This window comes from Nicotiana sylvestris, chromosome 3 (genome assembly GCF_000393655.2).
Source record: "Nicotiana sylvestris chromosome 3, ASM39365v2, whole genome shotgun sequence".
NCBI lineage: Eukaryota > Viridiplantae > Streptophyta > Magnoliopsida > Solanales > Solanaceae > Nicotiana > Nicotiana sylvestris.
Genome location: NC_091059.1, coordinates 9,675,609 through 9,747,697, shown reverse-complemented (window position 1 = coordinate 9,747,697; position 72,089 = coordinate 9,675,609). Strand labels below are relative to the sequence as shown.

General features: G+C 40.1%; 1 protein-coding gene and 1 long non-coding RNA gene across 2 annotated transcripts; one reads left to right on the top strand and one right to left on the bottom strand.

The window, feature by feature from the left end:
* Window positions 1–46,149: 46,149 nt before the first annotated feature.
* LOC104247897 (uncharacterized) lies at window positions 46,150–46,665 on the top strand. The gene is made up of 2 exons (XR_716345.2): window positions 46,150–46,237; window positions 46,421–46,665. It is a non-coding gene; the product is annotated as an uncharacterized lncRNA (long non-coding RNA).
* Window positions 46,666–53,066: 6,401 nt separating this feature from the next.
* On the bottom strand, window positions 53,067–53,474 carry LOC138887026 (uncharacterized). Its single transcript, XM_070168736.1, has one exon. It carries the CDS (start codon window positions 53,472–53,474, stop codon window positions 53,067–53,069), a length of 408 nt encoding a protein of 135 aa, XP_070024837.1.
* Between the last annotated feature and the right edge of the window lie 18,615 nt (window positions 53,475–72,089).

The following is a 72,089-nucleotide window of genomic DNA, read 5'->3' as shown; positions in this document are numbered from 1 at the left end:
ACTCTTCACCAGATGGTGAAGTTCGAGTATGAAGACCAAGAGATCGTGGTCCATGGAGAAGATGAACATGCCATTTATCGGGACCCATCTATCCCGTATCTTGAACCAAGAGAAGGGAGTGAGCATACGGTCTATCAAGCTTTCGAGGTGGTATTGGCAGAGCAGCACGAAGAGGGAGTACCTTGCCCCCAGCCTTTCTTGTCTAACGCTTCGGTTATGGTGGCCAAAGAGATGATCCGACACGGATTTAGGCCAGGGAAGGGGCTTGGACGAAATCTTCAGGGAACGACGGAACCCATTACTTTACCAGTCATCAAGAAACCTTTTGGACTAGGTTTCAAACCTACTCCAGCAGACGAAAAATGGGCAAAGAAAAGGAGAAATGAGGGCTGGAAGTTGCCTCAACCACTGCCGGATTTACATGCGACTTTTGTCAGGCCAGGGTACACTGAAGAAGAAGAAGACGAGGTCTTCACAGTTGAGGAAATCGAGGAAATATGTGGGGCAATGAGGGAAATGCTTTACGAGGTCCACATGGTTCAACCAGGCGAAGGCACGAGCACTGCTGAGATGATATACATAGGGCCAAACGCCAAGCTCCAAAACTGGGAGATCACGCCATTCCCAACTAGACGAAAGTCCGGGTAGACCTGTCCTGCCACCTTTCCTGTATCACAAGTGATCTCCGGGACATAACTTGAACGTTTTCTTCTTTTCGTTTGTTATTCCGAATTCCTAGTTGTAAACGTTGTTGTCTTCCAATTTTCAAAAGAAAATAATAAAAAAAAATCATCATTGCTTTCCTATTCTTTCTTTCGTCCTGATTTTATTACTTTTCCTCTTATCTTCCTTTTCAGTCCTAATAATGCGGCTTTAAATATGACATGCTTGCGGACTTCACGCCCAGGTCACAATGAGCTATTTAATTGCGAATTAATGAATCCAGAACCAGAATATGATGCGGAAGAGGCTTTTAGGGAGATAAACCGAGAGTTGGAATATTTCGAGAATAAACCTAAGCCGAATCTGAATGACACTGAACCGGTAAATTTAGGAACCCCGGAAGAAATCCGGGAGACCAAGATAAGCATTCACACGGACAAGAAAACGCGAGAGGCGATAATTCAACTTCTTCTTGAATTTAAAGACGTGTTTGCTTGGTCATATGATGACATGCCGGGACTAGGTGTCGATCTAGTGGTTCACAAATTGCCGATTCATCCTGATTGTCCTCCGGTTCAACAAAAGCAACGAAAGTTCAAAACCGAGGTCAGTGACAAAATTAAAGAGGAGATCACCAAGCAACTGAAAACAGGAGTGATCCGGGTAGTCCAATATACAACATGGTTGGCGAATGTGGTTCCAGTACCGAAAAAGGACGGGAAAACTCGAGTATGTGTAGATTACCGAGATCTGAACAGAGCAAGTCCTAAAGATAATTTCCCGCTGCCCAACATCCACATCCTCGTTGATAATTGCGCCAAGCACGAGATACAGTCTTTCGTAGATTGTTACGCTGGGTATCATCAGGTATTGATGGATGAAGAGGATGCCGAGAAAACTGCCTTCACCACGCCTTGGGGCACCTACTGTTATCGGGTCATGCCGTTTGGTTTAAAGAATGCTGGGGCTACTTACATGAGGGCCATGACCGCCATTTTCCATGACATGATGCATCAGGAAATAGAGGTGTACGTGGACGATGTAATAGTCAAATCCAGGACACAGGATAATCACATCCAAGACTTGAGGAAATTCTTCGAGAGACTAAGGAAGTATGACTTGAAGCTAAATCCAGCAAAATGCGCTTTCGGAGTTCCGTCAGGTAAACTTTTGGGTTTCATCGTAAGCAGGAGAGGTATCGAGCTAGATCCGACTAAGATAAAATCTATCAAAGATCTACCTCCCCCAAGAACGAAGAAAGACGTGATGAGTCTTTTGGGCAGGCTGAACTACATCAGTCGGTTTATTGCCCAGCTGACAAGCACGTGTGAGCCCATATTCAAGTTGTTAAGAAAGGATGCGGCGATTAAGTGGACAACGGAGTGTCAAGAAGCCTTTGATAAAGTCAAAGAGTACCTTTCGAATCCCCCAGTCTTGGTCCCTCCCGAACCAGGGAGGCCACTTTTCTTGTATCTGACAGTCTTGGAGAACTCCTTTGGCTGCGTCCTGGGGCAACACGACGTGACCGGGAAAAGGGAACAGGCGATCTACTACCTGAGCAAGAAATTCACCAGCTACGAGGCCAAATACACTCTGTTGGAGAAGACATGCTGCGCTCTCACATGGGTTGCTCAAAAGCTGAGGCATTATCTCCAAGCCCACACTACATTCCTCATAAGCAGGTTGGATCCCTTGAAATATATATTTCAGAAACCAATGCCTACTGGGAGACTGGCTAAATGGCAAATCTTGCTTACGGAGTTCGACATAGTTTATATCACTCGCACGGCAATGAAAGCCCAGGCGTTAGCAGATCATTTGGCCGAAAACCCGGTCGATGAGGAATACCAGCCATTGGATACCTATTTTCCAGATGAAGAGGTAAACACCGTAGAAGCGATCTCGGAGGAAGCTCATGTTTGGAAGATGTTCTTTGACGGAGCCGTGAATGCCAAGGGTATAGGGATCGGGGCAATTTTGATCTCACCTGCCGGTCAGCATTATCCCGCCACAGCTAGACTTCGTTTCTTCTGCACAAATAATACAGCTGAATATGAAGCCTGCATTATGGGCATACATATGGCAATCGATCAGGATGTCAAAGACTTACTGATTATGGGAGACTCTGACCTGATCATCCGGCAAGTTCAAGGCGAATGGGAAACTCGGGATGTCAAACTTATCCCATACCGACAACATGTGGAGGACCTCAGCAAGCGCTTTAACTCAATAGAATTCAGGTATATTCCGAGGTTTCACAATGAACTGGCAGATGCACTTGCTACTCTGGCTTCTATGCTACCCTACCCGGGCAACGCCCACGTCGATCCTTTGGAAATCCAAATCAAGGAAAGACACGGTTACTGCAGTGTAATCGAGGCGGGATCAAATACGCAGCCTTGGTACCATGACATCAAGAAATTCTTGAAGACACAAGAATACCCCGAGCATGCAACTGGAGATCAAAAGAGGACCATTAGGCGACATGCAAGTGGTTTCTTTTTGAGCAGTGAATTGTTATATAAGAGGACTCCGGACCTCAATCTCTTAAGATGTGTCGATATCGAGGAAGCAAGAAAGATCATGCACGAAGTACACGCAGGTGTATGTGGACCTCACATGAACGGGTATGTCTTAGCGAAGAAGATCCTTAGAGCAGGTTATTACTGGATGACCATGGAAAAGGATTGCTTTAGCTTTGTCCGGAAGTGTCATCAGTGTCAGGTGCACGGTAATTTGATTCATGCACCTCCCACAGAACTGCATCCCATGTCCGCACCTTGGCCATTTGTCGCTTGGGGCATGGACGTCATTGGACCAATTGAACCAAAGGCTTCGAATGGACACAGGTTTATACTGGTTGCCATCGATTACTTCACAAAGTGGGTAGAGGCTGTCACTCTCAAGTCGGTCACCAAGAAAGCTGTAGTGGATTTTGTACACTCAAATCTTATCTGTCGCTTCGGTATTCCTGCGACTATCATTACAGATAATGCAGCAAACTTGAACAGTCACTTGATGGGAGATGTGTGCGAGCAATTCAAGATAACACACAGGAATTCCACTCCTTATCGGCCAAAAGCCAATGGTGCTGTAGAAGCTGCAAATAAAAACATCAAGAAGATTTTGAGGAAAACAATACAAAGTTCCCGACAGTGGCATGAGCAGTTACCTTTTGCGTTATTGGGGTATCGCACTACGGTGCGCACATCGGTGGGAGCGACTCCTTATCTTTTGGTTTATGGAACCGAGGCCGTAATACCGGCAGAGATAGAGATTCCTTCACTTCGAATCATTGTCGAAGCAGAAATCGAGGACAGCGAGTGGGTTAAGACTCGACTGGAGCAATTGACATTGATTGATGAAAAGCGGATGGCCGCAGTTTGTCATGGACAGTTATACCAGCGAAGGATGGCCCGCGCCTACAACAAAAAAGTCCGCCCCCGGAATTTCGAAGTAGGACAATTGGTACTGAGGCGTATTCTGCCGCATCATGAAGAAGCAAAAGGAAAGTTTTCCCCAAATTGGAAAGGCCCATACATCGTAAGGAAAATATTGCCAAGAGGAGCATTGTATTTAGGTGATATCGAAGGAAATGACCCTGACACAGCGGTGAATGCAGATGCAGTCAAGAGGTACTACGTCTAGATCATACTCCAAGTGGTCCTGACACGTTGAAAAGGGCGAAGGTGTTTATTCCCCACTACTCCCCAAACACTACCCAATTCTCGCTACCGCCTTTTGAGCCGTTAAAAAAAAAAAAAAAAAAAAAAAAAAAAAACAAACAAAACAAAACATTGATTGAGGCCTGAACTACGTTCGACTTGATTCCGAAAGGATACGTAGGCAGCCTCTCCCTGAGGTTCAGTCACACCAACAACAAAATCCCATTCACCCTGAAATTGAAAACCGGGGCATGTCAGACACTTGAGAAGTTTAGTATCAGCTACCTCTCTTCACCAGGTACAAGCCTTCAAATCAATTACCAAAGATGGTGGGAAACCAATAAGCATCACAAAAGGAAACCAGCACACCCTGAGTTGAGAGAAATAAAATGAGAGAGTCTCGGCGGTGAAAACCTTCGGGCACCACGAGGCGACGGGAGAAGAGAAACCAAAATGAGAGAGCTTGTTTAGTAAAAACTCGCAAAGAGTGCTATCAAGCGACGACAGGAAGAGAAATGAGAGAGGTCAGCCAGCGAAAACCCGCAAAGGGCGCTGTCGGCCGAAAAGGATGACGCCACCCCAAGAAAGTCTCGGCAGAGTGCCACCAGTTTGGAATCACAGGTCCGTTTCTGGTTCAGGAAAACGCAAGCTCTTAGAAGGTCAGACGTCCAGTCCAAAAGGCATGTCATGTCATTTAAAGCCAGCGTTATCTTCCTCAGATAAGTCTTTCTCTCCCCGAAAAGGGTATTTCTTTTCTGATTTGTTTTCCCCTGCTTTGTTTCTTTTCGAATCCCTTTTGCATTTTAACCCCGAGTTCAGGACACACCGGAAAGGGTAGGTGGCATGGTTTGTTTACACGGAATCCCGTCTCATGAAGGAAAGCACCTCATCTCGTTGATATGATTACCCAAGCATGATGAATCATGACGTTTGATGGTGTTCCGGAGAAAAGGAAAAGAGAGAAATCTTGAAATCTTCCCCAGCAAGTCCACCTTCGGACGAATCCCCACAGAGTCTCCCCCTGTACAAATCCCAACAGAGTCTTGTACAATCTCCCACAGAATCTCCCCAAATTATAAAATTATAAGAAAAAAAAAAAAAGAAAGGAAAAAAAATGGAATCTCCCCAGCACATCCCAGCGGGTCCTTTTGTAGACATCCCCAACAAGCTTACCCCAACAAATCCTAGAAATCCCACTTTGAAATAAATCCCCCAGCATGCCCATTGTACAAAATCCACACAAAGAATCCACTTTGTAAATATTCCCCACAAAGCTTCCCTTTTGTACAAATCCCCACAAAATACCTCCAATAAAACCCCCGTTGAGAACCTCCAAGCAAAACGGGACACAAAAAAAGAGAGCCTTACGAGGCAAATCATCACAGAATCTGGAAATACAAGCCTGAGCGGTCTAAAGGGTTTCGGCATATGAATCAAATCAATGGCGGGACTTCACAACAGAAATGAAGACGCAACAAAGCAACTGGGAACGATCGAGGTCACCGAACCGACCGTCATTTCCGAACTAACAATTGTTCTTTATCTGAAAAGTTGAAACAGGTATAATCCAAGACAACCGTGCAAGAAGCAGGTGTCGCCCAAAGAGGAAGGTACAAGAAACATTTTGGCAATAAGGAATTCACTCGAAAGGTAAGCTTCCACGAAACTCCCTTTTATCTAAAACAAGAAAACTCAAAAATAGATCGTGTAGTATTCTCGAGCTTTATCCCCAGCCAGTCAGCATTAGGGTTTTAAACCCTAAACTGAACTTTTCCCTTTCAGCCAGCATTAGAGTTTTAAACTCTAAACTGAGCTTTTCCATGCAATCAGCATTAGGGTTTTAAACCCTAAACTGAATTTTCCTTTAGTCAGCATTAGGGTTTTAAACTCTAAACTGAACTTTTCCTTCTAGCCAGCATTAGAGTTTTAAACTCTAAACTGAGCTTTTCCATGCAATCAGCATTAGGGTTTTAAACCCTAAACTGAATTTTTCCCTTTCAGCCAGCATTAGAGTTTTAAACTCTAAACTGAGCTTTTCCATGCAATCAGCATTAGGGTTTTAAACCCTAAACTGAATTTTCCTTTAGTCAGCATTAGGGTTTTAAACCCTAAACTGAACTTTTCCTTCTAGCCAGCATTAGAGTTTTAAACTCTAAACTGAGCTTTTCCATGCAATCAGCATTAGGGTTTTAAACCCTAAACTGAATTTTCCTTTAGTCAGCATTAGGGTTTTAAACCCTAAACTGAACTTTTCCCTTTCAGCCAGCATTAGAGTTTTAAACTCTAAACTGAGCTTTTCCATGCAATCAGCATTAGGGTTTTAAACCCTAAACTGAATTTTCCTTTAGTCAGCATTAGGGTTTTAAACCCTAAACTGAACTTTTCCCTTTCAGCCAGCATTAGAGTTTTAAACTCTAAACTGAGCTTTTCCATGCAATCAGCATTAGGGTTTTAAACCCTAAACTGAATTTTCCTTTAGTCAGCATTAGGGTTTTAAAACCCTAAACTGAACTTTTCCCTTTCAGCCAGCATTAGAGTTTTAAACTCTAAACTGAGCTTTTCCATGCAATCAGCATTAGGGTTTTAAACCCTAAACTGAATTTTCCTTTAGTCAGCATTAGGGTTTTAAACCCTAAACTGAACTTTTCCCTTTCAGCCAGCATTAGAGTTTTAAACTCTAAACTGAGCTTTTCCATGCAATCAGCATTAGGGTTTTAAACCCTAAACTGAATTTTCCTTTAGTCAGCATTAGGGTTTTAAACTCTAAACTGAACTTTTCCTTTTAGCCAGCATTAGAGTTTTAAACTCTAAACTGAGCTTTTCCATGCAATCAGCATTAGGGTTTTAAACCCTAAACTGAATTTTCCTTTTAGTCAGCATTAGGGTTTTAAACTCTAAACTGAACTTTTCCTTTTAGCCAGCATTAGAGTTTTAAACTCTAAACTGAGCTTTTCCATGCAATCAGCATTAGGGTTTTAAACCCTAAACTGAACTTTTTCCTTTCAGCCAGCATTAGAGTTCTAAACTCTAAACTGAGCTTTTCCAGCCAATCAGCATCAGGGTTTTAAACCCTAAAACTGAATTTTCCTTTTAGTCAGCATTAGGGTTTTAAACCCTAAACTGAACTTTTTTCCTTTTAGGCAGCATTAGGGTTTTTAAACCCTAAACTGAATTCTTCCTTTGTTTGGCGTAAGGGTTTTAAAACCCTACACTGAACCTTTCCCCAGCTAGTCGATATTAGGGCTCCAACCCTGAACTGAGCACGCATATCCTCTTTCATCAATTTTATGAACTTCCTGGTGAATAAGTAACGAAATTTTCCTAGTGAAACTGGGGCAGAAAATTTCGTTTGTTTGTTTCTTTTCTCCCGCAGGTCTGACCTCGAACCACATGGATCGAAATGACCCACGAGATAAATCCCAGTTCGGAATCAAAGAAGAAAAAGACAAAAAGAGATATCCCGAGATATCAGAGTAAAGGGAAAGCAAATCGACTCCAACATTTGACTAAGGTCCTGACCTCTGCCGGTCACATTTTATTCGGTATCCTGGAGATTAAAAAAAAAAAACAAGTCGCCGCAACTCGCAAGCATCAAGATTCAGATCAGAGTCTACAAGCAGAATCAGCTAAGACCCAAGATCAAGTCGTAAAAGAATCATAGATAGGAATCTTGTAACTAGCAGTTGACATACATAAAAGTAGTTAGTTCAGTTTCCAATTTTCGCTTGGTTGTAATAAGGCGGTCAGGTGACATAGCAGTGACAACAGCAGCAGCAGTAACGGCAAGCCTTGCAGTCCCATGGTAGCCCCAGCTACCAAAACTTCTCGAACTACATTGACCTGATTCCTGTTTAGCCCAGGATATGTAGGAAATCGTTGAAGCAAGATTCGGTCAGATCTTTCAAAAATGCTTCATACGGAGTGGTCTATAGGCAAAAATCGCTCATACACGCTCACTTGATCTTTGCACGAAAACCCTTCGTGTTTCCGAACAAAGAGGGGCAGCTGTGAGCACGTGATTTTTGCTTCACACGACAATCGCTCCAAAAAGAAATAAAAAAAAATAAATAATTGGCCCCGCTGTACAATTTCGGATTTCTGTGCGGCACCTTGTGGATTTATTTGTGATTTTGGCCCATTCTTATTTATTTACTTTATTAAAATAAAATTCAAAAAAAATATATATGTGTCCTGCGTAATTCAAACCGTAATTCGGTCGTTAAATAGAAAATCGTGAATAGGCATTTTTCGTCCGTGATTTTGTTTGGTTTGACCTTACCTGTTTTGAAATATTTTAGTATGTGTGCAAATAATTGTATTTGAGTGTGTATTTAATTTTAATTTGATTTTTGGCTTAGTTTTGTTTTAAAATAAATAAGAAAAAGAAATAAAAAAAAATAAAATAAAAAAAAAAAGGGAAAGGAAAGACCCCTTCCGGACTTGGGCCAATTTGTTAAAATTGGCCCAACAAACTCAGCCCAAACGAACAGCCCAAGACCCAGGCCTGCCCAGCCCAGGTCACCTGATGCCCAGGACGTCCAAACGACGTCGTTTGAATCGTGCCTGATCTGGGCCGTTGATCTCAGAGTGATCGACGGCCAAGATCAATTCCCATAACCCATCAACAAACCCGACCCGTTTACACCCGGACCAAACCCAAACCCTCAACATTTGAAACGACACCGTTTCACTTAAGACCATCAGATCCAAACCGTAGATCTAGATTGATCTAACGGTTGAGATCGACCCACCCACCAACTATATAAGCCCAAATCCTTACCCTACCCCCCTATCCAATACCCCGGCTTCGTCGTCTTCACCCAAACCCATCCCCTTCAAACCCTAGCCGCCCCTGCACACTTTCACCAGAAACCCGGCGGCCTGAACGCCGGTGACCTTCCCCTTAACACCCTAGAACCCCCTTGCCATCCTGAACATGGATCTGCTAACCATGTAGTTCGAACCATCCCCTAGGTCCTCGAATCTTCATTTGAAGATTCGAGTTAAAACTCGTTTTACACCAACCAACCCCAGCTTCACACCAGACACTCCCCAGACCCCCCTCGTGACCAAACCATACTTGGTTTGGTCCGAATCCGACCAAGGAAGCCTGAATCCCGGATCTGAGCTTTGGAAATTTTTGTATTTCTTCGTCACTGGTTTATACCGGTTCAACCGAAGAGGTTAAGGTCTAATGGACTTTAATCAAAGTGTTTCTCATCTGAGAAACACTTCGATTAAAATCCATTCAGCCTTAAAGAAGGTCTGTCCAAATCCGAGTCGAGGTTTTGATTTTTCAAAGATTTGAGGTGAGTCTTGTTTTCTTTTCCTTTTTTTAGTCCGTGTGATTGGTCTTTAAAAGTTTGTTCATATTTGTTTTAATTTTATCAACTTTTGTTTGGCCACTTTGTTTGAACCTCTGTGTTTGTCTGAATCCCTCCCCTCCTATTCTGATAAGGCATACGTACTGGTGGTATTCCGAATTTGTACTGACTAACTGATTCCTCAAAATACAATTCTGTTTTAATCAGTATAGGTTGAGTCATGTGTCCCATACTTCTGAATGTTTGATTTTTGGCTACGATTGTGTATGTTAATGCTAATATAGTCGAGTCGACAAATGTCGTCAATTAGTTTCAGTAGTTCGAATGTTAACGATTGAACATTTTGCCTGCTGCAACTTTGTTTGAATCAAAGTAAGAATCAAGTAGGGTCATTTATAGTTGTATTTGAACTTGAAAATAAAAGGATAGATTGTTAAGCTGCAATCTGAATTGAGGGCATGTGCACTTCTGCACAGCATGTGCATTGTGCACAGCCTGGTTCCTGCATAAAGGCCATTTTTGAATTAAAAATAGTTTGACAGCATGTGCTGTCAAAACACGCCCCTGCTGTCCATACTCCACTTTAGTTTAAGAAGTATTAAACCTCACTTAAAAGAGAAGACTGCCAGGGAATATCATGGGGGTTTTTTTTGTTTATACTTAAAGAGCTAAGTGGAATCTGAAAAGAGGATGGCACATGGGAGGGGGTTTCTGATTGATGAACAGGCTGTTAAGGGCAGACCTTAGGCTTATAAAAGGAAGAACTTCCATATGTTAAGGGGGGGGGCAAAAAAAAAAAAAAAAAAGGAAAGAGAACAGGGAGATAGGGATACATACAGGGAAATTATTAACATAGAGAGAAGGACTGAATCATTGAGGGTTTTGAAGTTCAAAAAAAAAAAAGAAAGAAAAACTGAGGGGAGTTTTCTTTTGATAACTCAAATAGATTCCAAGATTGAAAGTTGTCACTCTTTTGTTCAAGAAGAAAAGAGATAGTGAGAGAGATATCATAAAAGGGTACATACAGACACATTGAGAGAAGCTATATACACAGATAGAGAGTGAACAAGAAATAGGGAATATACAGAAATTTCAGGAAAAACTGTTTTCTGTTTGGGCTTCATTTGCTGTCAACCTGTTGGGCTGTACTGATTCTTCCAAGTCTCAATTGAGATTTCTGGGGGTATTCTCGTGCTTAGTTTCTTCTGAGTTGGTCTGCCTGGAGTTTTGCTTATGCTTCACTGCCTACTGCTGTCATTTTCCACTTCCTCCTCGTCTACAATTGTATCTCGCACCGAAACTTGTCCTGCTGCTGTTATCTGTTACTGCTGCTGTTTCGCTTGGACTGTTTGCTCAACTGACTCTCTCGCTTTCTTCATTGTAAGCATCGTCTCAGGTACACACTTCGAATCTGTCTGATGTAACTGATGCCGGAATGAAAATTGAAATGAAAGATCTGAAGAATCTTTAATCATCTGTGGCTTTACTTACCGTTTTGCGAATATTGTTAAAGTTGTATAAATCCTTTAATTTGTAGCCTAATAGAGGATACATTCGTAAGTTTGTACTTAATTAATGTTTATGTTGATCAGAAACCGTGGTAGTTGATTCATTCAGAAGCATACAGGATGTGAACACAGTTTCATGGAGTGTGAAACTATTAAATATGATTGCTAGAATTGAACTCACTCTTTCAGCGTGCTTTGAATAAGCAGGGGCCAATGGCTTTTAAATCTAGCCAAATACAATACAGTTTTAAATCACCCAGTTTCGACTTCTTTAGGCGATTTATAGGACTAGCTTTGAATATCATCGGAAACATCCTTTAATAAGGAACTCTACTAACCCTGTTTAAGCAAGTTAATTTAAATTCGACTTAAAGATGTTTGTTCGGATTAAGTGGTGTATTTCGTTAACTCGTATGTGATTTCCTTGTCAAATTAAAGCATTTTGCCATTAAAATATAATGCTTTCTTAACTTTGTAAATAATTAATCATAAAAACTCGGATTAGGCCAAAGCAGCATGTACCTTTCTTTCTTTTTCTAGTTTTAGAGACAAATGTATTAGAAATGTAGCCACTTTAGGATATCCTTTCTAAATAGAGACGAGCCTCGCCAAATAAAAATGCAAAATTGCGGGGCCCTCAATAAATAATCATAATAAATATTTAGAATTCAGGATAGGCCGTTTAGTGAATTTCATGGCTTCCTACAAAAAAAATAATAATACGCTAGACTCTTTAGGCGCGACTTAATTAAATTACATTCTCAAACCCGGGTGCACATTGATGTGACCCGAATCCAAATCTCAACGAAGTCAAAATGTGTTGACGATCACGGGCGCATTGATTGTGACGTGGTTCGAGATGCATTTTCACGACGTTGCAACTCTATAAAAATAAGTGATAATGATAAAAGCGGTTTAAACTTAATAAAAGCACGTAAGTCATAACATGTATTTAAATCAGATATTTAGCCATTGTAACAATTTAAGCGACCGTGCTAGAACCACGGGATTCGAGGGTGCCTAACACCTTCCCTCGGGTCAACAGAATTCCTTACTTAGAATTTCTGGTTCGCAGACTTTATTTGGAAAAGTCGAAAATTTCCTCGATTTGGGATTCAAGATAAACCGGTGACTTGGGACACCAAAAGCCAAACCTTTCCCAAGTGGCGACTCTGAATTAAATAAATAATCCCATTTCGAATATTGTCACTTAAATTGGAAAAACTCCACCCGCGCATTTAACCCTTTGGGGGCGGGCGCGCAAAAAGGAGGTGTGACAGCTAGGCCACCTCATTGGAGGCATATATCTCAATCAATGTTTTATTCCTCTTATCCTAAATTCAATATCATCACATTACCACCATGTGTGCAATATGGTGTCCGATCACGACCCGATCGGCTAGGTCGCCTTGCCTAGGCGTTACTCCTTTCTCATTAGTCAATACATCGAAATCTTTATTTCACATACCTCATATAAATTCATAGGAACTTGGGGCCACAATTATCATAACCCAATCTCTCTTTTCCACATATTACATCAATATCAATTTCAACTTCGAAGTATGTAACAACCCGCATCACATTGGATGTACTCATAAGGCAAAACATTACCTCAAACGGCCAATTATGGCATAAATTATGTACACAGCCTTTAAGACACTTTATTATTGAAGTCACTTATGGAAAGCAAAGTCAAGTCTCATTTCATAATCAATTTCATATTTCCCATGTCTTAGGCATCACCAGGTACAATTATAATTCAAGTTCTCGATACATTGGTCACACTATATTTCATTAATTCATATGATTACTGCAAACATCTCTATACATAGAGGATTTCACATAGTTTGGCATAGTACATGCAACTCAATCTCAATTTAAGGTATTAACATTTCAATACATGATTCATATTCCTTGCACCCTTTTTAAATTGTCAACAATAGCATATTGATCATATTGGAATACATCTTTCACAAATATCGGGTCACAACACCAATTCATGTAAAGTATCAATCACAACGAGAGTCCAACATTCCGTCTTACCACATTTACACAGTTACTTACTTCACTTCCAAATATCTTTATACATTACCAACATCTAGGCACAATCAATCAAATACATTTGCTACGCATAAGAACAATTTGGAGGATCAATCATAACGAGTTTTCTCACACCATTTGGCATCAAAATCTCAATTTATACTTGACTTGAAGTCTAGGCATTTTAGCATATAGATCACATTCTTCAAATACCCTCATTTACCAAGAATAGCATATTAAACATATGGAGAAGTAACCACCACATACCTTTTCACAATAATAATTCGCTTAACATAACAAAATGAGTATCGCATCAATATTATTTTGAACTTACAACATTTACACAGGCACCATGGAAGCTCAATTTCTAAAAAGAGGGAGTTTTATCCTTACATACCTTTCTTGAGCTTTCCTTTAATTACTACGATATTCCGAAAATTCTAGCAATTCCAATCTCTTGGGATGAAGATCTAGGGCCTTCACTTGATTATCTTCAAGGATTTAGCAAGATTTTATGGAGAAATTTGATGGGAATAACTTTCCCTCTCTAAAAACCCTCTCTCTCACTCTAGAAATGCTTCAAAAAATGCTCAAAATGAGCTATAGCACCTAATATATCGATAGGGGGTCAGGTTTAAAAATTAAAAAAAATAACCCCACGATGTCAGTTCTACTATAGCAGAATGGACTGCAGAATCGACATGCGGTCCGCAGAATGCTCCGCAAAATCGGCGCCCAAAACTGGGCTACACTGGCCCATTCTGCGGCCAAAATGCGACCGCAGAGTGAGAAATGCGACCTGATCTGCGGTCGCAGAATTGACACAGGATATCATTTTCCAGCCTTTGGTAATTTGATCATAACTTCGCGTAGGAATGTCCAAATGACAAACGGTTTGAAGCGTTGGAAACTAGACTCAAAGAACTTTAATTTTATATGCTATTCACAACATAAAACCTCATACATATTTAGATATTTTCGTTTAAAGTGGAGCCTTGTGCGAATCCATTTGAAATTTTAGCCTATTGCGAGAATTTTCCCATTTGGCATACACTTAGGTTTCCATTTGGACCTCACATCACTTACCATAAGACTTATACTCATATTTACTAAGTATAATTGATGTCCACCATGTTAATAGCATATAAAATATAATAATTAGCCTACGTGGCACCACAAAATCCTAGATTACGTAGCGAAATTTTCTGGGGCCTTACACTTGCTCTGTTTTTTCATATAGGCTTGATTTGGTCAAGTGCAGTTTCCTTTTTTCTAGTGGTGCCCCATATAAAGTTCCTCTAGATTCTGTCAATCTGGTTGGTGATTTGTGAAGGCAGCTTTATATATTGCATCACATGGTTGGGGATGCTTCCCAGGCTTGCTTTTGCCAAGGTTGTACGACCAGCCATAACAACTTAGTTTTCAAGCCAGCCAGCCTAGTGTTCTTGCTATCAATAATGAATTGGAAGTCTCTATTGGTAGGCCTTTTATGGAAGATCGGAAACCCTAGATACTTACCAAATTCACAGCTTTTCCTAATTCTTAGCATAGAGCTACAACTATTTGCCCAGTCCTCCTTACAATTGGTAGAGAACATAACCTTAGATTTTTGGAAGTTAACCTTTTGGTCTGAGGCACTATTGAACTCCTCTAATATTGCCAAGATAGTATCACAGTTTTTCTCGTTGGCTCTACCAAAGAGGGTGAGATCATCAGCAAATAAAATGTAGGATATTTAGGGGCCATTCCTGCTGATGCTAATGGGTAGCTAGTCCTTTCTCAAGACTGCTTTGTCAATATTCCTTGAAAGCCTTTCCATGCAAATAATGAATAGGTAGAGAGAGATTGGGTCTCCCGGCCTGATTCCTTTAGTAGGGTAGAAAGGTTCTGTTTGGCTTTCATTGACCAGGATGTAAATGGAACTAGAAGATATATAGAATGGTCATTTTAGGTGGGAACTTAAAACAATAGAGAATTCCTAATGAAGGACCATTCAAGTCTATCAAAGGCTTTTTTAAGTCAATCTTTAAGACCATGTTAGCATTTTTGCCTTTCATCTTTTGGAAGTGGGTGATGTATTGCGGGACAATGATGGCATTAACCACAACTTTCTTGTTGGAAAGGAAACTGGCCTGTGTGGGGCCAATTATGTTCTTGAGTAAGGGCTTATTCCTTGCAGACATGTAATTTTTGACCCTCCCCGATATTTTACACTTTATAACGTTTAAATGTTTAGTTTAGGTCTAAATATCGTTATTTTAACTTGTTTTGACTCTTTTACTTTATTTTAAGAACAAAAATTGAAAATTACAAAAAATAGTTCCATATGTCTCTATTTAATTCATGTATTAGATATTTTTAAAAGGATATATTACTTTGAACTTATTTTATTTAAATATAATATTTGAAAATACCAAAAATAGTTTCAACTTTAATTTTTAGCTTTATTTTAAATTAATAGTTTATTAGAATCAATTAAGAGTTATTTTACATTTTCTTATAAGTATTTTCAGAAATAAATTAAATTTTCATCCTTTTCTTAGCCCAATTTTGTAGTATTTTTGAGCCCAAATTGAATTCTTGCAAGAGGCCCAAGTTAGACAAACCACATCCTAACCCTACCCTTTTCTTCTTCTCCTTTACAAAACCTAGATATAGTAGACTACCAAGACCGAACCCTAACCACACACACAAAGCCAGCGTCGTCACCCTTCTAACCAGAAGAACCGGTGACACAACCCCCTTCAACTCCGCCAAAAACTCGCCGGAGGCAGCGGCGATGCGCAAGCAGAAGAAGAAGACAACAGAGCCGCCTAACCCATCTATGGACTTCCAACGCCACCAACAAGAGCAGCTGCGCCGTCCGCCTTGCCTCTAGCAACCATTCCTCCGCCTTTCACCCTCGTTCTCTCTCTCACGCTCGTTCTCTCTCTCCCCCTCGTTTTTCTCACTCCTATTCTCAGTTGTTGTCGGGCGCCATACCCACCACAATAACCCGCCGAAAACCTCCCTTCACCTATCCGTCCACCACCACCTTAAACACCTCGCAACACACACACACACAGAGAACAAAGAGGAGGAGACGGCGAACACCCACACCTATTCACTTCACCATTTTCTGACTTATAAAACAATCACTCACATAGAGAATCTAGAAGAGAAAAGGCGAAGATAAATCAATAGAGAACACGGGTAAAAAATCTGGACAGAATTTAAAAATGGAGTCAAGTTGAGTCTGATTCGAGTTCGCCGCCGATTGGAAGTTCTAGTCGTGACGCACGTGTTCCAGTTTGCGACCCTTAAATTATTTTGCTGCTGTACTCTGTTTTTGGATTTAGTAGATTCAAGGCGTTGTACTTTCCTTCTCCCGATTAATCGAAAAGTTCCGCGTGTTAAGGTTCAATCCTTCAATCCTTTACTCATTTTAATGTTAACTATTTATTTGGTGATTCGATTCTGTGACTTGTTATCTATGATTTTGAATGTGCCCGCTTGTATGTCTACTTGAATTGATTGCGAGTGAATTGGAATCGCACATTTAGTTATTTGAATCAAATGCTTAATTGGAATTGAAAAATGGGACTGTCTTTTGTTGGATTTAAAAGAACAATCTGGGGAGATGCTATTTAAAATATGATTGGACCTAAAAGTTATGGAGTGAAATAAAATACGAGTTATTAGTATTCTAAATTTTTCATGTACGTAAATCTATTTACTAATTTATTGGTAGGTGCATGTTTAGGCCGACCATACTTGGGTAGGCAAGCTTTAGGATTTTATTAGCTTTGAGGCGAGAGGTGGTTCCCTTAGTTAAATTTATCCTGGGAATACCCCGAAGGATTTGTAGATATTTTATTCCGGGGAATACCCTAAAGAACTTTGTAAATATTTTGGAGGCCTTGATGAGAATTATGGAGAAATCATAGAATAGGCTAGTTTAGGATTTTTCTTTCTCTTTTTTTTACATTTTCTTTTAGTAGGTGGGGACGACCTCGAGCCTCTTTGATTGTTTATTTTCTTTTTACGTGTTTTTACCTCAAATTTGAATGTTTTAAAAGCAAACTAGATCCAGTATGCAACCGTAACTTTCACGGGACTTGGGGAGTGCCTAACACCTTCTCCCCGAGTCAAATGAACCCCCTTACCCGAATATCTGGTGCGGACTTAATTTTGGAAGTCCAAAGTGTTTAAAAAGGAAAACTATTTTTATAAAACGATAACCTGACACACCGAAACTAATGTCAGGTGGCGACTCTGAGTTAATCCTTTTGAATACCATTTTTGTCACTTTCAAAATTGAAAAACTATTTTCGAGCTTTACAAATCCTTTTATTAATTTTAAAGGGGTTAGTGAGGTTGTAAAAAAGGAGTGTGACAGCTCTAGCGACTCTGCTGGGGATTTGCAGGTTCGAGCTAGTACTTGATCTTGTTGGCTTTTTAGGATATTCGGTTGAGGTGTTTGTTTTCTTTATTTGCTTTATTTATTTAGTTTGTTTGTCTTATTTTCTATTTTGTTGGTTATTTGTTTATCGTTTTTTCTTATGTGTTTACCGCTTTATAACTGTCATCATTTGCATAACCATGGGTCTTCTTTCTGCAACAAGTTTCGGAGTACGCGTCACGTGCACGAACTCTTTGTTGAGACACTCTTATTTTAGGAGGGGGAGACGTCGGACGTATGGAGTGGGTGGAAAGCTTGAGCAGCCACCATCGACCATACGCTCCCCCGATTTGCCTTGTTAGTGAACCCAAAACTTAGGTCAGCCTTTAGGTAATTTTTATTTGCATCATGTCATTTAGACCTAGCAGGGCTTGGTCCCAGGTACCATGTCCCTTTATAGGAGGCCTATCCAATTTTGTCAAAATGGGCTCGTGGCCTAAAAAGACATTCAATCATCCCTATGTGATACATGTTGCATCTCTGAGTATAAAAAGGTCATTTGGCGGACCGATATTTGGTAAAGAAGGGTGATAAATGAAGCAAGTAGGGCCCATTTATATTTTTCTTTCACAACTTTTTTCAAAAAAAAAAAGATCAAAAAAATAAAAAATCCAAAAAATATTTGCACTTTCCTATCATTTTCCAAAAATAGAAAAAAAAAGAGAAAAAAAAATCCAAAAAGATTTTACATTTTTCATCATTTTTCAAAAAGACAAAAAATATTTTTTTTCCAAATTAGTGTCATTTCTTTAAGCTTTCTCCTATATCCAATCTTCCCGAACTACACGAACCTGATTCTCGTCTTTTGGGGCAAGATACGTAGGCAATCCACATAGGGAATGATATTCCTAGTAATTCTTAGGTTCTTGGCTTTGCGGAGTCTTAGCCAAATCTTGCATGTCTAGCCATTTTTTGCCACATCGGTCATTCTTGCAAAATGAGGTCATTTCGCAAAAGTGGTTCAATGACTCATGTCTTAGGATCTTGGGTCCACAACTAGGTGTCATGTTTCTTTAAGGTCCATCCTTTTTGAGTTTGGTTATTTAGCTACTTCTGGCCATATCAACCGTTTTTGAAAAATGGGTTATTTTTGCAAATTAATATTGGGCCATGATTATTGGGAGTTTGAAGCCATATAAGCCTTAGTGAGGCATTTTTCATTTCTTAGAGGTCAATCTTGTTGAGTTTACACTTCTAGCCACCCTGGGCCACATAGGTCATTTTGCAAAAATAGCCCAATTATGCCTTGCATCTGTCCAATAGGAGATTTCATGGTGTCTTGAGTCACTGATCTATTTGGTCCTATTTTCTCATTCAGGTATGGGTCCAAGTACCAGGACTCGAGCAAGACATATACCCCAGGACAATTGCATTCAGGAGCTACTTGAGGAGACTTTTTATATTTTGAGCCTGTTTTTGGTCCTTTTAGGTGGTTTAAGAGTTTGTCTAGTCTTTTGTTATTGTACTTCCTATGATGTATTTGAAAACCAAAAAAATTATATATGAAAATTCAAAAAGATTTTTGTTTCTTAGTTTTTTTTGTCCATTACTTTTTCAAGAACTACGCTTGATCTGATTCATGAGGGACATGATATGTAGGCAACCTACATAGGGTTCTATCGAATCATTATTAAAAAAAAGAGAAAAAAGAAGAAAAAAAAAAGAAAAAGTTGTGGGATGTGAGAAATGAGAGGAAGGAAAAGAGTGACAATTAAAATGAAAAAGAGGAAGGAAAATGAGCGAGCCAAGAAGTACTAAAAAAAGAAGAGAAAATTGAAATGAACAAAATTGGGATGATGTCAAATGACCTTATGACCCTCGAAGCCATTCTAAGACCATTAATTGTTACTAGGGGCATTGCACGCAATGTGATATTTATATCTGATAATTGCCCTAACGCTAACATGTTGGCTTTGTTTTGCTCCCCTTTGTTACTTTCATTGTTATCATAACAGAGGGTGGTTAGTTTGTGGCATTTTGGTGAGTCATCTGTACAACATAAGTCAAAGAGCAAGGTAGACATGTCTAGCAAAGACTTGGACACAAGAGTTGTAGACCCACCGACGGAGATTGTTGAGTCGGAATGAAAACTGAAAGAGGAGGTCCGAAGGTTGAAACATCAGATGGCGGAAATGTATCAAGCCTGGATTAAGGGACATCCTCCACCTTCATTCCCTACCAACTATACAGAAAACCATGCCTCCATTCCACCACTGTCCCAAGCCCAGATGCCCACTACCACTGACTTTTCTCCTCAACATGCACCGGGCTTTACCCTTACCACAATTACCTTGGCACTTCCTACCAAAATTTCCATGCTCTACCAGCCAAAACAACCGCATTCCTAGCTCCAGATACCCAATACTATGCTTCGGAACCTACCTTCAAAGTCCCAGATCCTTACTTCTACACTCCCCACTTTTAACCTTACGTTGAAACTAAGAAACCACCTAAGAACGTGGAGCAAGAGGAGATATTTAGGAAGGTAAAGAATTTGGAGCAATCATTGAGAAATATGCAAGGGTTAGGAAGCCACGTGAGTGTGGCTTATAAAAATTTGTGTTTGTTTCATGATGTTCAACTACCTGCTGAGTTCAAGATGCCCAAGTTTGATTTGTATGACGGACATGGGGATCATATAGCTCATCTGAGAGGTTATTGCAGTAAAATGAAAGGCGTTGGGGGAAAAGATGAACTATTGATAGCATACTTCAGCCAGAGTCTGAGTGGGGAAGCTCTAGAATGGTACACCCGCCAGGATGCCAGCAGGTGGTACACATGGGACAATTTGGCTCAGGCCTTTGCTCGACATTTTCAGTACAACATAGACATTGTCCCGGATCACCTGTCCATGACCAAGGTAGAAAAGAAGCCTAGTGAAAGCTTTAGAGAATACGAGTTCCAAAGGAGGGAGCAAGCTGCACGGGTCAATCCTCCGATGGAAGAAGATGCGATGGTTGAATACTTTCTTCAAGCCCTCCTACTTACTTCGCCATTTTATCTCAGCCATTGGTAAGCCTTTCACTGATGTGGTAAAAATGAGAGAAATGGTGGAAGAGGGACTAAAGTCAAGCAATATCATTAGCTATTCTACCTTAAAATCCACAACACAGGCAATTCAGAACGACACAGGAAACTTGCCGGGGTCAGAAGAAACATGATGATGTTGCCATGGTTGTCTGAGGATCGCGACATGGCCCAACGGTCTGCCTCACCAATATACTCAGCCTCGACCCCGACCCCAACCCCAACCCCAAACCTATCCTTGAGTTCCATATAATCCACCTCAGTAATATCCTCCGAACAACGTCTAGTCATTTGTTCAACCACTGAGTCACTCCTTATGGAGAGCACCAGCACCGCATAATACTCTTTCTCCTTCACAACATTGTTGAGCACCCAACAACCATAGGAAACAGGGTAATAGTGGGGAACAAAGGCAAAAAAATAGTTTTATGCCAGTCGGAGAATTCTACAGAAGCTTGTTTGGAAAGTTAAAATAGTCTGGCCCGATTGAGCCACTCCTTGGCTATTCTCTGGACCCATACGCAAAAGGTTTTGATCCTACTGTACGGTACATGTACCACTCTAATGTACAAGGGCATAGCATTAAAGATTGTCGTACTTTGAAAATAGAGATAAAAAGAATGATTCAAGAAGGGATAATTGTGGTCTAGGGCACCGACACCCAAAATATCACGTAGAATCCTTTACCTGCACATAATGATGCACACTTTGTGGAGCATATACATGGTGACACGTAGTATGAGAATCCTCTTGGAAACTTGCTGACTGAAGTTAATGATATTGAAATTGGTGAAGGTTCCAGCAATTTTGATGTGCAATCCAATGGCTAATATGTCAAGTTTGGTAATTGGAGAAACACTCCTTTCTTGTCCGGCCAAGAAGGAGCTTTGGTGGTTTATTTTGTTGTCATTTCTGTTGTCCAGGATATTTTAGGGTTGTAATCTGGACATTGCCTTGTGGCTCAAACCTTTCTTCTTCTTATTTATGATTGTTCTAGAGTTGTAACCCATGTCTATTTTGCTTATTTTGTTCAAACCCTTTTCACCATCTGTCTAATGCAATCTCTTATTTTCTGCTAGTTCTAATCAGTTTTGTTTTGGTCACTTTTCCTCTTATAGTTCTTTTCATGCTGACTCAAGTGACATAACATGCGCACATAATTCTCAGTCTGGTCTTGAAAGTTAGTCTAATCATGAAGCAATGACACAATTTTGAATATGATAAAATGAAGCATTTGAGGAAACAAGTAAAGATTCACGCATTCTGAGATAACCTGAAGCTTGAATTGAGTGAAACTGAGGCAGTTAGTTTGGAAATCAAGAGGTTGATAAGAGAATACAATAAGGAAATGTCTCTCAAGCAGTTTGAGGAAAATCAGTCAGTGCTGAAATGCATTCTTCCACATCAATATAAGGTTGAGTCAAGTCTGCTTCGAACTGGCAAGGATCATTCATTGGGACAAAGGTATTGCCCATTGACACTTTTTGTTTGTGATGATGCCATCAAAAAGAGGGGTATGCATCAATTGTTTATAATGATGCCATCAATAAAATATTTCATAATCCCTCAAAGTCGAGAGTGGGGCAAATTTTCTTAGAAATCCCATAAAAAATCCCCAGACTCCAGAAACTGGGGCAAAAATTTTAATTTTTCCAAAAGATCTGATTCCAAAAGTTGTAAGTTTGAACCCTTTCATCTTAAATTATTTTGAGCCCTCATGGCACCTTTCTTTCCAACCCTGTCTAAAAGCCTACATTACGGTCCACAGAAAGACCTTCCGACCAATCTTTGAGGATGCCAAATCAAATATGTGGTGAACGTATGATCTTCCTACATCATGGGTAATACCTTGTTCTCATTGCAAAGAGAGAAAATGATAAATGAGAGAGTCTTATCAGTGAAAACCCTCATGGGCACCGTAAGGCGATGGTGAGTTGAGAAAAAGAGCAAAATGAGAGAGGCTTGATGGTAAAAACGCTTTAGGGCACTACAAGTCGACTGAGGATTGTGGATCAGATGGGACAATTGAAGCGTTGAAGCCCAGTTTCACAACGAAGAGGTACAACAAGAGTTGAATATTAGCCTTGCTTGAGAGATTAGGCCACGTAATCCAAAGGTCCATGTCATGGTCATTAGAGTTGGTATCCACATCTAATATGTTTATACTTTGTAATTTTCTTGTTAGGTATCATCTCTTTCCATTGTCCCTTATTTTGTTCCTCTTGTTTTGTTTGAGTCCCTTCTTGAGTCTGTTTTGTTAGAACAAGTAAAGAAATGACTTCCAAATCTTCTACCAGCTTTCCAATTGCACAAAGTGGATTCTGGCTAGCACATCAACATGGCATAAGTCAGGAAAGAACAGTATGCGTACTGAGTTGATAACAATTGACATGCTTTGAGATTCATGTGAAATGCAAAGGTTCGGTAAATGTTAATTCATGAGCAAAATGCAACAGATAGAGGATATTAGGATCGAATGGAGCAAGAGATATTTTTTGTGATAAGGGTTGAAAGAAAATGGGTAGCCGATAACAGGCAAGGTCTTCCAAGTTGAAATCAAAGTTATCTTGGCAAGTGCAGAAGCAACCGCCTTCAAGGTCAAGGCCACAAACTAACCACCATGTTTTCAACTCACAAGTTTTCTTTGTCTGAAACAGGAGGCTATGTTCATAACAAAGCTTGAATTTTTTAGGTGTAATGCCCCAATTCTACTTGCGCAAAGGCTCTTAAGAAGATCACACATCACCCCTAGGAGAAGCACTTCCTAATCTGGGCCTTTCAAGTTATATTTTATTTAGGAGACGCACTTCCTAAATTGAGACTTTTACCCTCGGAGATGCACTTCCTAGTTTAAGTCATTTAAGTCCATCCCTGGGAGACGCACTTCCTAGTGTTGGTTTATTCCAGTTTCACCGATAGAAGATGCACTTCCTAGGCTGAGTTTTTCAAGTTATATTTTTATTTTAGGAGACGCACTTCCTAATGTTGGTAATTTAAATTCATCCCTAGGAGGCGCACGTCCTAGTTGGAGTCATTGAAGTTTTACCCATTAGGAGACGCACTTCGTAGTAGGGGTGTTACATATTACACTTGTTGGGAGACACACTTCCTAATTTGGGTCTTTCAGGTTATATTTTGTTTTAGGAAACGCACTTCCTAATTTGAGATTTTATCCCTAGGAGACGCACTTCTTAGTTTTGGGTCATTTAAGTTCATTCCTAGGAGATGCACTTCCTAGTTTGAGTAATTGAAGTCTCACCCCTAGGAGACGCACTTCCTAGTCTGGGTCTTTTAGGTTATACTATTTAGGAGACGCACTTCCTAGTTTGAGTTATTGAAGTTTTACCCCCAGGAGATGCACTTCCTAGTTTGAATCATCGAAGTTTCACCTCTAGGAGACACACTTCGTAGTCTAGGTTTTTAAGGTTATATTTTTATTTTAGGAGATGCACTTCCTAAATTGAGATTTTTACCCTAGGAGACGCACTTCCTAGTTTAAATCATTTAAGTTCATCCCTAGGAGACGCACTTCCTAGTTTTGGTTCATTCAAGTTTCACCCGTAGGAGACGCACTTCCTAGTCTTGGTCTTTCAAGTTATATTTTTGTTTTAGGAGACGCACTTCCTAAATTGAGATTTCATCCCTAGGAGACGTACTTCCTAGTTCGAGTCATTAAAGTTTTTACCCTAGGAGACACACTTCCTAGTTTAAGTCATTTAAGTTCATCCCTAGGAGACGCACTTCCTAGTTTTGGTTCATTCAAGTTTTACCCGTAGGAGACACACTTCCTAGTCTTGGTATTTCAAGTTATATTTTTGTTTTAGGAGACGCACTTCCTATATTGAGATTTCATTCCTAGGAGACGCACTTCCTAGTTTTAGTTCATTCAAGTTTCATCCCTAGGAGACGCACTTCCTAGTTTGAGTCGTTTGAGTTTATCTCTAGGAGACACACATCCGAGTCGAGTCTTTAGTTTTACTCTTACCATTGCATCAATAGAATATGTGATTTACAGTTTTTCTAACAACTCACAAATCTTCCTAGTGCAAACTGGGGCAGAAAATTTTGTTTGTTTTGTTATTTTGATTGCAGGCACCCACTTGGAGAACAAGGGAATACAGTTCAAGTTTTGGTAATCAGGCGCCCACTTGGAGAACAAGGGAATACAATTCAAGTTTTTTGTCAATCAGGCGCTCACCTGGATAACAAGGGAATACAATTCATGTTTTTGGCAATCGAGCGCCCACCTGGATAACAAGGGAATACAGTTCAAGTTTTGGCAGTCAGACGTCCACCTGGACAACAAGGAAATTCATTTCAGAGTTACTTTCAATTAGCAAATTCAAGAAGCATCAGGAGCCCGCCTGAAGAACAGGGTCTATTTTTCAGTTTCATATTGAAGATCAAGTAGAGATTCAATACAAGAAGTAGATAGGATCTTGTATTTTTCTTTTACTTTTGCTGTAATTTTTCCTTTTATTTTCGATGCAATGGCAGGTACCGTAGACCGGAACCTCGATGGCACTTTACTCAGCTTTCCACCTCGGTATACTCCATCATTGTTTCCACTTATGAACTATACGTGGCCTGATTCCTTTATAGCCAAGGATATGTAGGAGTCTCAGATACTAGGGCTCGGTCACATTCTCATTTATTTTAGTTTTTGGTCTCTCTAAATAAGGGTCGGGTCAAAAAATATGTCTTGTCGTTCTTTGTCTAAAAACACTTTGTGTTTCTAGTCAAAAAGGGACCGTTGTAAACATGTAATTTTTTACCCTCCCCGAGATTTTACACTTTATAGCGATTAAATGTTTAGTGTAGGTCTAAATATCGTCATTTTAACTAGTTTTGATGCTTTTACTTTATTTTAAGAAAAAAAATTGGAAATTACAAAAAATAGTTCCATATGTCTCTATTTAATTCATGTATTAGATATTTTTAGAAGGATATATTACTTTGAACCTATTTATTTTAATATAATCTTTGAAAATACCAAAAAATAGTTTTAACTTTAATTTTTAGTTTTATTTTAAATTAATTGTTTATTAAAATCAATTAAGAGTTATTTTACATCTTTTTATAAGTATTTTTAGAAGTAAATTAAATTTTGAGCCTTTTCTTAGCCCAAATTTTTAGGATTTTAGAGCCCAAATTGAATTCTTGCAAGAGGCCCAAGTTAGACAACCCATATCCTAACCCTACCCTTTTCTTCTTCTCCTTTACCTTTACACAACCTAGACATAGTAGACTACCAAGAACGAACCCTAACCACACACACAAAGCCAACGACGTCACCCTTCTAACCAGAAGAACCGGCGACACAACCCCCCTCATCTCTGCCAAAAACTCGTCGGAGGCAGCGGCGAAGCACAAGCAGAAGAAGAAGACAACAGAGCCGCCTACCCATCTCTGGACTTCCAACGCCACCAACAAGAGCAGCTGCGCCACCCTCCACACCTCTAGCAACCACTGCTCCGCCTCTCACCCTCATTCTCTCTCTCACCCTCGTTCTCCCTCTCTCTCTCCCCCTAATTTCTCTCACTCATTTTCTCAGTTGCTTTCGTGTGCCATACCCACCACAATAACCCGCCAAAAACCTCCCTTCACCTGTCCGTCCACCACCACCCTAAACACCTCGCAACACACACAGAGAAAATAGAGAGGAGGAGATGGAGAACACCCATACCTATTCACTTCACCATTTTCTGACTTATAAAACAACCACTTACATATAGAAGCTAGAGTAGAAAAAGCGAAGATAAATCAGTAGAGAACACGGGTAAAAAATCTGGACTGCTGAGTCTGATTCGAGTTCGTCGCCTATTGGAGGTTCTAGTTATGACGCACGTGTTCCAGTTAACGACCTTTAAATTGTTTTGCTGCTGTACTTTGTGCTTGGATTCAGTAGATTCAAGGCGTTGTACTTGCCTCTTCCCAATTATTCGAAAAGTTTTGCGCATTAAGGTTCAATCCCTCAATCCTTTACTCATTTTAATGTTAACTATTTGCTTGGTTATTCGATTCTGTGACTTGTTATCTATAGTTTTAAATGTGCCCTCTCGTATGTCTACTTGAATTGATTGCGAGGGAATTGGAATCACACATTTAGTTATTTGAATCGAATGCTTTATTGGAATTGAAAAATGGGACCGTCTTTTGTTGGATTTAAAAGAACAATATGGGGAGATGCTATTTAAAATAAGATTGGACCTAAAAGTTATGGAGTGAAATAAAATACAAGTTATTAGTATTCTAAATTTTTCATGTACGTAGATCTATTTACTAATTTATTGGTAGGTACATGTTTAGGCCGACCACACTTGGGTAGGCAAGTAATGATAGGCTATAATTACGTATTTTAGTCGATTATTACACTCTAATTTACTGCGCTTTAGTTGAGTTTGCACTTTAATCGCTAGTGTTTTGCACTAACGGTGTGTTTTATGCTTTGTAGGAGTGATTCCGAGCTATATAGATGTTATGGAATGAATTCAAGTGATTTTGATCTTTGAAGTCTGAGTAAAAGCCCAAGAAATTAAGCCGGTATCGTATTCGGGGATCAACGGATGATAAAACAACAAAACAAAGACTCGAGTAGGCATATTGTACACTGTCTAGTAAAATGTACATAACCTTTTGATCATAACTCCATTTGGGCTTCAAAATATATGGTTGAAAAGTTAACCCAAACGGCTATAACTTTCATGTTTTACATTTTTCTAAATTGCAGACAGAATAGGGCGTAACCATGGTAGGACCACGGCAAAACACTGCTGCAGATTTTGAAGGCCACTCTGGCCGCGGTCCTGGCGTAACCGCGGTAGGACGCATAAATGTTAGGGACCAAAGTTCAAAACACGGAATTTTAAGCCCTAAACCCTATATTAAATGTAGGAGGCCGGCCAAGAAGGAGGAAAAGGATTTTTGGGTAGTGAAAAACATCAGAAGGAAGGGCAAGAGGCAAGGAGGATCATTGGGCATCAATCTTTAATATTCTACTTTGTTCTTTTACCCTTGAATATGAATTCTTTTGTGATTTTTGTTATTTTCATGAGTAGATAACTTTTCTAATCTAAAGTTTTGGGTGAAACCCGTTGGTGATGAATTGGTTGTTATATTAATATAGTTTTGAGTTGGTTGTTAATCTCTATTTGTTCAACTACGTTTTGATTTTGGTTAATTGAAAGGATCCTCAATTAGCCGTTCCTATTTATTATGTATCTGCTTGCGAGAAAGTGCATATTTAGGTAGTTGTTTGAACAACATCACTCTCGGAGTATAGGCGAGAGCCATAACTGAGGGTTTAGAGGTTGGATTAGAGATAACGATACCTCGGGTGCGATCTAAGTGAACTGTAATGTGAATCTAGCTAGCGTAGCTTGAGAGAGTACGTCTAGTAAATTGTCATAATTGCTTTAGGGAGATTTATGATAGCTGGAGAGTTCATGATTGATAGAGGCAACTAAGTCAAAGCTATAAGAAATATAAAACCAAGGAAATCAACAACGGGGGAAACCATTACCTTAGACCTTTATTCCAATTATCTACAATTCAAGCAAAGTTAGTTTTCAGCTGTTTATTTATTTTTAGTTTTAGAAAATTTTTTAATCTTATATTCTTAGTGATATTAAACAGATATAGCTAAGCCTTAGTTCTCTGTGGGATTCGACTCCGGACTTTTAGACCGTATTATATTTGCAGTGACCGCTTATCCTTTTTAGGACTAGAGTTGGGCGTGATCAAATTTTAGTGTCGTTGCCGGGGAACTAACGGTGTAGTTGTAGCTGTATATATTGCTAGGGTTCAAGTTTGAACTTTTATATTATTTTATTTTTTTGTATTTTTTTATAATTGTTGATTTGAGAAACATGACATCTTGGAATTATGGAAATTTAGGTGTAGATAATTCTATTATTGATCTCCATACATATTGTGAAGGAAACCACCTGTGGCAAAATTTTCAAAACGTTCCTAAGAACGAGTTAAGTGCACCAATTCAATATTATTTGTGGAATGTGTGTGATGTGTGTGGTGGTAAAAATGGTCACTTTTATTGTTGTGCTTATATTTCTTATCTTCCCCAAACCCCTTACTATGATGGTTCTACATTTTGTTGTGAAGTTAGCAGGAATAAAGAACTTGGGGATGCAGACCTGAAAGAGATCAAGGATATGTTAAAGTGCCTTCTGGAACAAAATAATGAGAAACAACTACAGATAGAGAGGCAAGAGGCAACTATTCGCAAGTTGGAGGCTCAATTGAGTCAAGTGGTTGAAACTTTTAATGCTCAATAAGCCAATATTGAGGATAGCAACCAAGAAAAGCATGAATTTGAGGTGTTAATTGGGGAGGTCAGAGTAGAACATCAACAATCTAGCCAACTACAATTTGAGGATGTCAATATTGAAGAAGTGAGACTATAGTCAGCCAAGGACATTGAGGATACAAATTTTGTTGACTCTAGCATCATTGATGTTGAGGATGTTGAAAGACCCGAAGTTCATGTGTTTGAGCACATTGGCCCTCACTCCAAACATTTTTCTACATTGTGCTTGGATGACGATATGGAAATAGAGTCATCCGAGCCAATTGAGAAGTCAAGGAATGAGGAACAAGGTGCATATATGCTGGTATTCTTCTTGCCAGAAAGTCAGGATTACATACCTCATACAAAGGCGAAGGAGTGCATAATATTACTTTATTTCCTTGGGCCAGCTAGATTCGTTCCACCGCCCCATGACCATAATCATAAGCATGAATCAAAACTTAGGGTTCAACTCATAAGCTCGAGGTGGAGGCAAAAAGTGATTCGCGTCGTGCCGCGACATTAAATCAAGCGCTTGTTGGGAGGCAACCCAACTTTATTGCTTTCTTTTATTTATTTTTTATTTTTTTTAATTGTATTATTTTTGTAGTGTCAGTTTTTTATTTTCTAGGAGCATGGAAAACAAAGATATTGGAAGGATGCAACAACAAACCAAATGGTTGGAACTAAGTGTGAGGTACCCGCACGAAGGACCAAGCTTGAGAGAAGTCTGAGTACCCCATGAGCTGTTAGTGCTTCGACATTTGGCCTACCAGGGGGTCTCTTTTACCCTTTTATTAGTTATAGTGTGCATTGGTGACAATGCACAATTTTAAGTGTGGGGTAAGGAGATTGTCTAGGTGACTTTCTATGCTATTTTAGTTGTGTTAGTTTAATAGAATATTTTTTTTTAAATAGAAAAGATTGGACTTTTCCCGACGATGGATCTATTAGACAATTTTCTTGAGGGATTTAAGTCTAAAGAAAAAGTACAAAAAGATTTTCTTTTGTTAGGTAGTGTAATAATTACCCCTTGGTTTTTCTTTAAACCACGGTTCTTTTCCAAAGGCTTTGTTTGAACCGAGTGTATTTAGTTTTTGTTTGGGAGTAGGAGCCATTGCGTTGTGTTTTGAAGTGAAGCAATATCTCTTGACTTTGTTATGCCTTGAGAATAGTGAGTACTTTTGTTGTGACGCTTAAGCTCAGTTTTTGACTTTTGTATAAGTACCTTAAATTGTGTGTTCTTAAAATTGCTTAACTGCTTTAACTATAGTGTCCATGAATCCAATTCTGAGTGAGTTATGTGCCATGTGTGTGTGAGTTTTTTTTTGTATTCTGTGCATTGCATTTGATGTCTAGAACTTGCCTTGTCTGTTTGCAAAGCGAAATAGTAGTTTTGTTCAGTCTTGGAAGTGATATAGGCGTTTCTTTATTGAGCCAGATATGTATATTTTACCCACCTAATTGTTATATATCGTAGTTAACCCCTTTGAGCCTGTAATCTTGTTTCTTTGGCAGCCACATTACAAGCCTTACCCATTTGTTGGAATTAACCATCTATTTGAACCATTGTAACCTCTCATGAGCACTTAAATTGTTTATGAACTTTGTAAAAGTTAAAGTGTAAGGTGCTTGGTTCGACTTTCGAGTGGAACTAATTAAATAAGGAGAAAGGTGCACTGATTTGAAAAAGCAAGAGCCAATTGAATTGAAAAAGAAAAAAAATAGTTGTATTATTGTAAAAAAAACTTTGATAGTGGTGACTCTTGATATAATTGTGCTTAAATAATTTGGGAGTTGATGTATATTGATGTGAAGGTGGAGTTTGGCTTGACATAAGTATGGGGTTTGAATGTTAAAGTATATGTATTAAAGTGCTTAGGCAGGTGTAGTCACTCTTATATCTAAATGTATCCTACCTGTCCCGTAGCCTATATTATAACCAAATAAAGTCCTAATTGATCCTAGATTGAATGAGCTAGATCAGTGGAGTAGTACACTACGGGCAAGCTTATGGTGCATCTTTTGTGGCATATGAATGTTATTTCTGAGAGTGAGTGAATTTTTTCTATCTTGAGTTCCTAAGTGTTCTTAAATTTTATTGTGTGGAACTACTCTCTTTTGTTGTGTGAGGGATCTTGATTCATGAAGAAAAGGTAATGTCAGTGACCTCTATGTTAGAGTAAATAGGTGAGTTGTGAATAATGCGTGGTACTTGTAAGTCAAATCTTGAGGTAAAGATGTTACGCTTTTGTGCCAAATCTTGAGGTGAAGATGTCTATAAAAAAAGTATGGTTTGATTGCTCGAGGACGAGCAATCGTTTAAGTGTGGGGTGTTGATGATAGACTATAATTACATATTTTAGTCGATTATTACACTCTAATTTACTGCGCTTTAGTTGAGTTTGCGCTTTAATAGCTAGTGTTTTGCACTAATGGTGTGTTTTATACTTTGTAGGAGTGATTCCGAACTATATAGATGTTATGGAATGTGATGACCCGGACCGTCATCACGCGAGTTACCGCCCCGTTTCCCTCATATTATGTTTCTCTATGTTTCAATATCAGTATTCGAGTTGATCGGGTAGAATTGGATTGGTCTTAGTTGGAAATGAGGCACTTAGCCTCTTAGAGGGGAGCTTGTTTTGGAAAAGTCAACCGGAAGTTGACTATATAGTTAGAGGGCTCGGATGTGAATTCCGATTATTTAGTTAGCTTCGAGTGATGATTTGTGACTTAGGAGTGCAATCAGAATTGAATTTGGAGGTCCGGTGTAGAATTAGGCTTGAATTGGCGAAGTTAGCATTTTGGCGATATTCGGTCGATAGGTGAGATTTTGATCCGAGGGTTGGAATGGAATTCCGAGAGTTGCAGTAGCTTCGTTAGGTGATTTTTGATGTGTGTGCAAAATTTCAGTTGAATCAGAGGTGGTTAGGTCGAGGTTTTGATCAAATGTGAGTTTCAGAAGTTTTGGTTGAACTTAGGCTTGAATCCGTTGGGAATTGGTGATTTTCGTGTTGTTGGATGTGTTTTTATGATTGGGACAGGTTTGTATGATGTTTTAGGATGGGTTGGCGCTTTTTGTTGAGGTCCCGGGGGCCTCAGGGTGTTTTCGGATGGTCAATCGGACCAATCTTGACTTGAGGAAGTTGTAGAAAATTGCAGATCAGTGTTGTAGGTTTTTGCTCTATGCGATCGCATAGGGATCATTGCGATCGCATAGGAGGTTCTGGTAAGGGTCCTATTTTTGCTCTATGCGATCGCGTTTGAGGGTGTGCGGTCGCATAGGTTTGGAATGTTGGTCAGTGCATTTGCATCAAGGGTTATGCGATCACGTAGTGGTGGAGGCCTGTGCTCTGCGATCGCAGGGGCAGTCATGCGATCGCATAAGTGGTTTTTGGGAGGTTGATTTATTGTGCTATGCGATCGCAATAGCAAGGCTGCGATCGCATAGGGTTAATTTATGCCTAGGCAGAATATTTTAAGGACATTTCGTCAGCAACTTGGGTCTAATTTCGACCATTGTTGAGCGACCTTGGGAGCTTTTGACGAGATGTTTAGAGGGATTTGACTAGAAATCGATTGGAGGTAAGTCTTATGGCCTAGAAACATCATCTAATTGTGATTTCAACACCTAAATTCATGGAATTTGAGTAAAAAAGGGAAGAATTAGGGCTTGGGTTTTTTGAATGAGAAATTGGAATTTGAGGGAGCATTTGGACTCCGATTTTGATGAATTCTATACGTACGGACTCGTGGCGAGATGAGGAATCCGGTGATGTGAATTTCGTAATTTTTTGAGAAGTGGGCTCGGGGCTCGGGTTTTGCCAACTTCGTGATTTTTGGTGTTTTTCGAGTTCTTTCTATTGCGTTATGTTCCATTAGCTTATTATAATGTATTCCTTGTGGTTTTGATCAGATTCAGCGCGCGAGGAGGTTGATTCGAGAGGAAAAGGCTTAGCAGATTAGTCTTGTGGCCGGTTTGAGGTGAGTAATAGATGTAGATGATGACCTGAGGATTTGAAACCCCGGTTTATTATACTGTGACGCTATATTGAGGTGAGACACGCACTCCATGACGAGTGCGGGGTCGTTTGTGATTGGGGATTGTGGCTTAGTCCGCCCCGAATTGTGTCTAAGCTGTGCTTTGGACTATAGATTGATTAGTAAACATCCTACCTGGATTGTTATGATATATTTGGGCTGTGTGCTGACTATTTGAATCCCTTGGGGATCATTGTCACTACTTCCATGATGATTAGCATGCTATATGATTTCAGTCCTAAGTTTTAAGCACTGTTTCGAAATACTTAATCACATTCCTGAGGTTTTAAAGACTTAAATGATAATTTTCTAATAATTGGAACTGAAAACTAAAATCTGACTTTGCTGTATAACTCACATACATATTCTGGACTGAGTGTGGATGGGGCTGCATGCCGCAACGATGTTACGATGATATTGCACTTGGGCTATAGGAGCCCCTCCGGAGTCTGAACCCCCACAGTGAGCACGGGTACCCAAATGGATCGGGTTGTACGCCGCAGCGGTTATGTGCATAGCATTGCATTCATGTTTTGATGTTTATCTGATTTATCTGATCCTGTTTTGTTGCTAATTAACCATTGATTAGGCTAAGTTGTTAGTTATAGCTTTACATTGTGGTATTTTCGAGATTTCTTACTTTCAGCCATTATATATGTCTATTACCACTGAGTTGGAAGTACTCACTTTACTCCCTACATCATGTGTGCAGATTTAGGTGTTTCGGGAGCTTAGTCGAGCTGTTTGCTGCTTCCAAAGTTTTTAGGCGTTTGTCAAGGTAAGCTGCCTGACGTCCGCAGAATCCGACTCCTCCCCTTATCCCTTTTATCCTTCCGCATTTTAGAACTCTATATTACATGAGAATTTGCTACTCTGTTATCTTAGAGGCTCTAGACTCATGACCCCGAGTCTTTGGGAGGTGTTGGTTATGTCAGTGTTTCATACTGTTTCTATTAATTTATTTGGCTAATAGACTTGATAGACTGCTAATTTCATGTTGTTACTCGGTAATGGGATTGGTGATCGAGTGGTGAGTATTGATTGGTCGGGCTTGCCTAGCAATATTGTTGGGCGCCATCACGACCGGGATTTGGGTCGTGACAAGTTGGTATCAGAGCCTAGGTTACTAGGCCTCATGAGTCATGAGCCAGTTAGTAGAGTCTCGCTGATCGGTATTGAGACGTCTATATTTATCCTCGAGAGGCTGCAGAACCTTTAGGAAAACACTTCACATTCTTGAAACTCTTGTCGTGCGACTTTGTTGATCCGAGAACTAAACTTCTGTATTCTATCCTCTCGTAGATGGCGAGAACCCGTGCTACCGGACGTGACGGACGACCACCATTGCCATCCCCTAGAGGCCGTGGACGTGGCCGTGGTCATGGTCGAGGCAGGGCAGCAGGGGCAGCACCTGTTGACCCACCAGTTGCCCCCGCTCAGGACCAACCTCCAACTGTAGATGCCCCAGCAGCAACTGTTCAGGCACCGGCAGTGCCCATTGTGATTCCTGGTCTTTAGGAGGCTTTAGCTCAGATCTTATCCGTCTGCACTAGCCTAGCTCAGGCAGTCTCAGCCACTACTGCAGCAGCTACTTCTCAGACTGGGGGTGGTCAGCAGACCCCCGCTGCTCGCACACCCGAGTAGGGTGTTCAGGGATTGCAGACACCAGGAGCAGCCCCAGTTGCACCAGTTGCCCCAGTTGCACCAGTTGCACCAGCCCCAGACTTTGTGGTTCCAGCTATGCCAGACGACGAGCAGCGTCGACTAGAGAGGTTCGGTAGACTCCAGCCTCCGACGTTCAGTGGTACTGAGGGAGAGGATGCCCAGGTATTTTTGGACAAGTGTCAGCGTATGCTTCGCACTACAGAGATTTTAGAGTCCAGTGGAGTGGCTTTTACTACCTTCCAATTCTCAGGGCCTGCATTTACATGGTGGGAGGAGTTTGAGAGGCGTAGGCCTGTTGGAGCAGCGCCCCTTACTTGGCAGCATTTCTCCACTCTCTTTCTGGAGAAGTATGTACCGCAGTCTCGCAGAGAGGAGCTGCGTCGTCAGTTTGAGTGGTTGGTTCAGGGGTACATGACTGTGACCTAGTATGAGTTAAGGTTTACGCAGCTAGCTCGACATTCTACTTGGATGATCCCGATAGATCGGGAGAGGATTAAAAGGTTTGTGGATTGTCTCAATTACCAGTTTGCATTTTGATGGCTAGAGAGAGGGTCGTGGCTGCCTCGTTTGAGGAGGTAGTTGATATGGCTCGACAGATTGAGACAGATCGCCGTCGGGAGCGTGAGGAGAGGGAGGCCAAAATGCCTCGAGGTTCAGGTAGCTTCAATGGAACTCCGTCTAGGGGCCAGTTCCAGCGTGGTAGAGGTCGTTCCTTCAGACCTCCTCAGTCAGGTTGTACAAAGTCCAGTGGGGTTTCTTCAAGCCGTGGTCATCATGGTGATCAGCAGGGCCAACCTTCACTTAGCGCCCTTCCAACTCAGAGCTCTACTCCTGCCTCTTCAGCCCAGGGTTCATCTGCAGCGAGGGGTTCCCTTCAGTCCCCTTCTCCAGCTCCGGGTCATTGCTACGAGTGCGGTGAGTTTGGTCACATGAGGAGACAGTGTCCTCGATTTCGTGGTGGTCAGTCTCAGCGAAGGGATCAACTCTTATCTTCTACTCCTATTTCATTAGCACCCACTCAGTCATCTAGGGGTAGAGGCCAGGTAGCCAGATGCCGCCCCAGGGGTAGAGACCGGACTGGCGGTGGTCAGGATCGATTCTATGCTCTTCCAGACAGGAGAGACGCCATTGCATCAGATGCTATTATCACAGGTATTATCTCAGTCTGCCATAGGGATGCTTCTATCTTATTTGATCCCGGATCTACATACTCTTATGTGTCTTCATATTTTGCCCATCATTTGGGTACGACCCGTGGTTATCTTGCCTTGCATGTGCACGTATCTACCCCGATGGGTGATACTATTATTGTGGATCATGTATATCCATCGTGTCTGGTGACTATTGGGGGTCTGGAGACCCGAGTTGACTTGTTATTGTTGGGCATGGTAGATTTTGATGTGATTCTGGGTATGGACTGGCTATCCCCGTACCATGCTATTCTGGATTGTCATGCCAAGACAGTTACGTTGGTTATTCTGGATGTTCCGAGGATCGAGTGACGAGGTATGACTGATTATGTACCCAGTATAGTGATTTCTTTCTTAAAGGCCCAACGGATGGTTGGGAAAGGTTGTTTATCGTACTTGGCTTTCGTTAGAGATGTCGGAGCTGAGACTCCTAGTCTTGATTCGGTTCTCGTTGCGAGGGATTTCCCTGATGTGTCCCCAGCGGACCTGCCGGGCATGCCGCCGGACAGGGACATTGGCTTCGGTATTGATCTGGTACCGGGCACTCAGCCCATCTATATTCCTCCCTACTGTATGGCGCCAGCTGAGTTAAAGGAGTTGAATGAGCAGCTTCAGGAACTCCTAGATAAGGGGTTCATTCGCCCGAGTGTGTCACCATAGGGTGCACCGGTCTTATTTGTGAAGAAAAAGGATGGCACGATGAGAATGTGCATTGACTACAGACAGTTGAACAAGGTGACAGTGAAGAACAAGTATCCACTACCCCGTATTGAGGAATTGTTTGACCAGCTTCAGAGGGAAAAGGTATTCTCTAAGATCGATCTCCGTTCAGGCTATCATCGGTTAAAGATTAGGGATTCAGACATTATGAAGACGGCTTTCAGGACGGGATATGGGCACTATGAGTTTTTGGTTATGTCATACGGGCTGACTAATGCCCCAGCCGCGTTCATGCACTTGATGAACAGTGTATTTCGGCCGTATCTGGATTCATTTGTGATTGTGTTTATTGATGACATCCTGGTGTACTCGCGTAGCCAAGAGGATCACGCACATCATTTGAGGGTGGTATTGCAGAGACTGAGAGAGGAGAATCTCTATGCAAAGTTCTCCAAGTGTGAGTTCTGGCTTAGTTCCATGGCTTTTTTAAGACACATGGTGTCCAACGATGGTATTTAGGTTGATCCAAAGAAGATAGAGGCGGTGCAGAGTTGGCCTAGACCGTCCTCAGCCATTGAGATTCGGAGTTTCCTCGGTTTGGCAGATTATTATCGCAGGTTCGTTCAGAGTTTTTCATCTATTGCTTTGCCTTTAACCAAATTGATGTAGAAGAATGCTCCATTTGTGTGGTCGAATGAGTGCAAGGAGAGCTTTCAGAAGCTCAAGACACCTTTGACCACAGCTCCGGTACTAGTATTGCCATCATCTTCAGGTTCTTACACGGTGTATTGTGATACTTCGAGAGTTGGGATCAGATGTGTATTATGCAAGAGGGTAGAGTTATTGCTTATGCTTCTCGTCAGTTGAAGCCCCATGAGAAGAACTACCCAGTTCATGACTTAGAGTTTTCCGCTATAGTTCATGCTTTCAAGATTTGGAGGCACTATTTATATGGCGTATCTTGTGATGTGTTCACAGATCATCGCAGTCTTCGGCATCTGTTCAAACATAAGGATCTTAATTTGAGGCAGCGGAGGTGGCTTGAGTTACTCAAGGACTATGATAGTACCATTTTGTATCACCTGTGGAAGGCCAATGTATTGTCCGATGTGTTGAGCCAAAAGGCGGTTAGTATGGGTAGTTTGGCATACATTCCAGTTGGGGAGTGGCCCTTTGCAGTGGATGTCCAGGCTTTGGCCAATCGGATGGTGACATTAGATATTTCTGAGCCTAGTCGGGTGTTGGCTTGCGTGGTATCTCGGTCTTCCTTGTATGACCGCATTAGAGAGCGCCAGTATGATGATCCACATTTGCTTGTCCTTAAGGACAGGGTTCAGCATGATGATGCCAGGGATGTGACTATCGATAGTGATGGTGTGTTGAGGATGCAAAGCCGGATTTGCGTGCCCAATGCGGATGGGCTTTGGGAGTTGATATTGGAGGAGGCCCACAGCTTGCAGTATTCTATTCATCTAGGTGCCACGAAGATGTATCAGGATTTGAGACAACATTACTGGTGGAGGATAATGAAGAAGGATATTGTGAGTTATGTAGCTCGGTGTCTCAACTGTCAGCAAGTCAAGTATGAGCATCAGAGGCCCGGTGGTGTACTTCAGCGTATGGATATTCCTGAATGGAAGTGGGAGAGGATTACTATGGATTTTGTGAGTGGTCTCCCCCGGACAGTGGGGAAGTTTGATTCGATTCCGGTGATTGTGGACTGACTGACCAAGTCCGCGCACTTCATTCCGGTGTGTACTACCTATTCCTTGGAGCGGTTAGCAGATATTTTCATCCGGGAGATTGTACAGTTGCATGGGTTCCTAGTTTACATTATCTCAGATAGGGGTACTCAGTTTACTTCCCAATTTTGGAGGACCTTTCAGCGAGAGTTGGGCACACAGGTAGAGTTGAGCACAGCGTTTCATCCTCAGACGGACGAGCAGTCCGAGCGTACTATTCAGATATTGGAGGACATGTTGCCTGCCTGTGTTATTGACTTTGGAGGTTCTTGGGCTGAGTTATTGCCACTTGCAGAGTTTGCTTACAACAACAGCTATCAATCCAGTATTCAGATGGCGCCATATGAGGCCTTATATGGGAGACGGTGTAGATCTCTGGTTGGTTGGTTTGAGCCCGGCGAGGCTAGACTATTGGGGACAGAGTTAGTTCAGGATGCCTTAGAGAAGGTGAAAGTGATCCAGGAGAGACTTCACACAGCTCAGTCGTGTCAGAAGAGTTATGCGGACCGAAAAGTTCGAGATGTATCTTATATGGTGGGCGAGAAGGTCTTGTTGAAGGTTTCGCCTATGAAGGGCGTTATGAGGTTTGGAAAGAAAGGGAAGCTGAGTCCACGGTTCATTGGACCTTTTGAGATACTTAGGAGGATTGGGAGGTGGCCCATATGCTTGCTTTGCCACCCAGCTTGTCGGGAGTTCATCTGATATTCCATGTTTCCATGCTCCGGAAGTATGTTGGAGACTCGTCTCATATTTTGGACTTCAGCACGGTTCAGTTGGATGATGATGTGACCTATGATGTGGAGCCAGCGGCTATTTTGGGTCGTCAGGTTTGGAAGTTGAAATCAAAGGATATAGCTTCGGTAAAGGTATAGTGGAGAGGTCGGCCCGTGGAGGAGGCCACTTGGGAGACCGAGCAGGAGATGCGGAGCAGATATCCTCACCTATTTGAGGCTTCAGGTATGTTTCTTGACCCGCTCAAGGACAAACGTTTATTTTAGTTGGGGAGGATGTGATGACCCGGCCCATCGTCACGCGATTTACCGCCCCGTTTCCCTCATATTATGTTGCTCTATGTTTCAATATCATTATTCTAGTTGATCGGGTAGAATTGGATTGGTCTTAGTTGGAAATGAGGCACTTAGCCTCTTAGAGGGGAGCTTGTTTTAAAAAAGTCAACCGAAAGTTGACTATATAGTTAGAGGGCTCGGATGTGAATTCTGGTGATTCGGTTAGCTTCGGGTGATGATTTGTGACTTAGGAGTGCGATCATAATTGAATTTGGAGGTCCGGTGTACAATTAGGCTTGAATTGGCGAAGTTAGAATTTTTGCGATATCCGGTCAATAGGTGAGATTTTGATCTGAGGGTCAGAATAGAATTTCGAGAGTTGCAGTAGCTTCGTAAGGTGATTTTTGATGTGTGTGCAAAATTTCAGTTGAATCGGAGGTAGTTAGGTTGGGTTTTTGATCGAATGTGAGTTTCAGAAGTTTTGGTTGAACTTAGGCTTGAATCCGTTGAGAATTGGTGATTTTCGTGTTGTTGTATGTGTTTTTATGATTGGGACAGATTCGTATGATGTTTTAGGATGGGTTGGCACTTTTGGTTGAGGTCCCAGGGGCCTCGGGGTGTTTTCGGGTGGTCAATCAGACCAATCTTGACTTGAGGAAGTTGCAGAAAATTGCAGATCAGTGTTGTAGGTTTTTGCTCTATGCGATCGCATAGGGATCATTGCGATCGCATAGGAGGTTCTGGTAAGGGTCCTATTTTTGCTCTATACGATCGCGTTTGAGGGTGTGCGATCGCATAGGTTTGGAATGTTGGTCAGTGCGTTTGCATCAAGGGTTATGCGATCGCGTAGTGGTGGAGGGTTGTGCTCTGTGATCGCAAGGGCAGTCATGCGATCGCATAAGAGGTTTTTGGGAGGTTGATTAATTGTGCTATGCGATCGTAATAGCAAGGCTGCGATCGCATAGGGTTAATTTATGCCTGGACAGAATGTTTTAAGGACATTTCATTCGCGACTTGGGTCTAATTTCCACCATTGTTGAGCGACCTTGGGAGCTTTTGACGAGATTTTTAGAGGGATTTGATTGGGAATCGATTGGAGGTAAGTCATATGGCATAGAAACATCATCTAATTGTGATTTCAACACCTAAATTCATGGAATTTGAGTAAAAAAGGGAAGAACTAGGGCTTGGGTTTTTTGAATGAGAAATTGGAATTTGAGGGAGCATTTGGACTCCGATTTTGATGAATTTTATACGTACGGACTCGTGGTGAGAAGAGGAATCCGGTGATGTGAATTTAGTAATTTTTTGAGAAGTGGGCCCGGGGCTCGGGTTTTGCGAACTTCGGGATTTTTGGTGTTTTTAGAGTTCTTTCAATTGGGTTATGTTCCATTATCTTATTATAATGTATTCCTTGTGGTTTTGATCAGATTTGGCGCGCGAGGAGGTTGATTCGAGAGGAAAAGGCTTAGCGGACTAGTCTTGTGGCCGGTTCGAGGTGAGTAATAGATGTAAATGATGACCTGAGGGTTTGAAACTCTAGTTTATCACACTGCGACGCTATATTGAGGCGAGAAACGCAATCCATGACGAGTGCGGGGTCGTTTGTGATTGGGGATTGTGGCTTAGTCCGCCCCGAGTGGTGTCCAAGTTGTGCTTTGGACTATAGACTGATTAATAAACATCCTACTTGGATTGTTATGATATATTTGGGCTATGTGCTGACTATTTAAATCCTTTGGGGATTATTGTCACTGTTTCCATGATGATTAGCATGCTATATGATTTCAGTCTTGAGTTTTAAGCACTGTTTCGAAATACTTAATCATATTCCTAAGGTTTTAAAGACTTAAATGATAATTTTCTAATAATTGGAACTGATAACTAAAATCTAACTTTGCTGTATAACTCACATACATATTGTGGACTGAGTGTGGATCGGGTTGCATGCCGCAACGATGTTACGATGATATTGCGCTTGGGCTGTAGGAGCCCCTCCGGAGTATGAACCCCCACAGTGAGCGCGGGTACCCAAATGGATCGGTCTGTACGCCGCAGTGGTCATGTGCATAGCATTGCATTCATATTTTGATGTTTATCTGATTTATCTGATCCTGTTTTGTTGCTAATTCACCGTTGATTAGGCTAAGTTGTTAGTTATAGCTTTACATTGTGGTATTTTCGAGATTTCTTACTTTCAGCCATTATATATGTCTATTACCACTGAGTTGGAAGTACTCACTTTACTCTCTGCACCATGTGTGCAGATTCAGGTGTTTCGGGAGCTTAGTCGAGCTGTTTGCTGCTTCCAGAGTTTTCAGGAGTTTGTCGAGGTAGCTGCCTGATGTCCGCAGAACCCGACTCCTCCCCTTATCCCTTTTATCCTTCCGCATTTTAGAACTCTGTATTACACGAGAATTTGCTACTCTGTTATCTTAGAGGCTCTAGACTCATGACCCCAGGTCTTTGGGAGATGTTGGTTATGTCAGTGTTTCATACTCTTTCTATTAATTTATTTGGATAATAGACTTGATAGACTGCTAATTTCATGTTGTTACTCGGTAATGGGATTGGTGATTGAGTGGTGAGTATTGATTGGTCGGGCTTGCCTAGCAATATTTTTGGGCGCCATCACGGCCGGGATTGGGTTCGTGACATGGAATGAATTCAAGTGATTTGGAGCTTTGAAGTCTGAGTAAAAGCCCAAGGAATTAAACCGGGATCGTATTCGGGGATCAACGGATGATAAAACAACAAAACGAAGACTGGAGTAGGCATATTGCGCACTGTCTAGTAAAATACACATAACCTTTTGCTCAGAACTCCATTTGGGCTCCACAATATATGGTTGGAAAGATAACTCAAAGGCATACAACTTTCACGTTTTACGTTTTTGAACTCAATCTTCTGAGCTTCTTGCATGAGGAGCACTTTTGTCTTTGGGACTCCTAGTTTTTTCAGTATGTTTTCTGGGTCTGCATTGGACTCCTTGCAACACACTAGGGTTTGATTTTTCTCTTTGATTAATTGATCCATCGTCATTCACTGGTTCGAGGTTAGGGGGACTAGATGGTCCATCTATGGCCACAAGGTGAAGGCAGGTGTTGGGACTAGTGTTTCCAAGTTCATTAAGGGAAAGAAAGACATTATTGGGCATAATTGGCCCATCAGGCCGTTGATTTCCTCCAATAAAAGTGGTTGTTTGGTTCCCATATATTGGGCCTAGAGGAGGGTGGACAGCCAAAGCTGGTTGCCAAAGTTTGATAGACCATGGTAAAGGCAGGTGGGTTGCTAGTCTTGCAAGGTAGCGTGGGTCTTGGATGGTGATGGATATTAGAACTAGCCCAATCATCATTTGCAGTGATTGAGAGTGTCCTTGCAGTGCCATCTCCAACCAAGATTCTGGCATCAAATCCGGTAGCAATGGAAGGGTAGACTTTAGAGGGGGGATGGGTGGTGTTTTGGTGGTTGTTGTGGTTGTTTGAGTTTGCCATTTGGAGGGGATTCCTTGGATAATCCACTGGTTTCACTTGATGACAGAGACATCCCTTCAGTTTCCTGGTTATAATTCGATTGGTTACTGTTCGCGGTGAGGCTTTTGAGATCTTTGCTCAATCTGGAAGGATTGAATACCCAGTATCACTTCATATCTCAGAAGGTGTAATTGATTTTTAGCAGGCAAGTGATTACCTCTATTGTGAGAGGCATATTTGGAGAGGGTGTCAAGATGGGTGGAGTGTGAGTTTGAGGTAGTATTGGGCTGGGGCACTGTAGAGGAGGGTTGGCCCACATCATAAAAATTTGGGTTGTCAAAGCATAATTTCCCAAATCGGGGGCACCTTATGACTTTGGGAGATTACTCGATTTTCGGGGAGGCAGTGGTTAAGTTTGGTGTGAAGTCCGCCTCTTTCCTCTGATAGGTATCGTTATTTGAATTTTTGGGGGATCTCATTTTTTTCAAAAAAGGTAATTTTGTCATTGGGTCAGTTGCGTACAGGTGCCGCTTTAACCCAGTGATTTTTTTTTGTGGGCTAGCGTGTGTGCTGCCCGTGTTGATGCTTGGGGATGGGCCATTGGCAGGCCCCTTTTTAGGCCCACCTATTTTTTCCCTTTAGTTGGGTTAGTTGGCTGCTTGTTGGGCCCGAAAACATACGTAGCTCCCCTCGTGTTTGGGTTGTGGTCGCCGGAATCCATATTCATATTGGGGTTGAGTTCAAGGAATGTACCTGAGGAGGTATTGAACGTCTTTACCTGGGTATTGGCTTCAACTAGCATTTTCTCCTGTTTTTGTCACTAATATATTCAGTTGCTTTCTCCTCTTTATAACATTTTCCTGCCTAAAACAACAGTTTACACTTTTAAAATAGAAAACAAAAAATTATCAAAAAGTTGAATCTCACTAGATACTTATCCATGCTACGAAAATGATAGATGAAGTACGTAGCTCACAATTAAAAGCTATGTAAAAGAATTTTCCGAGCAAGTTGGGGTTTAAGTATATATATAAGGAATTTTTACCTCCTATAGCAAAGGTTGATACCTTATTTATTTTAAATAAATACCCTTTTAAAAAATTATATTCTATAGATACGTTTTGATTTTTAAAGCCAAATATCTATTTATGATTATCTCCTACTCTTAAGCCATAAAATACTCTTTATATTATTTTTCTCTCTCATTCTTTCAGATTTTTCTCCACCCTCTCTCTCTCAACACCAGTGTTTCTCCATGGTTATCTCCTCTCTCTCTCAACAAATGTGTATGCAATAAAGGGAAAAACAGATATTGATTCTGATCGGAAAACGAAGTTGGATTTGGTTCAAAATCAAGAAAAGGAAAAAAAATTTGGAAATTGATCTCCCGCAGCAGTGATCTCTCGAAACTGATTTGGTTCAAAATCAAAAACAAAAAAATGAGGTAGCCCTGTGGATTTGCTCCACACAACATTGATCTCTCTTTTGATTTGTAAGCCCAATAGCTTTGAGTCCACTATCCATGTTATGTCCATCAGCAATAGCCTTATCAAGAGCCTTTGCCATACAGATCCTCACACTCTCCATTGGGTCGTGTTTTTACTACCGGCTTCAGATGAACGACGGATTCGTCGGAAATTAGGGTTTGTTCTTGAACAAAGACGACGGAGTTTGGGGCTGAGCAACTTGATTTTTTGTTAATATATTTCAATGTATTTTCATTGTATTCGCTTTCTTTTGATCATTATATTTCAATGTATCCCGCTGTATTATATGTATTTCATTATATTTACTATTTCGTTATATGCCATGAATGTATTCATATATTTTTTTTAATTAATATAATTTATGTATTCAGAAGTATTATATAATTTCTCTGAAGATTGGTATGTTTTGGGGTATTTTTCTGTTGATAATCTTTTTTTATAACTGAAAATACAAAATTTGTGTGTTATAATTGAGTTTGTTGAGTTATATTAGGAGTCTATTATGTTAATTGATTCACTTTCCATTTTAAAAACAATATAATCCCCTATTTCACGCCGTGAATACAGTCGAATACAGTTAAATACAATAATCTGTCCAGTTGTAATCCCATATTTCACTCCATGAATACAATCGAATACATTCGAATACAACAACTGATTAGCTGGATTTCCCTGATTCACGCCTATTTTTGCTACTGTATTCATGAATACAATAGCTTAAATACATCAAATACATCTTATAACCACACAAAAGGTATCTATAATCCGTAATATAGCAAATGGTATCTATAGATGACTAATTACTACCAAAAGATAGTGCGTTATGAAAATTTCTCTATATATAAAACTTTATAAATCTTGTGGAATTATTGAACAAGTAAATGATACTTAACTTGATTTTAAGTTCAAAGCACTTTTTACATTGTAGCCATCAAAATTTGACTCGAGTAGGTTGAACGCTAGGCAAACTTCAGAAATGATCATTTTTCAGTTTCTGTAATTGAAAAATAACCATTATCATGGATTTTTAATTCCCAAACGTGAAAATACAAGACACTTTTATGAAAATTCACCTATAAAATTTGAAACTCTGTGGTAGCAACTATTTTTCAATTACAGGAGCTGAAAGTGGCTAGCCCATGCTATTACTACTTGAACACCAAAATTGTCAAAAGTAAACTTGGGCCACTAAGGTCCACTTCTACTAGCCCAAAATGTTGATATTGGGTTTTCACAGGAATGAGTTAGGCCTAAGGGACTCAAATGTACGGCGAAGTGCACAAATAACAATTCTTAGGGCTGTTATTTAGGGATGAGTCAATACTTATTTTGTCATAAAATTTTGAATTAAAAATCTTAATTGCAGGACAAATCAAAATATTTTTGTCTCGAAAAATTAAGTTAAAAAACTAAAATTCAGAACGCATTTGCTAATTCCTAAATAACAGTTCTTTAGAGTGGCCACGTCAAAATGTACGGACCAAATGTATGTCTTTGGACCAAATGTATGTCTTTGGACCAAATTCACGTTAAAAGATGAGAGCAAATTTACGCTAAGGTGATAAAATGGAATTCTCTAATTATGAGTGAAAGGCTTAATTATTTACTTTATCATTCACCGATGAGTAAAATGTAAAAACATAATTTACTGTGATATTCGTGGATAGCTTTTCCATTTTTGAGGTACAAAGGAAGATCGATTTAATAATTACTCAAATCTCCTACATACGAAAAATATTCTCAAATTCTCAATCTGCCTTCTTTCATAGTAATTTAATATCTTGATATATTAGGTGCCTTATTTGAACTAGTACAATAGTTTTAAACACCCCTTCAAGCCCTATATATATATGCGTTAAACCCTACCTATGTAGTATTAAAAGTTCATAATTTGACATCATACAAAAAGTTTAGAGTTAACAAAACATGAAGAGTTACATTGTGTTTTCTTTCCTCTCTTTGGCAATATTTTTCACCTTTTTTGGCCCTGTGCTAAGTATGAATATTTCTTTTCTAATACATATTATTATTGTTATTATTATTTTTTGATGCAAATTTACATTTGACGATATTTTTTGGTTGTTTCTAATACTGTCCGGCTTTTGGGATTTTACTGTATTTGTTATTGTATGTGTTATTATTGTTGTTATTGTTAACATATATACTTATCATGTTTTAGTGTCAGGTGATATTCAATTTTGCCCGGAAAGTTTCACCGCGGATGGAACGTGTGATAATATTAGTTGTGGCAATTTAGCTCTATTCCAATGGCCAGCAAGTAAGATGCCTCACAGTTGCAAATGTGCTGCTGGTGGAAGTAATAAGAGCAATTGTACATGTTTAATAGTTTGCTAATATGCAAATTCGATCATATCAAATATGTACTGAATGATTATGAATGAACTCTGATAAAATTTCTCTTTATTGTGGTTGTTTTTGTAATTTTGTAAACTTAATAGAGGGGAGTTTGCAAAGTTTGATCTCAAATCGTGATGAATCAATTTTCATCAATTATTCAATGAAATCTTTAGGAATAAAAAAATTAGGGGTGTCCATCCATTCGAACCAATAATTAGCCACAATTCAGTCTTATTCATATTATTTTCCAATAAATTTCGTCTCAATATCACATAATTGGTCTTATATACCCATATAGCCTATAGGGTAGCTTGGTATACAAAGCATCACACATTTAAGTACGATTTGAGAAATGGTCGCACCTCAAGGGATGTGATATAAGCAACCTATCCTAATGCAAGTATTAGTAGTTGATTCCATATAGGGTAAATTTGTGAAAAAGGAGCCACGGTTACCACGATGCATTAATCATTTGGTACGTGTGATAGGAATTATAATCTCAGAATAATGTTTGAGATTAACTTTATTCCATGTTTGGTTTGAGATATTAGCTAATCTCGAGATAACTTTTACACTGAAATGGTGGGATTAGTTATCTCATATAAAAGGTGGGTTAACTAATTCCATGGGATATAATTGTACCAAACGTCCCCTTAGATTCCTTAAAACAACAACAACAACAACGAACCCAGTGTATTCCCATAGGGAAGCTGTTTCGATATACCCTCGACTCAAGGCACTGGCAATAGATCTGAAAAAGTATCTAAAAATATCCAAATTTCAAACTTTACTCTTTAATTTTATTAATAATTGGCGAATTATGAAAATGCAAAGTTTCTGTTCACACGAATCACAGATCGTTCATGCAAATTATTTTCATTAATTGAGCATTATACTTATAAACTTGGTAAAATAATTGTATTTATTTTGGAGGTTGGCAAACTATGGAGCAAAAGCATAGGCTGCCACTCCCTTGAGAACTACAACTGCATTTTTGGGGCATCTCACTTGCTGGATAAATTTTTAAGGCTTCTAAAAATCAATTGATATTGGCACATTGATCATTCACTTTGAAGCTCGTCGGACATAATTTTGGTTGTTGCCCTACAATTATAAGAGCAAACAATTTAATATGGAATAAATTAGCCAGCATATATCACGACGAGAGAATTTGTTGAAGACATAATTAAGTAAATAGAACAAGACGTTTGCACTCTTTAACAGCTTAAGCTTTTAGATTAGATAGTCACACACTTCAACATGATATTAGAGCAGACACAGATCCTGAGTTCGAGTCTCATCGCTGCTCAATATCAAAAATAATTTCCGCGTGCTTGACTCAACAAAAAGAATCAAGCCCGCAGGGGTGTGTTGAAGATATAATTAAATAAATAGAAGTATACCTATTTAACTAAAAATATGAGTCTTTCGTCAAAGCTAGAAATAAAGAGAAAATTCGGGTTACTGATAATCAGGAAACGAAAATAATAGAAGACTCTTGAGAATAATAATAAAGCAGTAAGTTTGCATTTCAGTGTAATCTCAGTAGTGTTTCTTGTCCTTACATATGTTGAGTCCTTCTCCTTTTATAGTTAATTCTAGGAGAAGGTGTAATGCCTTTGTATTAATGAGGCAATTATGAGCAATAAATGATATTAAAAGAAACGTTACACAATCATTCCTATTTAATACAAATTCTCTAACGTATTTGGCATTTAATACTAAATTTGGACTCCTTTACGTCATCAGATTCATATCTTCAATCCCTTCTGACCTCTTGGCTTTAAATAACTTAAATAGGTATGAGACTCGTGCCATTTGAATAGCGTCTCGTGCCTATTTAACTTTCTCCTCCCCGTACCTGTTGTCGCTCGTTCCTTTTGGCTATTTATTGCGTTTTGACCTTTTGACCAGTCCACGTGTCATGACACGTTATCTCTAATATATAAATTCAGTTTTTTCCCAATACAGATAGTCCCCCCGCTTTCCATTTATTTATCACTTAAATATTTGAGAAGTAGATTTTCACAAAAAAAGAATTTTTGCTGTAATCAATGTTGTGACAGTACTGATGCTTTGGTTGTCTTTTCTATTTAATGCTCTGCACACGTGTCACCTTCTGATTGGTTCTGTAATTCTGCAACCCCTTTTTTTAAGACTTCTTCATCCTCTTTATTCACGAAGTGATAGTTGCCTTTATTATAGGCTTTCCATCATTACACTTCTTTGACGGTTGCTATTATATACATGTTTAACCTTTTTTCCTTTGTCTTCTTCTTCATAAACCCTTAACAGATACTCTACTCTTTACTTTCATTCCCTTTCTCCTTTAGTTCATCCTTTCTCTGCAATGGCATCTCCGAATCCTAACCCTAAGAGGGTCCCTATCCTTGATAGCTTCCCCAACGCTCATGTAAGGCATATAAGGGGTAGAGGTGGCAGGCTTCGTAGCCTAAGATCTGTTCATGGTGGTTCTTCTGGTTCTGTCACTCCTTCTTCTAGTTCTGGCATTATTTCTAGAGGTTCTATCTCTAAGAAACCTTCTTGTAAAGGTAAAGAACTTTCTGAGCCTCTTCAAGAACCCTTAGTTGAAGAAATAGTACCCAATGACTTATCTTTTGGGAGTGATAGAAAATCTCTTCAAGAACAGGTTATTAATTTAGAGAAGGCTGACACCTTTCCTTCTTTAATAACTGAACCTTTGATTCCTACTATTCGAAATGATTGTAACTGGAGAAGTGATCTTCGTATGATGATCCCTAATCCAAACCAAAGAATTTCTTCTTTCAGAATTGGATTTTCTTTTATTTATACTTATCCCTTCACTTTGGGATTTAAACCTGCTATTGACCCAGTTATACTTGACTTATGTTGTTTTTTCAAAATCTGCTTAGCACAAGTCGGCCCTCTTATATGGAGAGCAGTGGCTTGTTTGAGGTACTTATCCATCAAAGCCAATGTTAGTTTTTCCTTTTCCCATCTTATTCATCTCTACCATCCCAAATTATTCCGCCATGGGTTTTTTACCTTAACTGCAAGGAGTAAGAAGGTTTTGATAAGCCCTGAGGATGACAAAGATCATGGGTGGTACACTTGTTATGTGGCAGTACGCACAATTGATTTGGTGGGAGAAACAAATATCCCCTTCCCTGAGAAGTGGAACTTTGCGCGTAAGTTTTTTTTCTCATCGTACCTATTTGTAAAAGTTTTAACTTCTTTTCTCATTTCATCTTTTTCTTGCTTTCTTGTAGCAACCATGGGAGATGTGGAACCCGTTCATAATTTCCGTGGTTGGGTAGATACAATCTTGAGAGTCGTGCCTATGGAAGAGAGAACTTGGAAGTCCATTTCCAATTTACATGGTTGGAAAGTAAAGACTCACGGTACACATCTCTTATGCTTTTTCGTATGTTAAATTCTTTCTTGCTCTTAACTTTTCATTCCTATTTTTATCAGGATTTGGTATTAGATGAATGACAGCTGAGGTAGCTGTTTCCCTTCGAGCTTCTTTTAGCTCTTCAATTTCTTTGGAAAGAACTCAAGTCATGCTATCAAAGAGGAAAGTTATAGAAGAAGATTCTGAGAATGAAGAAGATGAGGATACCTCTTTGATAGCTAGACCAAGAGCTAGGAGACGCATTGTTACCGAAGATGAAGCTGAAATTACTCCTGCTCGTGCCTCTCTCACCAGTCCTATTCTCATTCATTCTGATGATGAAACCACCCCAAGAGACACCCCTGAGTCTATTCAATGTCTCTTCGTTAGTGGTTTCGGAAGTGGAGAACTTGGGCCAGTGTTTGATGAAATTCCTCTCTCTTCTTCTATTCCCATTCCTTCTATTCCTCCCTTGGTTTCAAGTGTTTTCTGGCCTATTTCATATGTTAGTGCTCCTTTACCAATTTCTGCTCCCTTACCTGCTTCACATCCTTCGACTTCTGTTTTTTTCACTTCTTCCACCGCTCCTCCATATGTAGCTTCCCCTACCTCTGTTTAACAGGTAGGGGAGGGTTCTGGTAGTAGAAACTTGGCTATGAGGAGCGTTACACTAGAAGTTCCTGCTAATAACAATCTTTTAAGGAAGTCAGGCGGAGCAGATGTTTGGTTGAGCCATTGATTGGAGATATTGAGAAGAAGAAATGAGCAGTCACAGTTTCTTAACGCTGATGAATGACATAGTTCATTCTACTTTGAAGGTACTTTTCTTCTTCTTGTTTACGAGCTTTTGGTTTTTACTTTTATACTCTTACTCTTATATTTTACCATTGTAGGCTAACCTTATTGGTACTGAATTGATGGGAAGAATTTCCCTTTTGGAAAAGAAAGCCCGTAAGTCTGAAAATTCTATCCACAGGGCTGAGGAAAAAGCCAAGGGAGCCCAGCTAGAAGCAACTAACTGGAAAGAACAGTTTGAGAATGCTCAGGGAACCATAGAGGAATTTCGAGAGAGTAGAAATCACCTGGAGCAGCAAAAACGAGGTTTGACTTCTGAATTAGCAACTGCCAAGGCTTCTTCAAGTCAATTGGAAAAAGATAAGGAGCGCCTTGAATGTGCATTTTCAGAACAATTATCAAAGTCAAGTGAAGAAGTCAGAGAACTCAGGGCACTTTTGGCCAAGAAAGAAGAATATGCAGGGGAACTAGTGCAAAGCTTGACTAAAGCTCAGGCTGATTTAAAGATCTCCTCTGACAAGATACGTTCCTTAGAGAGTTCTCATGCCTCCCTCGAAGCTTCCCTTGGTTCCCATTTAGCTGAGCACCAAGTGTTGAAGAATGATCTTGCTATGTGGGAAAGGGAGTATGAACTTCTTGAGGAGAATTTTAATATAGAGGTGAGTTAGGCTTTTCTAAATTCCCGTCGTGATGCTTTGATGGAGTCTACTCAAGAAAACTTTGATTTACAATCAGAATTGGCCAAAGTTTTGGACATTATTGAAAAAACCCAAAAACCACTTGACTCTCCTTCTCTGGCACTCGAAGCTCCTGTGGCTGAAGAACCTTTGAATAATGAAGCCGTTGTTGTGGAAATTGAAGTTGAGAATGTTGCAATTCCAACTCCCGAGGGTGAAACTTCTATGACACAATTTGTGGAAGCTGAAGCTCCCGTGACTCTTGCTTCCCTCGATGAACTTAGTACTTCAGGCCTAGTTGAGACCGTTCCTGTTGCTACTTCTTCAGAAGTTACTACCGCATCTGTGGTTGTTTCTGAAAGTGAAGCTTATATAACAACTTCTATCAATCCAACCCTTTAGTGACCAGTTGAATATGTTCCAAACTTTGTTTTTTTTATTGATTGGTGGTTTTATCCCTTGGCAGTTTTAAGGGATTTTTTTTGGTGAAGTCCCCAGTTATCATAATGGGGCGTTTGTAAAAAATATTTTGCTGACTAAGTTTTTACTTAGTCTTTTTAATTACATTGAGAAGTTTTCTCAGTACTTCTATATGTTCTATTCTTGCCTTTTTTTATTTATTTATTAAGGACTTATAAAATAGCTTAGCATTTTTATCCTTTGAAAATGCTTTATGATTCTTCTCATGAATTATTAGCATGAGGTTTATAAAAGAGGGCCCTTTTATATAGCGACACTTAATGAAGAAGACGTCTCAACTTCACAATGGTGTTACAATACGATGAAAGAAATATGAACACACATGTTTTGTTTGAAATAACTTTGACAAGTTTTTGTTCATGAACTTGGAGAAGCTTTTGAATATTACATGTATTAAAATACATCTATAACTTTCTCGTAACTGTTTTTCTTGTAACAGATTTTTACAAATTATAAAATAAACAAGGTTTTTCCTCATAACCTGTTTCAGTACATAGTCATAACCCTATCTTCATATATTAGGAAGGGTTTGAGAGGTGACTCCGTTGTTCTCATGAGTTTGAGAGATGACTCTGTTGTTCTCATGGGAAAAACTAATGATATAAATCTCCCTTTGTTATACTGGGAAAGAATACTATGATGAATGTTTTATGTTTATATTTGTTGAACACAATGATGAATGCTGAAGACTCCGTAACTTTTGCTCAACACTTGTCTCTTTGTAGCTGAACTTTTCTTTTATATCTTGCTCAATCTTGATTGATTTTTGTTCGATATTCGTATCTATTTTTCTGCACGTATCTGTGTATAATATGTAGTCCCCCAAGTGTTTGAGCGGTGAGGTATGAAGCCTCGAGCACTTGTTTGTTTCTCTCAATTTGGACCTTTTCCTGAAACAGAAAAACATACCGGACTCGGAGGTGCAATTAAAGATGAAGACTGCCTAACCCGTGTATATTTCCATTAGATTAACTGTAACCCTGGGCTGGGAATTTTAGAGTACTCCATTTTGCCGTGCAGGTCATGGCTCATCATTTGGCACGAGTTAGGGTTTTTGCCTAGCATCTAAAATCGTTAGTAAAATTTTAACAATTCAAAGAAAAATTCTAACATGGTGATACCCGACCGCGGGTTCTTTCTCAGAAGTAAAATCTCTTTAAATGGACAACATTCCAATGTGAGAGTAAAACCTTGCCATCCATTGTATCCAACTCGTATGCTCCTTTTCCTGCAATGTCACGAACTCTGTAGGGTCCTTCCCACATTGGATTCAGCTTTCCTGAATTAGCCGCCTTTGTAGATTGGACCACCTTTTTAAGAACGAAGTCCCCAGTTTTAAAGAATCTGAGGCGTGCTTTCCTGTTGTAATATCGTTCAATTACTTGCTTTTGTGCTGCCATTCTTATTAATGCAACTTCTCTTCTTCCTTCGAGCAAATCAAGGTTCACCCGCATCTCTTCATCGTTATATTTCTCCGTTGCTTGAACGTACCGTGTGCTCGGTTCTCCTATTTCAACTAGAATTAGGGCTTCAGCACCATAAACCATTGAAAATGGTGTTTCTCCCGTGCTTGCTTTTGTTGTTGTACGATAAGCCCATAATACTCCAAGTAATACCTCAGGCCAATTACCTTTTGAATCCCGTAACCTTTTCTTTAAGTTGTTGATAATGACCTTGTTTGTGGATTCCACTTGTCCATTACCCACTGGATGGTATGGCGTAGATGTTATCCTTTTAATTTGCCAACTTTGAAAGAATTCTGTGATTTGAGCTCCTATGAATTGCGGACCATTGTCACACACGATTTCCTTTGGTGCTCCAAAACGGCATATTATATTTCTCCATATGAAGTATTTAACTTCCTTCTCTCGTACCTGTTTAAATGCTCTTGCTTCTACCCATTTAGTGAAATAATCTGTAAGTACAAGTAGAAACTTCACCTGACCTTTTGCTTGTGGTAATGGACCTACGATATCCATTCCCCACTTCATAAAGGGCCACGGGGCTATAACAGGGTGTAGTAACTCAGCTGGTCTATGCATATTATTGCCGTATCGTTGACATTTATCACACTTTGTTTGCTTCTTCTTCCATTTTAGGCCAATAATACCCTACTCGAATCAATGTTTTTACAAGAGACCTTCCTCCTGCGTGATTTCCACAATGTCCTTCATGCACTTCCCTCATCACATATTCTGTTTGAGAAGGTCCGAGACACCTCGCTAATGGTCCTCCAAACATCTTCCGATAAAGATTTCCTTGATGTAAACAATAACGAGCAGCTTTTTTGCGAAGTGCATAAGCTTTTCCTTTATCATCAGGCACGGTTCTGTGCTGCAAAAAAGCAATAATTTCGTTCCTCCAATCCCATGTTAAATGATTAAAATTTACCTCGTTCTTATCAAGTTTGAGAACGAAATGAAATAAATGTATGACTGAAGCATTTGCGTCATTTGCTATGTCTGCTGCAGATGCGAGATTAGCTAAAGCATCTGCTTCCACATTCTCATCTCTTGGGATCTGCATTACCTTCCAAGTTTGGAATTGCTTTATTAGTTCCCGTACTTTTTCGAGATATTCTTGCATTTGTGTCTCCCTGGCTGTATAAGTCCCCAACATCTGATTGACCACGAGTTGAGAATCACACTTGATTATAATCTGTGTTATGCCGAGTTCTCGTGCCAATTCTAGACCTGCAATTACAGCCTCATACTCTGCTTCATTGTTAGTTATAGAAGTACATTTTATAGCCTGTCTAATAGTTTCTCCCATAGGTGGTATGAGAACTATTCCTAGGCCTGCTCCTTTAACATTAGATGAGCCATCAGTAAATAAAATCCAAGTCCCTGGGTTTGCACCATTAAAAACTTGTAATTCTTTTTCTACTTCTAGATGCATCCCCTGACTAAATTCAGCTACGAAATTGGCTAGTACTTGAGATATTATAGCAGTCCTAGGTTGATAAATGATTTCGTATTCACTTAATTCTATAGCCCATTTTTCTAATCTCCCTGACAATTCATGTTTATGCAAAATGTTTCGTAATGGAAAAGCAGTAACTACAACAATGGGATGACATTGAAAATAAGGTCTTAATTTTCTAGATGTCATGATCAAAGCTAATGCTAATTTTTCTAGTTGTGGATATCGCGTCTCAGCATTTAGTAAAGACTTACTTACATAATAGATAGGAGATTGTTTACCTTGGTCCTCACGGACTAAAACATCACTTACCGCAACTTCTGACACGACCAAATAAATGAGTAGCTTTTCTCCTTCCTTTGGTTTTGCTAATAGTGGTGGATTTGACAAGTAAGCTTTTAAATTTCTAAGGGCTTGTTGGCAATCTTCGTTCCACGCAAAATGATCTTGCTTTTTGAGTGCGGAGAAAAATTTAAAACATTTTTCTGAAGATTTGGAGATAAATCTCCCCAAGGTTGCAATTCTTCCCGTTAGCCTTTGAACTTCTTTTTTATTCATAAGGATATCAGGAATTTCCTCTATTGCTTTAATCTGAGAAGGATTTACCTCAATACCACGGTTAGAAACGAGAAAACCCAAAAATTTACCTGAGGCAACCCCGAATGCACATTTTTTTGGATTGAGTTTCATATTAAATTTTCGTAAAATTCCAAATGTAACAGATAGATGAAAAATATGATTATGAGAATGCTGGGTTTTGACGAGCATATCGTCTATATATACCTCCATGGCTTTTCCTAAATGTTCTTGGAACATTTTGGTGACCAACCTTTGATAGGTTGCTCCAGCATTTCTAGACCAAAGGGCATTACTTTATAACAGTAAGTCCCCCTGTCTGTGATGAAAGAAGTTTTTTCTTCATCACTGGGGTCCATTTTAATTTGGTTGTACCCCGAATATGCATCTAAAAAACTCAAAAGTTCATGTCCTGCAGTTGCATCAATTAACTGATCTATATGCGGTAAAGGGAAAGAATCTTTTGGGTAGGCTTTGTTAAGATCTGTATAATCCACGCAAACTCGCCACTTACCGTTTTTCTTAGGTACAACAACTGTGTTTGCTAACCAATTAGGATACTTTACCTCGCGAATTGACCCAATTTTCAATAGCTTTTGGACCTCATCTTGAATCACTTGATTTTTAAAAGACTCTTGCTTTCTTTTCTTTTGCTTTACTGGTGTGAAAGATGGGTCTTCATTTAGTTTGTAAGTCATCACATCCGGTGGTATCCATGTCATATCAGCATGGGACCAAGCAAAATAGTCCACGGTAGCTTTTAAAAATTCAATCAACATACCTCGCATGTCTGAGCTTAAATTGGCTCCAACATAAACCTTCCGTTTAGGCCATTGTTCAAATAATATCACAGCCTCAAGCTCTTCAATTGTTGTTTTGATATTTTCATTCTCTTCAGGTTCTTGAATTGTATCATGTCTCGAGTCTAAATCTGTTTTTTCTTGTTCAGTTTAGGTTTGATCCTTGATACCTTCAACTGTTCCCTGTAATTGCTATTTTTCTTTATTTACGGTGCTCGTATCTGTTATAGCGTTGTTACTTCTAGCTGTCTGTTGATCCCCACGAATTTGGCAAATTCCCCACGGTGATGGAAATTTAATAACTTGATGAAGGGTTGACGGGACAACATCCATATCATGGATCCAAGGTCTTCCCATGATCATATTGTAAGCCATTTCCATATCTACTACCTAAAATTTAGTTTCTTTAACAATACCTGCAGCAAAAGTTGTTAGAATTACCTCTCCTTTTGTTACCACACTTGAATTGTCGAACCCAGACAAGGTATGTGCATTGGGTATCATTTTGTCTTCGGCTTGCATTTCACGTAGTACCCTTAATAGTATAACATTTACGGAACTTCCTGGATCAATCAAAACTCGTTTTACATTAGTATCATGTATAAGTAAAGATATTACCAGTGCGTCATTACTCCTTCAGTATCTGCACCATCGAAAGAAATACTTTTATTTTCTAAAACCTGCCGTACCCGTTTCCCGTGTGTAATCATTACTTTAGAAACCTTGTTGGAAGCTGTATATGTTACACCGTGAATATCTTCTTCCCTACTTATAACATTCACGGTTCTCTTGGGTGAAGGGGGCTTCGGTGGCTTTTGCCTATTTTTCATATAAGCTTGTTTACCTTTCTCACTTAATTGTTCAGTGAGATAACCTCGCTTCAATAGATGATCCACTTCACTTTGTAAGAATCTACATTCTGAAGTTTTGTGCCCGTGGTCATTGTGGAATTCGCACCAATGGTTTGGATTGCGTCTATTTGGATTTGACCGCATCTCTTTTGGCCAACTTACCTTATCTCCCATGCTTCTCAAAACAGCTATGAGTTCGGAGGTAGTGACATTAAAGTTATATCCACCGAACCTTGCCTTTAAACTTCTGTCATCATCCCATGACTCTTGTCTGTTTCGATCATTTCTGAACCTCGATGAAGAACCAGATTGATTGTTCATCGATTTTTGATCATATCGTTGATTATCCTACTTTGACCGTGAGTCCTTCCCTGCAGGCCCCATATATGGATCGTACCTATTTTTACCTAATCTTTTTTCGGTTTCTGATCTTCTGGAATTGCTCCTTTCTTCATGATGAAACTTAGGTACGGTATCTTCCTCAATTCGCAACTTTGTACTATACCTGTTGTAAACATCATTCCACGTGGTTGCAGGGAACTCTCGAAAGCTTTCTTTAAGTCTTCTCGTGGCTTCTGAACTTTTGTTATTTAAGTTGCTTGCAAAAGCTATCGCAACCCAGTTATCAGGTACACGGGGTAAAGTCATCCTCTCACGTTGGAATCTATCAACAAATTCTCTGAGCAACTCTGAGTCCCCTTGTTTAATTTTGAAAATATCTTCCATTCTTTTTTCAACTTTTTGAGCTCCCGAGTGTGCTTTAACAAAATAATCTGCAAGCTCAGCAAAAGAATTTATTAAATTTTTAGGTAAAAGAGAATACCAGGTTAATGCACCCTTCGTTAGTGTTTCTCCAAATTTCTTGACCAGTACTGATTCAATTTCTTGCTTGGTCAAGTCGTTGCCTTTTACGCCTATTGTAAATGCGGTTACATGATCACGTGGGTCTGTTGTGCCGTCGTACTTTGAGATATTGGGCATTTTAAATTTTTTTGGAATCGAAAGGGGAGCAGCACTTCTTTTCCAAGGTTGTTATGAGCATTTATCCACATCCACTCCTTTGATTACAGGGGGAACTCCAAGGATTTTCTCGATGCGTTCATTCTGTTCCTTAAGCCATTTCTGCAAAGTTAGTACTAAATTTTGCAAATGAGAATTATTTGAATTACCTGGTTCTCCCTCCTGTGGTTCACTGGGGGTTGCTCCATTTCCAGAATTAACAAGGCCAGAACAAGGATTCTCCAATGTATTATTATTAGGCGTAGGTGTGGGTGGTGCAACAAGCAATCGACTAATTAGAGTCTGAAGAGCTTTGGTGACCTGTGTATCAATTAATTTTTGTAAAACTTCATTTACTCCGGCAAAATGTTCAAATTGCTCTTGTTGATCAGCACGAGATTCAAGAGTGGGGATGTCTTCACGAGATTGACGTGGTGATTTTTGAGGGGAGGGAACCACGTCAATGTTTTATAAATCTTCTTAATTTTGATGGATTTAATTTTCATGGTTTCCCAAGATGTTTTCACTGTTATCGTTGTTGTTGTTGTTTGACATGATGATAACAATGGATAGAACGTAGCTTAAAAGAAAAGATTATCAGTTTCTCGGTAACGGAACCAATTTGTCTAACCAAAAATATGAGTCTTTGGTCGAAGCTAGAAATAAAGAGAAAATTCGGGTTACTGATAATCAGGAGACAAAAATAATAGAAGACTCTTGAGAATAATAATAAAGCAGTAAGTTTGTATTTTAGTGTAATCTCATTAGTGTTTCTTGTTCTTACAGATATTGGGTCATTCTCCTTTTATAGTTGATTCTAGGAAAAGGTGTAATGCCTTTGTATTAATGAGGCAATTATGAGCAATAAATGACATTAAAAGAAGCGTTACACAATCATTCCTATTTAATACAAATTCGCTAACGTATTTGGCATTTAATACTGAATTTGGACTCCTTTATGTCATCAGATTCATATCTTCAATCCCTTCTGACCTCTTGGCTTTGAATGACTTAAATAGGTATGAGACTCGTGCCATTTGAATAGCGTCTCGTGCCTATTTAACTTTCTCCTCTCCGTACCTGTTGTCGCTCGTGCCTTTTGGTTATTTATTGCGTTTTGACCTTTTGACCAGTCCACGTGTCATGACACGTTATCTCTAATATATAAATTCAGTTTTTTCCCAATACAATACCTTCTCTAACAGCTTAAGCATTTAAATGAGATGATCACACACTTCAATCGAAATCATTAAATAATCAAATACAAATTATGAATATCAAGAAGTAAAAAAATTCATACCAAGAGAAGGAGCTTATAAGCTCAAGAGAAGAACAAAAGAAAGTAGGGACAAAATAGTGAAATTCTTCATTATTTATTGGAATTGATTATCACTTTCTTTATGGTTGTTGAAAGTCGTTATGAACTGTTTCTCAATTGATCTTTTATAGTGCCAAAAGAAGAATATAAGGTTATTGTAATAGATAGGAAAAGTTAATGTATAATGTAACAAATTTATCAGTTGATATTGGACTATATTTTTGTTATAAAAGTTTTGGAAATTGAGATAATTAGTAGAGAATATGCAAAAATATCCTATCTTATAAAGAAATATGGTAAGTTAGCTTACCAAATATTTTTTGGTAACTAATACATACGGTACTTGTAAGGTCATAGACTTTGGATAATGCAGCTTGTAGCTTTTCTGAAGAGAACATTTGTTCTAAGTTTAATTGGAAGAAGCATTTTGCCTAATTAAGGATTAACAGGAACTGGTTAATTAAAGAAATTTAAAAATAGAACACTATGAAACGCTGGTTATTATTCTCAAGTGTAACGATCTCGCCGGTCGTTTTGAGTGTTGTAGCCCCGTTTCCCCATTTACTGCTCATTTTATGCTTAATTATGTGACTTTGCAGGGTAGTTGATTCAGTTCTGAGGATGTTTTAGAATGAATTAAGATACTCAATCTCAAGGTTGGAAGCTTAAGTTGAAAAGGTTGTCAGATGTTGACTTATGTGTAAACGACTTCACAATAGAGTTTCGACAGTTCCGATAGCTCCGTAGGGTGATTTTGAATTTAGGAGTGTGTCCGGATAGTAATTTGGAGGTCCGTAGTTGATTTAGGCTTGAAATGATGAAAGTTGGAAATTTGAAGTTTTGAAAATTGAGAAGTTTGACCAAGAGTTGGCTTTATAGTTAGCGAACTCAAAATTTGGTTTCGGGAGTTGGATTAGGTCCGTTGTGTCATATATGACTTGTGTGCAAAATTTGAGATCAATCAGGCTTGATTTGATAGGTTTCGACATCGAATGTAGACGTTAGAAGTTCATAGAATTGATGTGCGATTCATGTTTTTGATGTAATTTGAGGCCTCGACTAAGTTCGTATTGTGTATTAGGACTTGTTGGTATATTTGGTTGAGGTCTTGGGGCCTCAAGGGTGATTCAGATCATGTACGACACGTTTCGAAACTTGGGAGACTGCAGATTTTGCTGGTGTTGGTGTTCTTGTACGCGATTGCGAGAGAAGGGATGCGATCACGAAGTATTAAGTTGGGTTTTTGTTGTACTATGCGATCACGAGTTTTGGTATGCGATCACGTAAGGTGGGAAAGCAGTGCATCACGAACGCGTCAGCTAAGCCGTGTTCGCGAAGAAGAAATGTAGCTAGCAGTTGAGGTCATGCGTTTGTTCTTCGCGATCGCGTGAAGAGAGACGCGAATGCGTAGGTCTGAGGAAGGGGTGCTACCTGTTCACATGGATATTTATGCGATTGTGTAATGTTACATTTTGGGGCAGCATAGTTGTTCTTCGCGATCGCGAAGAAGGGTCATCTAGGCAGACTTAAATATTTAAAAAACGAGGGTTTGAGTTTATTTTACAAATTTGATTTGGTATTTTAGATTGAGGCAATTTTTAGAGAGATTTTCAAGGCAATGATTGGGATAAGTCATTTTGTACGTAGTTTTGGTTAAATTTCATGATTATATCTTTGATTTCATCATTTAATTAGTGATTAAGGGGTGAAAATTGGGAAAAATGAAGAAATCTTCTTAGGCCGAATTTTGGAGATTTGAATGGGATTTTGGTGTCGGATTTGAGTATTTTGGTTTGATTGGACTCGTGGTTGAACGGGTTTTCTGATTTTGTAACTTTTATCGAATTCCGAAACGTGATCCCGGGGTTTGACTTTTGAGTTGACTTTTTGACTTTTGATTAAGAACTTAGCATTTTCATATGGAATTGATTCCTATAGCTTGGGTTGTTCGTATCAAACTGTTTATGGCTAGATTCGAGGCATTCATAGGCCGTTGCACAAGGCAAAAGCTTGTTGGAGTAGAGATTTACATGGTTTGAGGTAAGCAACACTTTTAAACTTGGTTCTGAGGGTATGAATCCCCGTATTACGTATTATGTGATTGGTGTTGATGTAATGCACATGCTAGGTGACGGGCGTATGGGCTTGCACCATAAGAATTGTGACTTGGTCAATTCCATGGAACTGTATAATTGAATTATCTTGTCGTTATCTGTATATTCTCCATGTGTTAGAGAAATTAAGTTGCAAGTTATGTTAGAAATCATGCTTAGGCTACGTGTTGGTACTGTTGGGACCTACTGAGATCGTGTTACATGTTGAATTATTTGTTTAATTTACAATTTTGTACTCAAACACAACTATTATTTGCATATCATATCTCAGTCTCTGTTGTCCCTTATTGATACATCATATCATCATTGTTTGGGCTGATTATCATGATTCTTATAAGCCCGAGAGACTGGAGAGATTGGTGATTGAGTTGGGGCCTTTGTGCCAAGCAGTGAGCGATATATATATATATGAATCGGGTTTCATGATGCAACAAGCATTATATATATATATATATATATATATATATATATATATATATATATATATATATATATATATATATATATATATTTACATGTCGCAACATGCCTTATGTCGATATGTGGATCGGTCTACACACCGCAACAGGTACCATACAGTGCCGAGTGACTGAGTGTGATGAGCGAGAAATGAGACAGTCAGATTGAGTGCTTTGAGAGTATGAGTACTTGGGATTCTACTGTGTTGCATCACATACGGTATTCATATTGGCATGTAGATATAGAGATGTTATATTCTTCTTATAAGTCACACTTGGCATATTTTATCTGTGTTGAACTTAAATGTTGAACCTAGAAGTATGTCCATATTTTCTGTTTTGTTGAACTCTGAATTTTTATTGTTTTTGTTTGAGCTCATCACTGCTTTCGGTCCAAAGGTTAGTCTTGTTACTTATAGATTTGGCTGTACTTACGCTACACCCTACACTTCATGTGCAGATCCAAGTATTTCCGGGCACGGTGGCTGCTGATTCCTTGCACTTCATCAGTTCGGAGATCATCGAGGTTGCTACCTTGGTGTTCGTAGACCTTGACTCTCATCCTTTATCATTTAGTCTTTTTTATACTACTCTACTTTCCTAGACAGTGTTCCATTGGTTAGACCATGTTGTTATCTAGATGCTCATGTACTTCATGACACCCAGATCTTTTGGGAGAATTTTTGTACTGAGTTACGGCGTTGACATCTAGTTTTTATGAGATTCTTACTTATCTAAACCTATTTTCGTATATTTGAAATTAAAAAATATTGGTATGTGTGAGATGTCGACTTGCCTAGTACCATGATAGGTGCCATCACGACATGTCAAATTTTTTGTCCTGACAAGTTGGTATAAGATCCTTGGTTACATAGGTTGCACGAGTCATGAGTAGGTCTAGTAGAATCTTGCGGATCGGCATGGAGACATCTGTACTTATCTTCGAGAGGCTACAAACCCTTAGGAAAACTCCACATTCTTGTATTCTTGTTGTGCAAATTTATTGATTTCGAGAACTAAAATTTTATTATTTTATTCTCTCACATATAGTGAGGACACGTGCCACTGGACCGGACAGACATCCACTAGTACCACCAGCTAGGGCCACGAGAGGCCGGGGCGGAGGTAGGGGCCGAGATGCAACTCGTGCAGCAGCAAGAGCCGCACCTGTAGATCTACCAATTGCTCCAGCTCAGGAGCAGGTTCCAGATGTGGTTGAGTCGGTGGGAATAGCTCAAGAACCAGCTATGCCTATTGTGATTCCAGGCCTTTAGGAGGCTGTGTCCCAGATATTAACTGTTTGCACTAGCCTTGCTTAGGCGGTTTTAGTTTCGGCCGCAACATCCACTTCTCAGGCCGGGAGAGGCACTCAGAGTCCCGCCGCCCGTACTCAAGATCAGGTAGTGCAGGGGCTTCAGACACCAAAGGTACTACCAGCCCATCCGGTTGCAGTTGCTCAAGCCTAGGTGGGTCCCGTTATGAGTGATGAGGAGTTGAAGAGACTAGATAGATTTGAGAGGCTCAGGACTTTATCATTCGGTGGGGCTGAGTCTGAGGATGCTCATGACTTCTTGGATAGGTGCCAGTGGATTCTTCGCACGACGGGTTTTCCGGAGACTTGTGGAGTCTCCTTTACTACTTTTTAGCTATCAGAGGCTGCCTTCAGATGGTGGGCTCCATTCTCTTCTTAGAGAAGTTCATGGCACAGACCCGCAAGGAGGAGCTACACAAGAAGTTCAAGCAGCTGCATCAGGAGGGCATGTGTGTGACCCAGTATGGGATACGATTTTCAGAGTTGGCTTGTCACGTAGTTTGGTTGGTTCCAACTGAGAGGGAGAGGAGTATGAGGTTCATTTATGGCCTCACCTATCAGTTGCATTTTGCTATGACTCGGGAGATTTTTTCAGGTGCTATGTTCGACGAGGTGGTTGATATTGCTTGACGGCTAGAGATTGTCGGTAGTCAGGAGTATGAGTAGAGGGAGGCCAATAGGCCTCGTGGTTCGAGTGGTTTAAGTGATGTTCCCTTTGGGGGTCGTCCTTATAAGCCCACTCAGGTAGCTCGTCCAGTTCATCATGGTGAATCAGTTAGCCATGGTGAATATAGTGCTCTACCGGTCAATCATCTCAAGTCTTTCCTAGCTCAGATTTCATCCCTTGCTCCTTCAGTTCAGGGTTCATCTACACTAAGTTCTTCTAGCAGTTATTCTGGTTCTCGGGTTCCGATCTAGTCCCTACCACCATTGTCAGATCGGGGTTGCTACAAGTGTGGGGAGCTTGTTCATATCAGGAGGCAGTGTCCCCACATCTTGGGAGGTCCAGTTCAGCAGAGAGTTTATATTGTGACTCCTGCACCAATCACTTCACCACCCGTGCAGCCAGCTGGGGGTGGGGTCAGACAACTATAGGTTGCCCTAAAGGGGGATGTCGATCAGGTGGCAGTCAGGCTCGATTCTATGCTATTCCTTCCATGACAGAGGCTGTTACTTCAAACACGGTGATCACATATATTTTCTCAGTATGCCACATGGATGCTTCTATATTATTTGTCCCTGGTTCAACTTATTTGTATGTATCATCATATTTTTCTTGTTATCTAGATATGCCCCATGGGTCCTTAGTTTTATCTTTTCATGTATCTACGCCGATGGGCAATACCATTATTGGGGGAGTGGATACTATGGTTGATCTCATATTGCTTAGTATGGTTGATTTTGACGTGATTTTGGGTATGGATTGGTTGTCTCCATGTCATGCTATTTTGGATTTTCATTCTAAGATCGTAACGTTGGTGATGCCGGGGTTTCCAAGGATCGAGTGGAGAGGTTCTCTAGATTATATTTCCAACAAGGTGATTTCATATTTAAAGGCCCAACAGATGGTTGGGAAGGGGTGTTTGTCTTATTTGGTCTTTGTGAGGGACATTAGTCCTGATACTCCCACCATTGATTCTGTTCCGGTGGTGCGATACTTTCCAGATGTGTTTCCTGCAGATCTGTTGGGCATGCCACCCGACAGGAATATTGAATTTGGTACTGACTTAGTGCCGGGCACTCAGCCCATTTCTATTCCTCCATATCATATTGCAATAGTTAAGTTAAAGGAGTTGAATGAGAAACTTCAAGAGCTTCTTGATAAGGGGTTCATTAGGCTTAATGTGTCGCCATGGGGTGCACCAATTCCGTTTGTGAAGAAGAAGAATGGTACTATGCAGATGTGTATCGACTATAGGCAGTTGAACAAAGTTAGAATCAAGAACAAGTATCCTTTGCCGCACATCGATGATCTATTTGACCAGTGTTGGGGAGAGAGAGTGTTCTCCAAGATTGATTTGAGGTCTGGGTATCACCAGTTGAAGATTCTGGACTTGGATGTTCTAAATATGACATTCAAGACCCATTATGGTCATTATGAGTTCCTTGTAATGTCTTTCGGGCGGACCAGCGCCCCAACATCATTCATGCATCTAAGGAATAGTGTATTTCAGCCATGTCTCGACTCGTTTTTCATTGTATTAATTGATGATATCCTGGTGTACTTACATATCCAGGAGGAGCATTCCCAGCAATTGATTATTGTGTAACATCGACTGAGGGAAGAGAAGCTTTATGCCAAGTTCTCCAAGTGTGAGTTTTAGCTGAGTTCGGTGGCGTTCTTGGGCCACGTGGTGTCCAGTGAGGGGATTAAAGTGGATCTAAAGAAGATAGAGGCATTTCAGAGTTGGTCCAGACCATCCTCAGCTACTGAGATTCGGAGATTTCTCGGCTTGGCTGGTTATTATCATCGCTTCGTGAAGGGTTTCTCTTCGGTTGCATTGCCTTTGACCAAATGGACCTATAAGGGTGATTCTTTCAGGGTGTTGGATGAGTGTGAGGAGAGCTTTAAGAAGCTCAAGCCTGCCTTAACCACAACTCCAGTTCTAGTTTTGCCTTTAACTTCTGGTTCTTATACAGTGTATTGTGATGCTTCTCGAATTGGTATCAGGTGTGTCTTGATGTATGAGCATAGAGTGATTACTTATGCTTCGTTCCAGTTTCCCATGAGAAGAACTACCATGTCATGATTTGGAGTTGGCAGCCATCGTTCATACATTGAAGATTTGGAGGCATTATCTCTATGGTGTGTCTTGTGAGGTATTTACGGATCATCGAAGTCTCCAACACTTGTTCAAATAGAAGGATCCAAATTTGAGGCAGCGAAGGTGGTTGGAGCTTCTAAAGGACTATGATATTACCATTATGTATCACCCAGAGAAGGCCAATATGGTGGGCGATGCCTTGAGTAGAAACGCGGTGAGTATTGGTGGCCTTACATTCATTCATGTTGGTGAGAGATCGCTTGGAGTTGATGTTCAGGCCTTGGCCAACCAGTTCGTGAGATTAGATGTCTCGGAGCCCAGCCAGATTCTAGCTTGTGTAGTTTGTTAGTCTTCCTTATATGATCGCATCAGAGAGTGCCAGTACGATGATTCCTATTTGCTTGTTCTTAAGGATATGGTTCAGCACGGCAATGCCAAGGATGTTACTATTGGGGATGATAGGGTGTTGAGGATACAATGTAGGATTTGTGTGCCTAATGTAGATGGGTAAGATATGTTGACTCTTGAGAAGGCCCACAATTCATGATATTCCATTCATCTAGGGGCCGCTTGAGGCAACATTATTGGTGGAGGAGTATGAAGAAGGATATAGTGGGGTTTGTAGCTCGGTGCCTTAACTGTCAGCAAGTGAAGTAGGAGCATTAGAGACCAGGAAGATTGCTTCAGAGGCTTGAGATTCTAGAGTGGAAATGGGAGCGTATTACCATGGATTTTGTAGTTGGACTCCCATGGACTTCTAGGAAGTTTGATGCTATTTTGGTGATTGTGGATCGGTTGACCACGTCCACACATTTCATTCTAGTTGGGACTACTTATTCTTCATAGTAGTTGGTTGAGATCTACATCCGTGAGATTATTCGCCTTCACGGTGTGCCGATGTCTATCATTACAGATTGGGGCACTCCGTTTACATTGTAGTTTTGGAGAGTAGTGTTGCGAGAGTTAGGCACCCATGTTGAGCTGAGTACAATATTTCACCCTCAGACGGACGATCAGTCCAAGTGCAGTATTCAGATATTGGAGGATATGCTACGCTCTTGTGTCATAAATTTCGGGGGTTCCTGGGATTAATTTTTGTCGCTCACAGAGATTGCTTACAACAACAGATACCAATCGAGCATTCAAATGGCTCCGTATGAGGCTTATGAGAGACAATGTCGGTCTCCGGTGGAATGGTTTGAGCCGGATGAGGCAAGGCTATTTGGTACTGACTTGGTTCAGGATGCTTTGGACAAGGTTAAATTGATTCCGGATCGGCTTCGCACAATGGAGTGTAAACAAAAGAGTTACACCAATCAGAAGGTTCATGATGTTCCTTACATGGTGGGAAGAAGGTACTACTCAAGGTTTCACCCATGAAGAATGTTATGAAGTTCGTGAAAAAGGAAAAGTTTATCCCTCGGTATATTGGGCCATTTTAGGTGCTTCAGAGGATTGGAGAGGTGGCTTAGAAGCTTGCCTTGCCACCTAGTCTATCGAGTGTTCATCCAGTGTTTCATGTTTCTATGCTCCGGAAGTATGTTGGCGATCTGTCTCATATTTTAGATTCCAGCACAGTTCAGTTGGATGGTGATTTGACTTATGATGTGGAGCTGGCAATCATTTTTGGTTAGCAAGTTCGAAAGTTGAGGTCAAAAGATATAGCTTCAGTGAAGGTGCAGTGGAGAGGTCAACCAGTTGAGGAGGCCACTTGGGGGACCGAGAGAGAGATGCGGAGTAGGTATCCACGCCTATTTGAGACTCTAGTTATGTTTCTAGACCCGTTCGAGGACAAATGTTTGTTTAATAGGGGGGGGATCGAACAACCCAATCGGTCTGTCACGACCCAAATCGATGGGCCGCGACGGGCACCCGGTACCTTACTCGACCGAGTACCAATGTAATGTATCTTCTTATTACATCATCATATATGTTAGAGATAGCTATGTAATTGTCCCACATTGGAATAGGAGTAGTATCCCCTTTGTATAGAGTAGTTATCAATAGCACCTCTTGTATTGCATTACACACAATATCAATATATATCATATTTTCTCCTGTACCTTCTTACATGGTATCAGAGTTATCGTGAGAGATTTATCGCTGTGTTCCAATGATTCCGGGAAGTGAAATCAGTCACCAGAACCCTTTTTCCGACGACTTTCAAAGTTGTTTTGCGTCTGCTTTGTCTCGGTCAGTGTTGTGCAAAATATCCAACACTACCACAAGAGTAGTCACTGTCCGACGATCAAACCCCAGTGAAAATCTCCGGTGGTACTGTAGCTGTCCGAAGAAAATTTTCCGACGAAGTTCCGACGTCGCGTCGGTCATCTTCTGGCCATTTTTTGGCGATGACTCTTCAGGACAGATTGTTCCCCTTGCAATTCCGAGCCTACCCATCCAGGTTACATCAAATTCCGACCACTTTTATATTTTTCCGGTGTGAATAGTGATTTCAAAAGTGGACTTCCGTCCATTTTTTGAAAAAGTTCCTTCAGAACAGTTGGGTCTTCTGGTAATTCTGATCCTACCCCTACTGTTTTTATTTCATTTCATTCTGACCACTTTGAATATTTTCTTGCCACTACAGTAACTTTCCAACTGCTATAGTAGTTTCCTATTCTGGTTCAGTGTTCCTTACTCTATTTTTAGTGGATTACAGTTGATTTTTTCTCTTATTTGGCAATAATTTACAAGATGTCTTTGGGAATTGATGTTTTTGGGTCTAAAAGCATGAGTTCCAGAAACTCTAATGTTATGATTACCTCGGAACCTTTAATAGGAGGTTCAAACTACTTAGCTTGGGCTTCATCTGTCGAGTTGTGGTATAAAGGTCAAGGTGTGCAAGATTAGCTAATTAAACAGTCTAGTGAAGGAGATGAAGAGGCGATAGCGCTTTGGGAAAAAAATTGATGCTCAATTATGTAGCATCTTGTGGCGTTCTATTGATTCTAAGTTGATGCCTTTGTTTCGGCCATTACAAACATGTTATTTGGTTTGGGCAAAGGCTCGTACCTTATACACTAATGACATATCTCGCTTCTATGATGTGATATCACGGATGACAAACTTAAAGAAGCAAGAATTGAATATGTCTACTTACTTGGGTTAGGTACAGACAGTCTTGGAGGAATTTGAGGCATTGATGCCAGTTTCTGCTAGTGTGTCAAAACAACAAGAGCAGCGACAGAAAATGTTTCTAGTTCTTACACTCGCTGGACTTTCTCATGATCTTGATTCAGTACGAGACCAGATTTTGGCGAGTCCAACTGTCCCCACAGTTGATGAATTATTCTCTCGATTACTTCGCCTTGCTGCAGCACCAAGTCATCCAGTGATTTCATCACACATACTTGATTCCTCTGTTCTTGCATCCTAGGTAGTGGATGTTCGGGCATCTCAAGCTATGGAGAATAGACGAGGAGGAGGTCGTTTTGGGAGATCTAGACCCAAGTGTTCTTATTGTCACAAACTTGGACACACTCGTGAAATGTGTTATTCCCTACATGGCCATCCACCCAAAAATGCCTACATTGCTCAGAGCGAGACTACAGGTAACTAGGGCTTTTCTGCATCTAAAGAAGAATATAATGAGCTCCTTCAGTATCGAGCAAGTAAGCAGACATCTCTACAAGTAGCCTCATTTGCCCAGACTGATACTCCTATTTCTGGTAATTCTTTTGCTTGTGTTTCCCAGTCTAGTACTCTTGGACCATAGGTCATGGACTCAGGTTCTTCTGATCACATTTCTGGTAATAAATCACTTTTGTCGAATATTTTATATTCACAGTCTCTTCCTACTGTTACTTTAGCCAATGGATGTCAAACTAAGGCACAAGGAGTTGGACAAGCCAACCCATTGTCTTCTATCACCCTAGAGTCTGTTCTTTATATTCTTGGTTGTCTTTTTAGTCTTGCATCTGTTAGTCATTTGACTCGTGCCCTCAATTGTGGTATATATTTTATTGATGATTCTTTTATTATGCAGGACTGTAGTATGGGACGAACAATTGGTACAAGTCGTGAATCAGAAGGTCTTTACTACCTTAACTCGCTCAGTCCTTCCACAACATGTCTAGTTACAGATCCTCCAGATGTAATCCATAGACGTTTAGGACATCCGAGTTTATCCAAAATTCAGAAGATGGTGCCTAGTTTATCCAATTTGTCTATATTAGATTGTGAGTCGTGTCACCTTGGGAAACATACCCGAGCTTCCTTTACACGTAGTGTTGAGAGTCATGCAGAGTCTGTTTTCTCCTTGGTTCATTCTGATATATTGGGTCCTAGTAGAGTCAGTTCAACCTTGGGATTTCGTTATTTTGTTGCGCTTATTGATGATTACACAAGATGCACTTGGCTTTTCTTAATGAAAGATCGTTCTAAGTTATTCTCTATATTTCAATGTTTTTGTGCTCAAATCAAAAACCAATCTGGTGTCTCTATCTGCATTTTTCACAGTGATAATACCTTAGAATATGAATCTTCTCAGTTTCAGCAGTTTATGTCTTGTCATGGAATTATTCATCAAACATCTTGTCCTTATACTCCTCAGCAAAATGGGGTTGCGAAAAGAAAGAATAGGCACCTTATTGAGACTGCTCGCACACTTCTAATTGAGTCTCGTGTTCCGCTACATTTTTGGGGCGATGCAGTTCCCACAGCTTGTTATTTGATCAATAGGATGCCTGCATCTCCCATTAAGGATCATATTCCACGTTCAATATTGTTTCCCCAGTCAGCCTTATACCCTCTTCCACCTCGAATTTTTGGGAGCACATGTTTTGTTCATAACTTAGCCCCGTGGAAAGATAAGTTAGCTCCTCGTGCTCTCAAGTGTGTCTTCCTTGGTTATTCTCGTGTTCAGAAGGGATATCATTGTTATTCACCTGATCTTCGTAGGTACCTTATGTAAGCTAATGTCATATTTTTTTAGTATAAACCTTTCTTCACAACTAACGTCACTTCCCTAACAACCATGACATATCTGAGGTCTTACCTATACCGACTTTTGAGGAGTTTAGTGTTAATCCTCCTCCACCGTCGACCACAGAGGTTTCACCCATACCAACATTTGAGGAGTCCAGTGTTATCCCTCCTAGTTCCCCAGCCACAGGAACACCACTCTTGATTTATCATCGTCATTCGCGCCCTACATCAGGCCCATCTGGTTCTCGTCCTGCACCTGACACAGTTCCTACTGCGGATCCTGCTCCTAGTACACCGATTGCACTTCGGAAAGTTATACGGACCAAACTAAACCCTAATCCTCATTATGTTGGTTTGGGTTATAATCGTCTGTCATCTCCCTATTATGCTTTTATATCTTCATTATCCTCGATTTCCATCCCTAAGTCTACAGGTGAAGCATTGTCTAATCCAGGATGGCGACAGGCTATGAGTGACTAGATGTCTGCTTTACATACAAGTGGTACATGGGAGCTTGTTCCTCTTCCTTTAGGCAAATCTACCATTGGTTGTCGTTGGGTTTATGTAGTCAAAGTTGGTCCCGATGGCCAGATTGACCGACTTAAGGTGCGTCTTGTTGCCAAAGGATACACTCAGATATTTGGCATAGATTACAATGATACTTTTTCTCCAGTGGCTAAAGTGGCATCAGTTTGCCTTTTTCTATCCATGACTACGATTTGTCATTGGCCCCTCTATCAGTTAGACATTATGAATGCCTTTCTTCATGGTGATCTTGAGGATGAGGTTTATATGGAGCAACCACCTGGTTTTGTTGCTCAGGGGGAGTCTGGTGGCCTTGTATGTCGCTTGCGTCGGTCACTTTATGGTCTAAAGCAGTCTTCTCAAGTCTGGTTTGGTAAGTTCAACACAGTTATCCAGGAGTTTGGCATGACTCGTAGTGAAGCTGATCACTCTGTATTTTTTCGGCACTCTGCTTCAAGTCTATGTATTTATCTGATAGTCTATGTCGATGATATTGTTATTACGGTCAATGATCAGGATGGTATTACTAATCTGAAGCAGCATCTCTTCCAGCACTTTCAAACTAAGGATCTAGGCAGATTGAAGTACTTTCT

Bases quoted from the DNA above. Each gene is read 5' to 3' on its own strand.
- LOC138887026 (XM_070168736.1), bottom strand. From the start codon at position 53,474: ATGGTTTATGGTGCTGAAGCCCTAATTCTAGTTGAAATAGGAGAACCG.